Genomic DNA, 72,089 nt, shown 5'->3' on the forward strand with positions numbered 1-72,089 from the left:
TCCCAAGAAAATTTGGGCCATGTTCCATTGTACAGTTATATCGGGTAAGGGCTGACACAAATCACAACGTTCTTACTCTCTAACTACTCTTTCTTGATCCTTTTTCATTCCTTCTTCTGATTTCTCAACCATATATTAATTGTTACAAAAATTACAATACAAAATAGGAAAAAAAAAATTATAAACTAAAATAAGACGAGATTAAAAATTTTCCCTTAGAATAACATTAGTCCCATATTCAACAATACCCAACGTAGACGCAATTCAAACGACACCTACAATAGCATACACAAGTTAACAAATACATCAAAGTCATCATTTTCTTTTCACGTGGGATAATTTTCCCCTTCTTAAATCCACTCCATTGAAGTAACATTAATACATATACATTTCTACCTAAGTTAATAAGAGATGGTCGGCGATTAGTGATCGTCGGCGGGTGGGCTACCTTCTATATTTGTGTTACTCTTTGTATCGATAATAAGGTGAGTAGTTATGTCTAGTTAGGGCTTTATTTTCTATTTGAATTGATTCTTTGAAAATTTTTTGTCATTGATATTTGCTCAGCATTCGGCTTCATTCTCAAATGAAAATGGATTTGTTCGTGGGTTTTGGTTTACATAAACCGTCACTTAAAACACAATACTTTTTATACGACATGAAAATAGGAAAATAGCATTTGTATAATATATACGAATAAAAAAAAATGTATTATTTCCAACACATACATGCTACAAATCACATAGTAACAATAGTTTAAATAAAAAAACATAATAACATAAGGTGTTTCATAAAAGTGAAATGGAAGCATATATTGCTACACAAATATAATAAAATTTTGTTTATTATGTAGCAGTTGAACACAATTTTGCAACATCCATCCCCTAAGATAATTACACGCCATCACCATGATTTCCAAGCTTAAAATCATCGAGATTGTCTCCAACCTCATCAAGTGATTTAGATAAAAAGCTTTTGATGAGTTCCTCGATTGAGAATTTCCTATAAATAGGTGGATTTTCTTCTGATGTTAGCTCTTTTATTGGGCCATGTATCTTCTCAGATGAGTAAACACCATTAAAATTGAATGCAATAGATTGACTTGGTCCCACCTTTTTTGCAATTACTCTATGACTTGCACCTTTTATCATATCATTAGTTATCATCTGTAAGACATAAGATAAGAGTTAAAGGAAATACATCGCAAATATATAAAACTCAAAATTACACATTGATTTAAGAACTAGATATTTTAATAATTTAGTTTACAAGGTAAAGAAAAAAAACCTGAAGTATTTTTTCAAAGTTAACAATCAAACCACCAGTAACAGGCACAATATTAACCCATTTGTTTTCATGAAGAACTTGGAGTCCACCGATATTGTCCTGTAGCAGTATTGTGACAAATGTAGTATCAACATGAGCATTTATTCCCATAGTCAATTCTGGCTCTGGACATGCTGGGTAATAGCTATTAACTATGGCCCAACTTTTATTACATTTTGCGATATTCCCAAGACATTCGGGTTCAAGTCCAAGACCTAATGATATTAACATAAGTATGTGATGACCAAGGTTATGGATATGGTTAATGTACTCTAACATTACTTCCCTGCAAAAAAGAATTTATAATATAAATTATATGTAAATATTTTAAATCAACCATTTGAATTGTATGGGAGACATATTGCTTAGGTGAACCGTCTTATAAATTGATTAAGTTTGCATTAAAAGTTTGAATTTGTTAAGAAGAAACTCAAAAGTGATTATATTCTTTAATACAGATCAAAATTCAAAAATTCGAATTTTCGAATCTATATCTAGATCCACCGGGTCCACATGTAGTTTTTTTATTTTACAAATATCACTTTAGAAATGTACTGTAAAAGTCAAATGAAATTTTATTTTTAAGTTCAATTTTTTTATCTTACATGCTTTTACCATGATATTGTCAAACTTTAGAAAAAGTAAAATTTAAATAATTATTGTTTTTCACATTTTATTTACAGTAGAAACATTCCATTTAGGCATGTTTGCTAACACATAAATTCAAATATTATAATTTTTAAATTCGAAAAATAAAAGTTGAGATAAATCAAATAAGACTTTACATGAGTCAAATTAACTTACGTGATTGGTGTCCTTATAGAATCAAAACACATATAAACTAAAGAAACAAAGTTGTTAAATATAAAAATAAATACAAGAAAGTATACATATTTTTAGTTTAATTTGTAAAGTAAAACTATTTATTACTATACATAATTTTTAGGAAATTTTTTTACTTTAAAAACCATAAAAAAGCACGAAATTGATTTTTAATACCAAATCATTTAAAAGTTGTATTTTACCACAAAAACAATTTTGAAAATTGTTTTTCACCACCACTCAACAGATTTCATCCAAAAATTCATTAAGTGGGGCCCATCGTGTCCACGTTTTATTAGGGTATTGATCTAACAAAGAAGAAAAAAATTTAAAACGTAAACTCAATACTCAACCTAGCCCCACCCTAAAAACACCTCTGGCACCCTTAGCCCATTGCCGGTACCCCACCCTCGGGCCCCTACCCCTTACATTATTAAATTCCACCCTCCTCCTTATCCCCACCCCAAAACCCACTCTAAATCCTTTCCCCCCGCCCCGCAGCCACCCCTCTTTTCTCGGCCCCCACCCTCATAACGATCAATTTCAACCACAACAGCCCTAAAACGGTTGATTTTGGTGGTCGAAATAAGTCGTTTTGAGAGTGGATGAAAAGTAGGGGTGGTTGTTTGGGGTGAGGGAAAAGGTTTAGGTCGGGATCGAGGTGGGGGAAGGGAAAGGGAATATACCAGTGGTGGGGGCTGGGAAGGGGCGTATCAGGAGTGGAGGTTGGCGACAGGCCAGGGCAAGGGTTAGTGGTGGCTCTAGGGTGGGACTGGATGGGTGTTAGGTTATAATTTTTTTTTCACTAATTCCTTGACAAATGTAGACATATGGGAAGTATGGCCCACTAGCGAATTCCAGGATGGAATTCGTTAAGTGGTGGCATAGGATTTTTTTTTTTGTGGTGGTAAAATATAACTTTTAGGCCCTATTCACTTCACCTTACAAAAATAATATTCAGTAAAATTAATTTTAGTTTAGTAAAATTAATTTCAGTTTAGTAAAATTAATTTCAGTTCAGCAAAAATAATTTCAGTTCATTAAAAATAATTTTAGTTTAGTAAAATTCAACAAATGTAAAGAAGAAATATAATAGAAATTCAGTAAAAATAATTTCAGTTCAGCAAAAATAATTTCAGTTTAGTAAAATCAATATCAGTTCAGTAAAAATAATTTAAGTTCAGAAAAATTAATTTCAGTTCAATAAAAATAATTTCATTTCAGCAAAAATAAGATAAAGTGAACAGGACCTTAAAAGATTTGGTGTTAAAAACCTATTTCATGTTATTTTTTGCGTGTTAAAAGTCGAAATTTCTTTAATGTAAACATAAAAATAAAATAATCCACTGATTAATGGGTCGAATATGGTTCGATAATAATAATTAATAGGTTTAAATAAAGAAAATAAGATAACATTTGGTTTGGTTGTTCAAAAGTACTTAAAAATGCATACATGTACAATAAAATTTTTGTTTATGCACTAGGTTTAGTTACATTAAAATTTTATTAGGGCACATAGGGAGTATACATTTTATGTACATAGTATAGTAACACTAATCTTATAATACGGTTTTTGAATATAATCAAGTTTATGTAATGTGAGACAAATATTAACACACCTGCATATAGGAGGCAACTCTAGAGGATCAACAATACCGCCAGTTTGTCGAGCGTTAACATACAAAGTGTCCCTCCAATTTGCAGCCTTTGAGTGATACAAGTCATAGTTGCTAATAAAAAACACAAGCTTTGACTGAAAATCACGACTATAGAATGTTTTCTTTGTTTTAGCATCTTGTTCGTGAAACATTCGACTTCGGTTAATCATCGTTTCTAACAACTCCTTAGGAATCCCATGGTTTATCACTTGAAAAAATCCCCATTCCTTTGCTGCCACAATAATTTTCTTGGCAATCTCAGCAGTCTGATCTTTATTTTCACCAAAGTAAGCTAAGTCTATTATCGGCACACTTATATTGTCATCGCATATAGCAAAATCTTTTAAACGATCCTCAAGCGGTCTGACAAACATGCTAGGAATTTTTTTGATTCCAACATCTACAAGCCCTTTGACCCCAAGTTTTCCTTCATCAAACGTTTTGAGTTCATCAAATCGATCATGGAAACTTTGTGTTTCATTGAAGGCATTTTGGGTATCCATTAAACCTTAAAACCTTTCTTTGATGGATTTCAAAAGGATTTTTTTGTTTTATTTTATTTTTGTGATTCGAATTATTGTAGAGTTGATGAAAAATATGAGAGGCATAATTCATTATATGTATATATACTATCGGAGGCCATATGCATGAGGAAATCAAGGGTTAATCAACTTGAATATTCATGTGAATCTCATTAAATGGAAATAATCAATCGACAGCTAAGGCGGTGCAATCAGCTTGCTTATCCATGTGAATCTCTTTTATTGAAAATAATAAATAGACAGGAAGACAGCTAATGTAATCAGCTTTTTTTTTTTTTTTTTTTTTTTTTTTTTTTTTTTTTTTTGCTTTAGATTATTGTAGAGTTGATGAAAAAGTATGAGAGGCATAATTCATTATATGTATATATCAGAGGCCATATGCATGAGGAAATCAAGGGTTAATCAAATTGATTATTCATCTGAATCTCATTTATTGGAAATGATAAATAGGCAGCTAAGGTTGTGCAATCAGCTTGCTTATCCATGTGAATCTCTTTTATTGAAAATAATAAATAGACAGCTAATGTAATCAGTTTTTTTTTTTTTTTTTTTTTTTTTTTTTGCTTCAAATTATTGTAGAGTTGATATGAGAGGCATAATTCATTATATGTATATATACAATTAATAGGCCATATGCATGAGAAAATCATGGGTTAATCAACTTGATTATTCATGTGAATCTCATTAATTGGAAATAACCAATAGACATTTAAGGTGGTGTAATAAACTTGCTTATCCATGTGAATCTCATTATTGAACATAATAAATAGACAGCTAAGCTAGTGTAATTAGCTTAATCATCAATGTGAATATCAATAATTAGAAATAATCAGTAGACCACTAAGCTAGTGTAGTCAGCTTACTTATCCATGTGAATAGCATTATTTGGAAATAATTAAATAGACAGCTAAGCTACTGCATAAGAGACATGAGACCATTGCTTTTATCATGTGTGAAAATATCAAGAGAATAAACAAATAAAAAGTTCTTGTTTCGAGTTATGAAAAGTTAGTCTTCACGCCATACTCACTTAGCTTGATCACAAGATACTCCCTTCATTTTTTTTATATATAACACGTAATTTTATTGGCACGGTATTATATGAGGTTGAGTTGAGTTTGTTAACTATAACCAAATGCCACTGAGTTTTTTAAAATTCACCAAATGTCATGAAGTTTTCACAAGTTCACCAAATGCCACCGAGTTTATAAAAATTCACCGAATGTCATTAATGACTAACGGAGCCTGTTAGTCATTAGGATTAAATCATAACACTTGTCATAATATGACTGGTTTATTATAATCATTTGTTTATAATTAAAATATTTTTTTTATTTTCATGACAAAATATGATGTGGTAAAGTTTTAGGGGTTATTTTGACCCTTTATGACTTCAAGTTAAGCTTAAAATTAACAAACAAAAAAAAGGGTAAATGCCCCGTTTTGTGTAACAAAAAATATCTCGATTATCATGTCATTATTATGTAACAATGAAAAATGATCTAATAAGGTTTTAGGGCTCATTTTGACCCTTGAAGAATCTAATTTAAGCTCATATTTGGCAATAATTAAACGTAAATGCCTTTTTTTGCAAATTTACGGTAAAAAAAAATTACGATCTTGACACACAAAACGGGGCATTTAGTTTTTTTTTTTTTTTTTTTTTTTTTTGCCAATTTTGAGCTTAATTTAACCTCATAGAAGGTCAAAATGTCCCTTAAAACCTTACCTGACCAATTTTCATGGTAGAAAATAACGACACGCTAATCGAGATATTTTTTAACATGCAAAATTGGGCATTTACGTTAATTTTTGCTGCTTAATTTGAATCCATAAGATCAAAATGACCCCAAAAACTTTATTTGAACATTTTTCGTCACAAAAATCTAGAAAAAAATGTTAATTTTTGTTAATTAAAAGAAATGATTAAAATGAACCAATTATATCATGACATGTGTCATGATTTACTCCTAATGTCTAACAAAGTTAACGACTTAGTAATTAATGGCATTCGGTGAATTTTTAAAAATTTCGACAGCATTTGATGAATTTGTGAAAACTTCATGGCATTTAGTCAATTTTTTTTTTTAAAAAAAAAAAAAAACTCCATTGGCATTTGGTGAAATCACTATTAGGGAAATATGAAAAGTACTTTTACTATGTTAAATGACATTATTTTTTTTTTACATTGTTTTCCATTTATTTTGTCTCTTCTACATTCTTGTAAGTTAGGGAGAGTGTTAGCTCTAAAAAAAGAAAAGCGGAATAATTCTAATCTACTAATCACATTTTAATGTTTTTAAGTTGTATAAGGTAAGAACTTAGAATAATTTATTATTGTAGAACTCAATGTATGTAAAACTATTGCGTGCAGTGTAATCTGAGATAGAAAAAATAAAAAATTTATTATATTTTAAAATGTGGTTTTTGTTTTTTTTTTCTTTATGCACGAAGTATTGTATTCAAAATTTCTCATATGAGTCGACTAAATATATTTTAATCATAGATTATACTTGCTCCCATACCTGTCAATCTAATTATAATTTTTTTCCCCTACAAAACTATAATAAAAAATCTACGTATCAATTTTTTTTCACCTGAATACCCTCGAGGTTTTAAAAAATTAATTTAATTCGTGCCCTTATTGTTTTCAAACATCACTTACCAACCCTGAGTTTTATATAAATTGACCAAATATCTTTAATGACTAACAATTATTAACTCCACTAGTCATTAACCCCTCAGCTAACCCATAAACCCTTAATTAACTAAAGGGAAATACTTCAAATTGCATGCACTTGTTTGCATGCTACGAAAATCGGTCAATTAATGTATTATGAGTCATTTTGGGTCATATAGGTCAAAATTGGATAAAAACGACTAGAAGAAGTACGTTAAGTTACCCAAGGAAATGTCTTTGTGTGTGTGCTCTAGCTTTTGGCCCGCAATATTGTTGAATTTAGGCTTTGAGGGCCATATTCAAAGTCAAAATTGGCAAAAAAAAAAAAAAAATAGCAACTGTAAATATCTCATTTTGTGTCACCAAAATCCTGATGATTGAAACAAACATCACCGCCATATGGTTTCGGTTGTGTGTTAGATTAGAGGATTGCTTTAAATTTATTAATAGCCCAATTACCCTGTCCATTTTCCTTTTCTAGTTAATTACCCTTTTTTTCTTAAGCCCAATCCTCTTTATTAACTTTTTATGTTAGACAAATATTTTATTATATGCCATATTTTTTACGCGAGCCCAGTTTTAACTAGAGTCTAATACCGACAAAATTCAACTATTCCAAACTCAAAAAGATATAAATCCATCTAAAAATTAGTTCATAACCAAAATTTAATCTATTTCTAGATCTACCATGAGCAGTTATACATACAAATTGTAGTACTCCCAAATCTCCCTGGTATAAAACGTATAATTATACTATGGTGATCGGATTAAGCGTATTACTACCACGTGATAATGTAAGGCTAACTTAAAACTTAAACTCATTAGAACTTGCATCAGAAACCAACTCTTACTTTGATAATACTTCAAAAATCGAACCATTGCTATGAGTACTCAAAAACTAAATGCAAAACATCAAAAAAACCTAAACTAGGTGAAATGATTCCCATGATCCTAAATATGTATTGACTCCACTTGAAAATTCAAAACTTCTTAATAAGGCAAACAGGAAACAAAACAGAAAGTACAAATTAAGAAAATATATATACTAATTACATATATATATAAGTGCAAGATATGTAAATTCACTTTATTTGCAAACATTCTTTCAAAGATTCAATCATCAAATTCATAATACTTCCTTTGATATAAACCTTTGAATAACTCTTTTCAAATAACTCAATTAAATCCTCAATTCTCAATAACTCATATGTGATTCAAATCATTAATATTCAATTCCTTTTAATCCAATGTCCTCTCTTAAGAATGTGCACACCCCCAAGTTAGTATCTTTATGTAAAAAGGCTATCCTTGTGGAAAGACTATGTCATACAAAGTCCATACCTTATTAATCAAAGTCACATAGTGGGATTACGCATAACATGCTTGTAAAGCTTTAAATAATAATTCAATAATTCTTCATTAAAAATCCTCCTATAATTCAATAATAAAATTACAATTAAGTCCTTTTTTTAATTCATCAAAACTTTTTAAACTAATTCCTCTAATCATTAATAAATTCAAGTAATTCAAATTAAACATGATATTAAAATCAATCCTTCAAACATATTTATTTCATAAAACTTGGTGTTTAATTTCATTCATAATTCATTTAAATTCAATTCACATAAAATACATTGATCAATTCAAGCACTTTAAAAAAAGTATCTAGCCACCTAAACGTACATTGATCCTTGTTTAGCATAATTCAACACTTATAACTAGAGAAGATTTACCCAAAAGAAAAAAAAAATAAATAAAACCTACAATTAAATATTAAATAAACACAACAATACTAATTGAAAATCCAAACTCTATGTGCATGAACTAATTAAATTCTCTTTAATAATTCTGAAATTAATTTTTGGTTATTTAATTAAAACATTAAGAATAAGAAGAGAAGAAGAGAAGGAAAAAGAAGGGGGAGAGGTGCAATGGCTAGCAGTAGCACTCTGGCAGGTGGATGGCGGTCAAGTTCGTTTGAAGCAGGGACAATTGCCGGTGGGAGGTGGTGGCCGGCGCAAAAATCAAGGGAGAGGGAGGAGGAAACCGTTAGAAAAATACTTCTTCCGTTTTATAATACTTGTAGCACTTCTCTTAAATAGAAATGTCACAATACTTGCAACACACTATAATTAGAAAGTTATTTTGAGGAAAAGTTGTACTATTTCCCTTATTTTAAAGTGCATGGACCATTAAATTATACTCCTAGCAACAAATCCCACCATTTTAAAGAATATTCAATCATGTAAACCTCACTTTTCTTAAGTACCGTGAAAAAGTGTGTGTTACAACTAATAAAAAACGGAGGAAGTAAGAGAAAGAAGAGAGAAATTTGTGAGTTTTTGTGTGTATCTTTGCATTAGAATAAGGGGGTATTTATTGGTTTAGGAGTGAAGGAATTTAAGCAAATAAGTGTAGAAAGAAATCTAAAAGTTTTGAGTTATGAAATTACTTGAAGAGAAAACTAGAGTTTAAGGCAAATATGAACTTTTAAAACAAATAAATAAAATATTTGATCTTCTTAAAACAAAATAAAATAAAATAACTTTCTTTAGAAATTACACAATTAAATAAGCACTTGGTCAAGTTTCAAAACAAAAATTGTAACACCCTAGAAATTCCTTTCTTTAAAAATACCTGTTTAAAACTTTAATTAGGAATATCTAAGACATTACCACCACCGTGATAACGGCTAACGCAACTATCAAAGACACACAACGGAAGACTAATTTCAAACCCTTTCAAAACAAGTCAACTTAAAAAGTAAATCAACGAAAGTAAAGTCAAACCAAAGTCAAACGAAGTAAAATAAAATCAACCTACAACTTGGAACCATTATAGGCCCTTATTAAAACCAAACCAAATTCAAAACCTCTTTGTTAGTTACGCATAATAATATTATCATAAATAATTAAAGCGATAACACATCATAAACTTATGGAAACTAGCATGATACGCTCTTCACTCATGCCCATTCATGAATATGCTTCAACACTTGAAAAGCTTATCTCTACCTATTTCCTCTACTCTCCATTATAAATGGGTCATCATAGGGCCAAGATAAAGACAAGGCCAACAAACACACAAAACATACAATCAGCAAAGCTGAGTACATAAGCGTAATTAACACACTAACATACAATTTCCTATCAACACAGTACTTACCTTGTTGCACCTGTTTTTCAAGCATATCACATTCAATAAAAATTCTCACTAGACACTAAATAATTTATTTAGCATTGATTATGCATCGAACGGGTTTCCCCCTAGCCTCCTCCAATAAATTGAGGTTACTGACACGGGAGCTAACCGTGCCAGCATCAAAAACCACACATAGGTGGCGGAATTCCAGCGCATAATAATAATAATAAAAAGGAATATACAGCGTCCTGTACTTCATTAGAAGTTATGGTTAAATATAAAACCCGATAACTCCCCCCATATGTTCATTCTCAAGGTATATACGTTCCAAGAGTTTTGGTGCGTAATCTCTTTCACTTTACGTTATTTACAAATTATTAAACTTGGTGATGCCTCTCAAACCATAATCATTCAATAAATAATAATTATTCAAACAATCAAATACATCAATTTAATTCTTGAATAATTAGTGATCACATAATATTTAATGTTGAATCCTTTTTAATTCTACCTCAGTGCCAATGGCACCTTAAACGCATAAAGCGCCACAAATCCTATCCCTCGGTGTTAAAAACACCTTAAGTGCACTAAGGCACCAACATACAATTTATTCCTCGTGTACATAGACACTTATATAGCTCCTTTCCTCATGCTTAAAGCATCAATAAAAATTATATGAACCATAATAAAATTCCTTTTCAATATTCCAAACCAAATTAAACATTTAGTTTAATTAAACGTGCTCTCTATCATGCCATAAATAAATATGTGGTTCATAAATAATATTCCAAACTATTATTTTCCATCCAATATTCCATCACAAATAAATCATGCTTCATAATCCAATCACCAATAACATCCAAATCACAATTTCCAATCCAAACCTAGCATGATGCTACTTGTAATCAATCAAACACATTTAGCATGCTATTACATTAACATAATTTTGCTAAGTACGCGAACGTACCTCAAATAAGCCCTTAAAATAGCCGATTACACTACAACAATTCCCGAATCAAGTCTCCACATAAAGGGACAATAATCCTATTAATTCTCCCTGTATACACAATTTCCAGCAACTTAAATTTATTTTAGACTACTTAAAAAAATCTGAAAATTATTTTAAAACCCCTAATTAAACTCCTTTTTAATGGGTAATTACACCCTTTCATTAAAATCATAATTATACTACTTTAAATAAAATTTCAGCATTTTAAACTAATCAAAAACCCTTTAAAACTCAAGGATAAAATTTAAAGCATAAAAAAAACTTCGTTAAAAATCAAAAACTGCCCGAAAATCATATTTAGAGGCTGAATTTGACCACGAGAGGGTGGTACTCACTACCAAAGGTAGTGAGTTTTTCTTAAAACATTGTTTCCACATGGAAAACACTACTTTTTTTTATCAAAATCGGATGAGTTCAGAACCTAATCGGGATTAAAACGGGATAAATATTAACGAATGGAAATCTAAGAATTAAAACACGAATTTACGTGTTCAAAATATTTTGGGATTAAGTTAAACTAATCAGTAGTTATAATCACCAAAATTTCAAACATCATTACTATAAAAGCCCTAAATCAATTGTTCGTAAAAACCCTAAAATCGTGATTTTCAATAATTAAAAACGCTAGGTTATAAAATTTACAAAATCTGAAAATTATGACATTTATAAAATCTGAAATTATAAAGTTTAATCATCAAAATACAACTTGATACTAATTAAATTAATTTCAAACAATAAAATCAAAACCCATAAATCAATAATTATAATTACACAAATTAATAAAACAAAGGAGAAAATAAGACTAACCTCTTTGTGTGGGAAATTTTTGGGGATTCATGGTGTATTTATAGAGTAGAGAGTGTAGGGTTAAATTTGGGCTTATAAAGATGTGGGCTTAAGTTATGGGTTTTGGAATAGGTTATTCCAATAAGAGTATGTAGGAATAATTTACATTGCCCAATAATTAATAAACGTTTGGCCCAAAATATATTTTACTTTTATAAAACCTTATATTTAAAATACTTTAACCCTTTAAAATATTTAATTAAAATACTTGAGCCCTTAACAATACATTTTATTAATACTTAAATACTTTATAAAAATACATAAAAATACGGGGTATTACAAAAACACTTTAAAATACGTTTTTGACTTTAGTGGTAATAAAATCTCAACCTAAGCTCTGATACCACTTTGTAACACCCTAGAAATTTCTTTCCTTTAAAATACCTGTTTTACTCCTTTTAAAACTCGAAATAGGAAAATCTAAGACATTACCGCTACCGTGAAAACGACTAAGACAATTATCAAAGACACACATCGGAAAGCTCACTTTAAAAACATTCAAAACAATTCAACTTTAAAAGTCAACTAAATGAAAGTATAGTCAAACGAAAGTAAAACGAAGTCAACTTACAACTTGGAACTATTGTAGGCCTTTATTAAAAACCAAACCAACTTAAAAACCTTTGCGTTAGTCTCACATGCATAATGTAATAAAACAATCAAAATAATAAACCACATCATAAACTTATGGAAATTAAGCATGATTTGCTCTTCACTCATGTCTATCATGAATATGCTTCATCACCTGAAAAGCTCCTCTGTACTTGTCCCCTCTACTGTCCATTAGAAATGGGTCATCGTAGGGCTAAAGTAAAAACAAGGCCAAACAAACATACAAACACACAATCAGCAATGCTGAGTACATAATCGTAAATGAAACACACTAATATGCTTTCATCCTATCAGCACACAACTTACCTTGTTGCATCTGTTTACAAGCATACAACATACAACATGACCCTCAAATAAAGGAAAAATGGAAACTAATAATCTCACCTTTGTCATTTTTGCCCAAAACAATCCCACCTTTTTGAAATCTGGAAACAATCCCACCTTTAACTCTCAAATAAAGGCCTGTTTTGATAATATGAGGGTTAAAGGTGGAATTGTTTCTAGATTTCAAAAAGGTGGGATTGTTTTGAGCGGAAATGACAAAGGTGGGATTATTAGTTTCCATTTTTCCTCAAATAAGTAACTAATTTATTCATTTAGCATTGATTATGCATTGAACGAGTTTCCTCCCTAATCTGCCCCAATAAAGGGGTATTAACACAGGAGCTAACTGTGCCAGTATAAAAGATCCACTTATAAGTGGCGGAATTCCTGCGCATAATAATAAAAAGGAAGATACATCGTCTTGTACTCCCACTAAAAGTTATGGTTCAATATAAAACCCCGTAACTCCCCCCATATGTTCATACTCAAGGTATATACGTTCTCAGAGTTTTAGTTCGTAATCTCTTTCATTTACATTATTTACATATTATTATACTTGGTGATGACTCTCAAACCATAACACAATTTAATCATTATAATTATTCAAACAATTCAACATACCAATTTAATTCTTGTATAATTAGTGACCACATAATATTTAATGTTGAACCCTTTTTAATTTCCCTTGGTGTCAAAGACACCTTAAACGTATAAGGCACCAAAATTCCTATCCCTTGGTGTTAGAAACACCTTAAGTGCACTAAGACACCAATATATAATTTATTCCTCGTGTACATAGACACTTAAATAGCTCTTTCCTCATGCTTATAGCATCAATAAAAATTATATGAACCATAATAAAATTACTTTTCAATATTCCAAACCAAACTAAATCTTTAGTTAACTAAACATGCTTACTATCTTGCCAATAATAAAAGTGTGGTTCATATACAACATGCCAAATTAATTATTTTCAATCACTAGTCCATCAAAAATAATCCATGCTTCATAATTCAATCACCAACATCAATCAAGCAACAAATTTCAATCAAAATATATCATAATACTATTTGGAATTAATTATTCAAAGCCTAGCATGTTCCTACATCATCAAATAAATACTAAGTACGCGAACGTACCTTGAATACAATCTTAAAATCGCCACGACTATACGAAATCACTCACTTGGAAATCTTCTACAACCCAAAATTATAAACACGTATTAAAATCTACTCCACACAAATTTCCAACAAAATATACCCTACTTAAATCCCTCATAAATTATTTAAAACAAGCTGAAAATTAATTTAAAACCCCTTACTTTAATCCCAATTAATGGGTAGTCAAAACTTCCTTCAAGAAACTTAATTATGGCTTACTAACAAAATTTTCAGCTTTATTAAATCATCAAAACTTGTTGTAAATATATTTTAAAACACTTATTTCAATAATTTAAAGGAAAAATTGTCAAAAATAATACAAACTTTCACCCTTCCGCTAAAAACACGTTGAACTTTTGATTTTTCTTAAATAATACAAACTTTGAGGGGTATCCGCTATAAACAAGTATTTGTGACTGGTTAGTTAGATAATTTAATTTGATTATTTTTATTTATTTAATGTTTTTATTTTTTAATAGATTTAAGATTTATTGTTACTGTTGTTATTATTTATTTATTATTATTATTAATATTATTATTTTATTATAAAAAAGAGCCCCTCCCCGCTAGCCACCCCTTCCCCTCCCTACCCATCTCCTTTCCCTGGAGGGCCAGCGGCTCACAACTCTCCAGCAATTTTGCCGGCGTTTCAATCCCTTCCCCCTCGTGCCAGCAACCCATTTTTAGCATCCCCACCCCTCTTGCTCCCTTTCCCCGACTCCCACCCACCACAAAAACCCACGAAATCCCCATCCCTCCTTGTGAAAACCCCCGAGAACCCCAAATTGCTCTTTTGGCCACCATGGAAACCCTACCGGCTATGGTTTTCGAGGCTGGGCGAAGAGGCAATTGGGGATTTTTGTGGGTTTTTGTAGGGAGGGGGGGATTTCATGGGTTTTTGTGCAGAGGGAGAGGGATTTCAAGGGAGGGGGCTTCGATGATGGTTTGGGAGGGGGAGGGCAACAACGGGGCGAAGTGGCTGGCTGGCGCCGCCGGGGATGGAAGTGGAGAAGGGAAAATACAGGTAGGGGAGGGAGGGGTCAATGGTGGAGGGGAGTAGGAATGGCTGGTAGTGGGAAGGAGAAAGTGGTTTTTTTTTTATTATAAAATAACTATGGTTTAAGTGTTAATTATGAGTTAACTAAATTGTTAAATGAGTTTATTAAAAAAAAAATCTACCGGTCAGTTAGGTTGTAGGTGAAATGTCTCATTTAAAGCGGATAACCCAAAAGTTCGTATTATTCAGAAAAAAATTGAAAGTTCGACTTGTTTTTAGCGGACCGGTAAAAGTTTGTATTATTTTTGTCAATTTTTCCTAATTTAAACCAACCATAATCAAATTCCTTTAATATGCAATAATTTATAAACCTAGGGTTTTCAATTTGGGTCTTTTTAATTCAAAATCAAATTTGAAAATTTATTTACATTACACTTATCATCAAAAATCATAAAAACCATCACAAAACCAAAAATAATTAATTAAATGAAGGATTAAAGCAAAAAGAATAATATGTTTTTATGATGCATGAAAAAGAGAAGAAGGGGGAGGGTGGTCGGCGCCACTTCCCCCGCGGATGTTGCTACTGTCGCGCCGTGCTGGCGGGTGGCAGTGGCCGGCTGTGGTGGTGCCAGCCGGCCAGTGGTGATGGTGGTGGTGTGTGGTGTTTTTTTTATATAACAAAGGGAAGGGGAAATTAAGAGAGAGAAAACTTACCTTTTGGTATTCTCTACTCTAGGCAAAGTTTGCCCATGTGTTGAATATTTATACCTCTTTTCTCTAGAATCCCTCCTAAACTTAAATTCCCTTCCTACCCTTAATAATCCCAATCCAAAACAAACTTGTATTTGACTCTGACTTTAAAAAAATTTCCTTTTATAAAATCACATGCCCCAAACTATATTTTAAATAATAAATTAAAGTATTTCCAAATTTATTAAATAAATAATTAAAAGGCCATAAATAATTCATTTAAAATTATTTAAATACTTTACAAAATACTTATTTAAATTAAAATATATATAAAAATACGGGGTATTACAAGCGTCAGTATTTTGAGACCACATGTGTGCATACGGACGACTATGATCGTGTAACGGGGACGAAGAGACTCCACAACTTGGTTGATTTATGCACTAAGATCAAGCCTTATTGCCATGAAAGTTTCTAGTAGGCATAGGATGAATCTGGGAGGTGATAATGGGTTTGTTAAAGTAGGTTAATGACTAGTACAACTAAAGGTTGTTAGTCACTAAAGGTATTTTGATGTATTTATGATAAACTTGGGGGTTATATGGTGAAGCAAAGGTAATAGTATAAAAAATATACACTTCGATTAATCCAACAACATATTATATAAAAACATGTGTTTTTTATATATTAGTAAATAAAAGTCAAATTTGCTGATATATGAATAGTGCAAAAATCAAATTGATACATTTAAAAAATATACAAAGAAGTGTCATATGTCGGGCCTCGGATACAATGCATTAAACTAGGGGTGAGAAAAAATATATGTGGGGTACTATGTCCCAGACCTGAAACTGGTTAGAACCTGCCGAGCCTAAAACTGGTTATAATTGGTTCCCGTTTGAGTTCTTCTTCAACCCAGTACCCGACTGGTACTCGTAACCAGTTCCATAACTATATAATTCTTAGTCCACTTTATTTAGGACATAGTCTCTTCATTGGGCATATAAAATTCATAGCCTAATACTAGTCTCTAACTAACCAGTAGCTTACATGGCCGCATAAAATGAGAATTTTCTTACTTCTTATCCTAAAATCCTATCGTTCATCAGCCACCCATCACCATTATCTACTATTCTACTTCATAGCTTCCACCCACTAAAAATCTTTTGCAACTAATTTAGAGAACACTTTAAGAAATTAACTCACCCATCCGAGATCTGTTACTCCATTTTTAGATCTAAAACACATATTAGTTTATTTAGTTGTTTGGAAAATTTGTCAAGAATAAGACCACCTTTCACCGGTCTTCTAAGAATAGAACGACCTTTGGATTATTTCAAAATAAAACGACCTATAATACACATCTGTCAAAAATTTAATGTAACCAGTTGGTAACCTATTAAATAGGTTATTAGTGACACGTGTGACAATGTCATTGGTCATTTCTTTTAACAACTTTTGTTAATAAAAAACCTTAAAAATTTTACAAAAACACTTAAATTTGAAAAAAAAAAAAAAACTGAAATTTTAAAAAACCCTTCTCCCTTCCCCTGTCGTCAGCCACCCCCATCACCGGGCCTCCCCATAACTTTCGGCGGCCAAAAACCTCCTACCCCGACGCCGACGGCACCGCTCCTCAGACACTGACCACTCAGATCCTTCCACTAGATGAACCATCTTCCTCCCACCCGAAAACCCTTCTCCTTCACCTCAAAAACTCTCTTCCCTCCCCTCGAAAACCCTCATCTCCTCACCGAACGACGCTCAAACCACCTCCACTATGCCGGAAAACCAATTTCGCCCCTCCGACAGCCATCTCCACCCCCTCCCCCCCTTGAACCACCATCAGTAACTCTAAAACCCTAAAATCGAGTGGTGGTTTTAGGGTTCAAAATCCCATCAAACCTAAGAACTCCAATTTATAGGTTTTTTTGTTCAATTTTTAGCAAATGTGTATCAAATGGCGTTTTATTTTGAAAGAATGTTAAGGTCATTCTATTATTGGAATACCGGTGAAAGGTGGTGTTATTTGGAGCAAATTTTCAAGTTTTTTTTTTCCTTTTTTTGGGAATGGACAAGATGTAACAGGTTAAATTAATGGAGACGAAGAAGAGATAGAAAATATCAAAGAGAAAGATGGATCAAGCTCTAACCCTACTCTTATTATTTTTAGTTTTTTGGTTGATTTTGTGTGATTTCGAGCTATTACATACGAAAAAATTAATAAATTTATAAAAATTTAATATGACTCCTTTTTGCTAATCTTATTAAGATCTATCTTTCTATCCTTCTTAGTTTTCTGATATATTTTTTTATAGATAAGTGTATACGAATATTATAATTCCGAGTGTTGCCCGAGAAACACACTACTTGATGAATAATAAGCAAGTCATGCTATTAAACCTTAGCAATTACCTTAACCTTGTCAATTTACATTAATTAATTTCTATTAATTACTTAGTTTATCAACTTAAATCTTATACTTGAATCTTGTAATGTATAACTTTTTTATTTTTTAATTTATGCTTGCATCTTACACTTGCAGTGATATCAAAGAAGATATTTCGATTTCCAAGAATTGAGAGTATAAATCTCATTTGCAAAAAAGAAAAAAAACAAATATATTATTTCAATTGGATTTATAAAAGGAAAATTTGACACCAACAGTCCCAACTATGACTAATCTTATGTTTAAAGGTGTCATTTATTGATAACTCAGGATGATCCTAACTTAAGGGGGGTCCTTATCAAAGAGTCCCGAATATATCTTTAAACGGGTTGATTGCTTAATAGTTCCACATACATGCCTTGTTTTTTGATAGGAATAATTGCAAAAATAAATCCTCCACCATTATAAACACTACCCCCCTATCCCATTTACCCATCTTCATGTTAATTTTTGTAAGAAAATGGACCATTAAAAATACAACACGTGTTTTAACCGGTCTATCTAGTCATCATAAGTTAGGGACTATTTTAAGGACACTTCCAAAATTGGGACCATCATGAGTTAATTGATTGTTTTTTCCTTTAAAATGAAGGACAAGATAACTTACCAACATATTTTATACTTAATTATTAATTTGAGGTTAGGCTTCCCTAAGTTGATATGAGCATAAACACATTTACAATCAACCCAAATCGACTAATTTACATTCACTAGTAGAAAAAATGCTATTTGTAACGCCCTACTAGTAATTGGCATATGTTATGCTAGTTACGAAAGCATTAATAGTAACCGACTAAGATAATGTCAGTTACTAATTTTATGACATAAGTAACCAGCGTAGTAAATGTGAGTTACTAATACGTGGTTGATCACGTTTGAAGTATTATTATTAACTGACAAAATAAATGCCAGTTACAAATATTAAGTCAAAGAAAGTTTGACCAAAAAGTTTGTAACTAGCTTACAAACGCCAGTTACAAATATTAAGTCAAAGAAACTTTGACCAAAAGTTTGTAACTAGATTACAAACGCCAATTACAAATATTAAGTTAAAGAAACTTTGATCAAATATGTAGTAACTGGCTTTCTCTCGCAAGTTACTACTTCCTACAATATGATTTTTATTTAATTTTTATTGAAGTTAGTGCAAATAAACACAGGTCTTAAATTAAGTTTTTTTCACTTTCGCTCAAACTTTAATTTCGCGCGGCTTAGGTTAAAACTTATTGTTTGTAACCAGCTTTAGCAAAGCCAGTTACTAATCTTCCTTGATTAAAATTATGAGGCCCCCCATTTTATCTTTCCTCCAACTTTAGTAGATTGTGAGTTAGTGAGTTAGTTCTCTCTATTCCACTCTTATTTAAAACCATCTCGATCTTTTCCTTTTCTCAATCCTTTCTAGTTTTTGTTAGATCTTTTCTGTAGTTCTGTGTTTTTCTGATTAAATTTATCCATCTTCTATGTGTGATTTAGATCTCTTTTATGTGTTCCGTATATACAGCTCTACAAAATAGGGACGATAGATGAACCCTAGGTTTTGAGATGACGAAGAAGGCGACTTCTCAAAGCAATGGGTGTTTATTGCTCGAAATTTGAATGCTAGGAAATACGCCAAGAGCTTTGATGCCGGAGATCCGGTTAATCTGGTCGTTGTCCTTGCGTGCGTTGCCGCAAAGGTATTTTCTCTTTCATCTCTCTGAAATTGCGATTTTTTTTGTTAATTTTACTTAGGGTTTTAATCTGTTGTTATTTTATTTAAAAAAACACTAAAATTTTACAGTTTTTATCATAAGATTGTTAAATCTACTTTTAATCTGATTGTGAAGGCTTGCTTGCACTTTGATTTTGTCAAGCTATGGTTTTAAACTATCAATCTTGTGTTCAGGTAATCGAATACTTTAACCATTCATTCATATCTTCTTCCTATTTAATGTAATTTTTTATTAATCAGTAACATACATCCCTTACTTAAAACTCTTCATTAAAATTCACTTAATTAATCTCAATGAATTTTGTCAAGCTTTAGATACATTGATATGTTAATTAGGCGTGAGATGATTTTTTTTTTCTTGGCTATGTAATTTATTGTAGACCTTTATTGTGTAATAGTATTCTTGCAGTGTATGAGCTTAAGCTAATTTCTCTTATTACTTTGTTGCAGATTTTGTATAAAATAAGCTGAATTATTTTGTTTTATTTTGGATATGTGCTTGGATATTTAGGGGTTGTGATCTGAGGGGGCATAGATTTGTCATATGCAACTACTATTGTTATAAATATTTCTCTCTTTTGTTTTTTGTTTATTTTTTTTTATTGATGTACGAGTATGTATATATTTCAACTATTACTCTACTTTCACTTCTTAACTTGTAGTAATTTTGTTTCTTTGACATAATTTTCATACTTAGTACATTATTAGATTTCTTTAATATGTAGAGAAATATTGATAATCACGTGCAACGGTACTTGTTAATTAAAGATGATCTAAGATGTATTGAAGCCCTCTTTTCTCTGTAACCTCCATATTTAGAACTGCATGTGAATTTAGTAGTGGGGCCCTTAATTAGTGTATTTTAACCTTGTAAGATAATACTTCATCAAGTCAAATACTTCCTCCGTTAACAGTTATTTGCAACGAAAGGGACATGCGCGGACTCCTAGGCAAAACTTTTAAGGAGTGTTTAAGTGAGATTAATTGATAGAAGGGCATGTGATTAGTTTATTAAAAGGGAGGGAAAGGGGGACCCGTATTTTGTAAAGGGAGGAGAGAGAAACTGAAATTTTTAAAAGGAGGACAGAGAAACTGAAATTTTTGGTGGTTTCAAATTTCCCACCTAAAATTTCATCCATTTTTTCGTACACTTCATTTTTCACATGAAATTTTTCCCTCCACTTGAAATTTTCATTCAAGAGAGACTATATAAACCTGCAGATAGCATTTTCAGTTCAAAATATTCTTACAAACCAAAAGTCATCTCCTTCATCAAATTACACCATGTTTTCATGACAAAAGCAAACACCTAGCTACTTCTCTAAAATTAACTAATGCTAGGTTAGTAGCAGCATCATTCATCTTCTAAGGTAAGTCTGGTTCCGCTTGAGCACTTCCAAAAAAAACCCCCACTTCATCACCAACCTTCAGCTCTGTAAGCAACAACAAATCAGAATTTTACAAAATGTCAGATTTATTTGATGATGGTTTTTTAGCTTAGATCAATTTTTAAATGATGAAGCTAATATGGAAGTCATTGAGTCAAGCAGCAGTGATGAAGCTACTGAGAGTAACCAAAATTAGATTCATTAAGAAGCACCACAGCAACAAAAAGGCAGGAAGCAACTTACTGTCCAACAAAAAAGAGAACTTGTAGATGCTATACTACACAAGTTAGATGGGGAGGATTTGCCTAGGGGGTTTTATCACAGCAAGCAAGAAAGTTTAATGTTCACAAATCAACCACACAAAGGCTTTTCAAAGAAATCAAAAGACAAATGGGTGAAGGGAATGTGATAGATGTCAGATCCAAGAAGCTGGGCAGAACTGGACCAAAACCAACTGAGTATACAGATGAGTTTCTGCAATCAGTCCCTTTGTATAAAAGGACAACTGAAAGAAGCTATGGAGCTGCTCTCAATATTTCACATGTTACCATTCACAAGTTAAAGAAAAAAGGTAGACTGAGAACACATACGGCTACCAATCACCCAGCTCTTACATCCAACCACAAAATAGCAAGACTCAAATGGGTGTTAAATCATCTACTGCCTGCTAAACAGAATGCTGACCCAAAGTTTGAGAATATGCAACAACACATTCACATAGATGAAAAATGGTTCTACTTGAACCCGGAAACAAGAAGGTTTTACTTGCTCCCTAATGAACCAAATCCATATCGGTGCCAACAGTCCAAAAGATTCAAGGTTAAGGGGATGTTCATGGCAATGATTGGTAAGCCAATTTTTGACATACATGGTCAAGTATTACATGATGGAAAATATGGTATTTTTCCATTTGTATATGAGACTATTGCAAAGAAAAAAAGCAAGAATAGAGAAGCTGGGGCTGTGGAGATTAAAGCTAATCAAAATGTAAACAAAGAGGCAATTAGAGAAATGCTTCTCAACAATTGCATTCCTGCAATCAAAGAGAAGTGGCCTGCCCATCTGCCCAAGGACATAACCATTTAGTGGGATAATGCCAGACCCCACCAAATTCCTAAGGATGAGGAATTCTTAGCTGCATGTCAGTCAGATGGGTTTAATATTCAGTTCATCTACCAGCCAGCACAGTCACCAGACTTGAATGTGCTTGACTTAGGATTATTCAATGTTATACAATCCATACAATACCAATCATTTCCTAAGAATTTGGGGGAACTCATTGAGAAGGTGAAAGAGGCATATGGGATGTTCAACCCAGTGTTGAACAAACATACTTGGATTACTCTACAATGCTGCATGGAAGAAATCCTCAGACATCTTGGGGGGAATAATTTCACACCCCCACACAAAGGGAAGAAAAGGCTGGAAAGACTATGGATGTTACCAGAACAACTACAAGTTGACAAGAATTTGGTACAACAAGCTGTTGATTATCTCAACACTTTGTTCATTTCAACAGGTGAAGGCATTGAAGAGGAGGAAGGCATGCAGGTTGATGCAGATTAAAGACATGGAGACAGAAAGTGACAATGAGACTGCCACACATAACCAATGAAGAACTTGAAGCATATGGTAAAATATTTGGTTGTCTTTTGTGTTTTTGGTTTTACCATTGTTTGACACTAATTGGTTATGTGTATTTTGTTAAATTTCATAGCATATTTTGTTAGGCAGTATTACCTAGCTTATTTTGATCATGTGAAACCTTTTGAAGAACTTAATGATATAAATTATGGCTGTTTTATGTACATTGGGTTATTACATCAAGTTTACCATTGTGATACACATGTTACCAGAACAATTTTTAATCCATCAGAGGGTTTTTTTATCACAATTATTGCCTAATTGGTTCCCTCAACAACAACTTACAATTGAAGTTGTTGGAGCAATTCCAACTAAACATTTTGTTGTGTGAAATGAGTCCCTTCATCATGTGAATTTGTGACCCAAACAGACACTCCATTAGGGGACTCATACATCAGGTAAGAACACTCTAATCAATGGGACTCATGAAGTGACACACATAGTTAGGCAACAACATTGTTCTCTCTTAGATTAGTCATTGAGAACACTCATTGAGGGACTCATACTTGAAGGGACTGCCCAACACACACAAACACAGCCTACAAGGTCATCATCATTCATCATTTCACAATTCCCACAGCCATTGACACTAATGAACCCCCAAAACCCAAAACAAGCCAACAATTGCAAACAACAGCCAACATATCAGCCATCAATTTCCAATGAATTATCAACAACACATAATAGCAGCCAACATATCAGCCAAAAATAGACAGATCATCCAACATATACCAGTTATTACCAAATGAAAACCATAATCTGCCAACATACACCAGAAACAGGCAACAATTACAATCATTAATCCATAGTATACCCAGAAAATCACAACATACAGTAGCCCACAAATCATCAACAACAAGCAACAATGATACTGTATATAAGCCAGATCAGAACAACAGGGGAACTCAAAAACAAAGAGCATGTAATTCAAAGAATTTAAAGGTCAGAAAAGGGTTACGCTGCGAATTTATGAAGAGCATTAGTTGGAAGGGCTGTAGTCCCCCCCAACATCATCTTCCTCGGTGCCAGGGGAGCCAGATCTACCCCTTTTCTTGCCAGAAACAGCTCCATCAACCTTCTCAGCAACAGATCCGTCGACTTTCTCAGCACATTCGACCTTCTCAGCCACCGTAGCATCGGTCTTGTCAGCCTTATCAACCAACAACGAAGGTTCAGCATCCTTCTCCTTCAAGTCGGCACTCTTCTTAACCAGATATGCACCTTTTGACCCTTGACCTTCGTCATAGGAGTCTAAAGGAGCAAGCTTGGCACTGCCACCATACCTCCGTTTCATGTCCAAGTACATTGCGATTTTGGTGCCGATCAACCTCATTTTTCCGGTACGACGGTTACATTTGTAGGTTGCAATAACATCCAGATCTGGGTTGTTCTCATTTGGGGCACTCATTTTTGGTTGATTTTTCAGAGAAGGAAGTAAACAGGAAGACAAGAGAGAGCAAGTTCACGAATTAGGGTTTGAAAAAAAAGAGGAGAGAGTGTGTGGTAGCCTAGATTAGAAGAGGATAAGAGAGAGGGAATTGAGATCTGGAACGTTCTCCAGATTTAAAGGCTTCAATAGCCGTATTAATGGAGGTGGTTGGAGGTTGAGTAGACGAGGTTGGTGAGAAGATGAATGATGAATTAATGAAATGAAGAGAGAAAGGATCCAGATCTTTTTTTTTGGTGGGAGTCATTAGATTAAAGTTGTAGATAAGTGAGATAATTAATTAACATAACAAACTGAGTTAGAAAATAATCAGTTTATAATAAGGGCAAGAAGGTCATTTTATCACCCAAAAAGTTACTAAAAAAGGAAAAAAAAATTTGTTGCAAATAATTGTTAGCACCCATTTTAGGTAAATGTTGCACATAACCGTTAACGGAGGAAGTATAAAAAGAATTCCAGATTTTTGTCTAGACTACTAATTGGTGAGTGGTGAGGTATCATTTAACATGCTTCCTTACTAAACACTACCAACTGAGGATCTATATTCTGAAATGGTGTTTGTAGTCCGTAAATTTAAAATTATTCGCTGTAATCTCGGATCAACAAGGTATTATATGGTCTTTTCACTGATATGTATTTATGGTTTGTTTTACAAGAAGCTGATTGTTTTCATAGTCCAAGCTGGTTTTCTTCTTATTACAATTGGTTGTACAATTACATTGAAGAATTGGGTCTATCCAACTGTTTTGAGCACTTGACTGCTCCCTTGCTACTGTCTCCCTTTTGCTGCTCCTGTGGTGTTACTCCCTACTTTCTACTGCTCCATTATTGCTGCCCCCCTCTTTTTGTTGCCCCCATCTTGGGTACATGATAATCCAATATGAATACACATCAGGTTGCTTCCTCAGCTAAAAAGTTGTCACTTAATTAATTGTCCCTTCTTTATCTCTCTGTAGTTAGCTTTTTTTGGTTGGCCTGTATGTTGTCAGATTCACTTGTATCTTCAAGGAGTAAAGTTTTTTTTTTTTTTTTTTATTACATACAATGTTCAGGCACATATCAAAAGTGATATCAGATGCATCTAGCTTGTGGTAGTCACATTTCAGGTTGGAGTTCACTCAAGCAAAGGTCAATAGAGTTTTGAGCTAGTTTAGGCACTAGATTCATCAGAATAATTAAATAATTTTGTAAAGAATGACTTTCCTAAGTGTATGTCTCTGATGTTACCTGAGTAGTCTCCCCATATTTCAAGCAACTTCTAGCTTGTGTATGTGATAGGTTGTGATATCAAACACCTGTTATCTTGTGTATATGATAGTTTGGTCTAGTTCAGGCACCTCCGCACGTGCTAGTTGAAGGAGTTATGTCTTTGAGAAGTGTAATTACTAGATATATTAAGGATCACTATTATGGAGATAATAAGTTCATTCTTTTGGGTCGTATGTCTGTTGCTAGATATGACAAATGATATTTGAGCTAGTCAAATAGTCTAAATTAAAGCCTATTAGAATGGATCCTATGAGTTCACACAACAAGGGTATTGGGTTAAACAAGTTAGAGGCCATTAATGGGCCTTATGAGATCATGACAAACCATAAAGAGTGTTGGGCTAAAGTAGTTTGATTAGGATTAGGAGTTTGGGCTTGACATGGACTCTTATTTAGATATATGATTTATAATAAGATCTATGACTTAGATTGACATAACAATTGACAAGTCAATTAATTTTAACTCAAGCAACCAAGTCCCAAAACCCTAATTCTCTCTCTCTCCTCCCCTCGTCCGTACGGATGGCCACTTAGGTGGCGCGTGTGGTGGTTCGTGGTTAGTTCGTCTTTCTCTCTTCTCCGTAGAAGGTCAATTAAAGGGTTCAATTGCAACTAACTAGCATTAGTGAAGGTTTAATCAGTGCCCGTGGACCAAGTAGAGGAATCACGTTTGGGGTTCTTTGTCTCTCGTTTGTTCTTGCTCGATCGCTAGTGGATTCACGCTTTAAAGGTATTATTAATTGTTCTTTATGTGTTATGCATTGATCTTGGTTTTTAGATGCTTATGAATAAGATTCATGCAATTCCGCTTATAGTATCTAAAGTCCGCTTATAGTCTCCCTGTATTTCAAGCAACTTCTAGCTTGTGTATGTGATAGGTTGTGATATCAAACACATGTTATCTTGTGCATATGATGGTTTGGTCTAGTTCAGGCACCTCCGCACGTGCTAGTTGAAGCACCTAAGAAATTGAAATTTGAACTACTTTAGGTACCTCTTAGCTTGTGTATGTAATAGATTGTGCTAGTTTCATACACTTAAGAAACTGAAAATTGACCTAGTTCAGGCACCAAGCGTCTGCTACGCTATGTTTTAGTTGTATTTTATATGTGAGGTTGTTTTATTGCTCTCCCCTCAACAATAAAAGCAATTATATTTGTATGTGACAGTTTAGTCAGATACAATTATATGTATGTGATAGCTAGTTTAGTCATAGCATAGTTTTAGTGAAATTACTAGTTTTGATTTATGTATTGAATTTATCTATGACTAGTTTTGTCTAATAAGTGATTGAAGTTTTTCTTGTGAGTTTTGATGCTTATTTTCTTTTATATCCCCTTTGTTTGATGCATTGACCATGTTGGAAGAGTTCACTTGGTCACTATCTGAAACAACCCTTTTTTAATTTTGGCTTTTTTATATACGTATATATTTCTTTCCCATGCAGAATTTTGTCACAATATCAAGTGCTCAGTGTTAACTGCTGCTATCCCATACAGAACAGTCAAATTTGTGAAGTAGACAAAATTGTCAAAATTTGAAGGTTGACCATTGTATCAATTAACTAACTAGCTTTGTTTTAGTTGTAGAGTATTATTTATTGTGAATTATGAGAGAAATATTTGTAATTTACAAGTACATCAATTCAATATAGTTTACAAGATGTCGCTTAAAGTCGGTCTTATATATTTGTTAGATTGATATTTGTTGTATTTTATAAAAGTTTATTAACAATAAATGGTCTTTACATTAAAAAAAATATATATAAATTAGTGTACGGTGGTGGCAGTAGAGGAATTTGATACTTGTAGACACCCAATTGTGTCTCCCCAAAACCAAACCCGGTGATGAATATTTTTCACGTCGAATCATAATCGAATGAAGTGAAAGTGTGGAAAGTCTAGTGTTGCGGTTAGTTTTTATTTCTCTTCTTTCTCTCTGTTTTCAAAAACCTATTTTATAAAAATAGCCAATCCAGTTTAGTTTGGTCTATGGCAAGGGTCCAATAATAGTGTAGTTGGATTGGGCTCGAAAAGAGCTTTCCAATGATATATTATAAGCCTAATTCCGATGAATAATGAGGAATTTATGGCCAAATTACTAAACTGGGCCCGGTTTGACCTTTATATGCGGCCCAATGATCTAGAGGAGGGCCTATTATAATTCCTAATGCAATTAGGATTGATTATAGTCTTCTAGAATCTTTTAGAAGGTTCTTTTGAATCCTACTGTGATTAGCATTGATAATTGAGTTTTATGAGTTTTATTTAGAATAAAAGAAGTGTTTTAAATGAAATTACAGTTTTACCCCTCGTACGCTTAATTTTATCAAAATATGAAAACGTGTGGAAAAAACTGCCTGCAGCGCCGCACCACAGGCTGTCGCCTGGCGACAGATGCTGGTGTGGCGACAACGTCGTGTTTTATTCTTCTCGAAACTCTGATTCTTTTTTATCATATTCCGGCTGATTTTCGTTATAAATAACGTCCTTAAACCTCCCTTTTTCAATTACCAACTCTCATTAAGAATTTCTTGATACTCTCTCTCTCTTTCTAAACCAACTTTTCACAAACAAAATTCCGCATTCACAAGACCTAGACACACCTAGCCCAAGTTCGAAGTTGCCTTCGCCCTAGACGTGAAAGGTTATAATTTCTGAGGGTTTGGTTCCAAATCTCTATTTCCATTATTTAATTTAATTGTTTTGTTTATTATTTTCCTTGAAGTTACTAACACGTGTATTTTGTTATTAGAAAGAGATACGAGGCATCCAAGTAAGTACTTTAATTGCTTTATTATGATATAGAAATCATGTTTAGATTTTTATTTTGATTCCTAGTATCATGTTAGGATGTTTTATTGCTTCCTAGTATCATGTTTAGGGTTAACTAATATTTCTAATATCATGTATGATTGTTATGATGCTTCCTATTTCTTTCTCAATATCATGTTAGTATCATGTTAGGGCTAAAGCTTTGATCTTTATTGTTTAGTGACATGCTAAGATTTGTCATTAATCTTGTTAGTATCATGCCTAGGATCTTGCTATTATTATGCTTTAACATGATTATTATGATTATGATTATTATTATGGTGATTATTATGTTGCTTGATATTATATTTTATTGTTATTGCTTGATCACGCCTTTTATGTATGTTTAAAGGGAATTTGCACTTGTAATCACGCTTAATAAGATAATTAATAATCTTGTTTAGGGTTAATTTGATTATAATTCAAGTGATCACCAATAATAGATTTATTTGTGCATTAATATTCAACCAACACAGATAAGCAGGTTTAGGGTTAATCTATTGATTGCATGTTAGTCAGAAAGCGCACATGAATACGAGTAGAATAAAGTAGAGGCCTATTATTAGGGCAGGTTTAATCTCTTTTAGGTTGGATTTGTACCTTCATCCCCGAACACTAGTCATAATTCCAGACCTATTGGAGTTAACGATCTCTTGGATCATTAAGGGGTGTAACCTTCACCCTGTGAACGGTTACAAGTTCCTAAAACTTGTTGGCGACTCTTTTGCTCTACCTTCCTTCCCTTTGGACGCCACCATACTTAAGTGTATGATCACAGTGGGGTTCAAGTGTGGGATGGCTTGAAATATTCCCTACATTACTGCTACCATTTTATTTATTTATTTTTTTATAATAAAAACACTATTCGTAACTGGCGTTAAGCTGTGCCAGTTACAAATAATACTTTATTTGTAATCGACATAACTTAACGCTAGTTACAAATAGTATGCTTTTTAACTTGGAAAATAGCCTATTTGTAACTGGCGTTAGGTTAAGCCAGATACGAATAGTACATTATTTGTAACTAACATTAGCCGGTTACAAATAATTTTCACTAGTTGTAACAGTAGCATTCGCAACCAACAATGCCAGTTACAAAAAGTCAATTTTGCCAGTTATAAATAGCATTTTTTCTACTAGTGATTCTTGATTATATAGTTTGATGCTTATAAGAACCAACATGCATGCTTCAGTACAATATAATATTAAAATGTGAAACTTGAACTACATTAAACTATTATTAACAGCACAAAAATTTTTATATGACACGAAAATAATATTTATATAATAAAGATAAAACAAATCATGATAAACAAAACACTAATTTTATTTAAAGGCATTCATGCTACAAAGTGCATAATAAAGATCTTTTTTAAAAAAACGCACATAGTAATTAAAGGTTTTCATGAATTATAATGGAAACATATATTGCTATAAAGGTCATAAAGTTTGTTTATTCTGTAGCAATTAAACACAAATTTGTAGCATGCTCCCCCATGATAATTAGTTGTCGTCACCATGGTATTGAAGTTTGAATTCATCAAGATTGGCTCCAACCTCATCAAGTGATTTCGAGAAAAAGCTTTTGATGAGGCCCTCGGTTGAGAATTTCTTATAAATAGGTGGATTTTCCTCTGATGTTAATTCTTTTATTGGACCATGTATCTTCTGAGACGAATAAATTCCATTATAATTTATTGCAATGGAAATCCTTCGTCCAATTGTTTTCGCAATCACTCTATGGCAAACTCCTTTTATCATATCATTAGTTATCATCTGTAAGATATAAGATAGATATAAATATATGTAACACAACAACAGAAAGCTTAAAAATTACACACTAATATAAGAATTAGCAATTTTAATAATTTAGTTTAAGAAGTAAAAAAAACAAAACCTGAAGTATTTTTCCAAAGTTAACAATCAAAGCACTAGAAATAGGCTCCACATTAACCCATTTTTTTTCATGAAGGACCTGGAGGCCACCAATATTGTCTTGTAAGAGTAATGTGATAAATGAAGTATCAACATGAGCATCTAATCCAATGGTCAATTCTGGTTCTGGACATGCTGGGTAATAACTGTTAATTATGGCCCAGCTTTTTGTACATTTTGCCATATTTCCAAGACAATCAGGTTCAAGTCCAAGACCTAATGATATTGACATAAGTATGCGATCAGCTAGCTTATGGATATGGTCAACATACTCCAATGTCACATCCCTGCAAAAAGAATTCATTATATAAAAATCAATATTTAAAACAAACCATTTGAATAATATATAACATAGTTATGCGTATTGCACATCAGAAGCAATTTAATTTGTTTTGATGGTCTGAATTTGTTAGGGATAAATGCACGGGTGATTTTATTTGGTTGTCTCATATGAAAAACAAAAACCAATGACTAACATGTACATTATTTTAATAATCAGTTGCTTTATACGTTGAGGGATGACAAAGAGTTGAATTTGGATCAAATTCTATTGGATCTAGATCCACCTTCATTCTCTAGAGGTGAGTCTAAATTCGTGGATCCAAAATTTTGAGATCTAGACTAGATCAACTGAATCCATGTGAGCTTTTTTTGCAATAAAAGTTATTATTGTAGATATTTCTTTTATAAAATTCAAGTGCAATTTTATTTTTAAGTTTATTTATTTGATTCCGCACTTATACATCAATTTTTCAAAATAACAAAAACTAAAGTTATAAAATCACTAAAAATAATTCCTCCTTTTCATTTTAGTTCACACATTTCATTTATCCACAATTTTTCAATACATAACTTCAAATATTATATCAATTAATATTTGAAAAAAAGAGACTGTGATAAATCAAACAAGACCTCTCATATTGATTTACTTATTAAGAATAAATCACAAAAATAAGTCAAAGTAACTTATGTATATATAGTGCTCAAATCAATTAAAAAGAAACGGATGGCGTATATATTAAAAAAATAAAGTTTTCAAATAAAATCAATAATATAAGAAACAGTTAAAGTAAGATCCATTGGCCGCCAAATCTAAACTAGATTAAAAACTAGTAATAAAGTATATTATGCCTATCAGAAACAGATTTGGATCCGTTGAGTCCAAAACTAGAGGATTTTAAATCTTACAAAAGGGAACTAGACTCACCGTATCTTGGTTGGATAAAAGAACCATTTCCATCCCTACATATACTACTTATTTGTTTAAGAACCAAGGCCTAATACACTTTTTTTGTAGCAGACTATTTGATACATATATATACAGGCTTAGATTTTAGGAAAAATTATATCTCCTCTGCCACGAACTAAAAATCTCGTTTGCCTTTACCACAAGTTTTGAAAAAGGAGAATAAAAAGAAAAACTATGGAGGTTTGTTTTTTAAAGATAAATATTTATATAGAATTTGTAGTTTAAAGTGGAAAAAAAAAATATTAAGGTTTGCTTGTTTAAAAGTAAACGGAAAAAAAAGGTGAAATGAATTTTTATTTAGGTACAAGGTTTATGAGTGAATTAGAAATTTATTTAGTTATGAAGAGAGTATATATCTTATGTATGATAACAACATTTTTGTAATTCAATATTAGAAAATAAATAAGTGTGCATTGTGTGAGACAAATAATTAACTTACCTGCATATAATAGGCAACTCTTGAGGATCAACTTCGCCATTAGTAAGTCGAGCGTTCACATACAAAGTGTCTCTCCAATTTGCAGCCTTTGACTGATACAAGTCATGGTTGCTAAAAAAGTACACAGGCTTTGTTCATGAAACATTCGACTTCGTTTAATCATTGATTCTAACAACTCCTTAGGAATCCCATGGTTTATCACTTGAAAAAAACCCCATTCCTTTGATGCCATAATAGTTTCCTTGATGATCTTAGCAGTGCGATCTTCATTTTCACCAAAATGTGCAAAGTCTATTATTGGCACACTTATATCATTGGAACATGTACCAAAATCTTTTAAACGATCCTCAAGCGGTCTAACAAACATGCTAGGAATTTTTTGGATTCCTGCATCTACAAGCCCTTTAACCCCAAGTTTTCCTTCATCGAATGCCTTGAGTTCATTAAGTCGATCGTAACTACTTTGTGTTTCATTAAAGGCGCTTTGGGTGTCCATTGGATTTTACAACCTTTCTTTGATGTAATAACTTTAAAAGATTTTTTTTTTTTTGTTTTCTTTTGGCTTGTATTATTTTAGAGTTGATGAAAAATCTAAGAAAACTTGTTCGTTATATAATATTCGTAGATCAAATGCATGAGGAAATCATGGGCTAATCAAAATGCTAATCCATGTGAATCTCATTAATTTATTAAAATAATCAATAGACAACTAATAAATTGGTAAATCAAATTGCTTATCCATGTGAATCTCATGAATTGGACAACTAAGCTAATGTAATCACTTACTTATCCATGTAAATCTCATTAATTGGAAATAATCAATAGACAAGCTAGTGTGATCACTTGCTTATCCATGTGAATCTCATTAATTGGAAATAATCAAAGACAGCTATGCTAGTGTAATCACCTTTCTTATCCATGTGAATCTCATTAATTGGAAATAATCAATAGACAGCTATGCTAGTGTAATCAACTTTCTTATCCATGTGAATCTCATTAAAAGAAAATTAAATAATCAATAGACAGCTAAGCTAGTGTAATCACTTGCTTATCCATGTGAATCTCATTAAATAGAAATAATCAATAGACAACTAAAATAGTGTAATCACTTGATAATTCATATGAATCTCATTAATAGGAAACAATCAATTGATAGCTAAGCTAGTGTAACCACTTGCTTATACATGTGAATCTCATTAATTGGAAATAATTAATAGACAAGCTATAGTGTAATAACCTTTATTATTCCTGTGAATCTCATTGATTGAAAATAATCAATAAAAAAATATGGTATAGTAATGTAATCACTTACTTATTCATGTGAAACTCATTAAATGAAAATTAAATAATCAATAGACAACTGATAAGATAGTGTACCATGTGAGTCTCATTAATTGGAAATAATCAATCGACAGCTAAGCTATAGTGCAATAGCTTGCTTATCCATGTGAATCTCATCAATTGGAAATAACCAAAAGACAACTAATTTAAGGTAATGTAGTCACCTTGCTTATCCATGCATGTGATTCTTATTAATGGGAAATAATCAATAGACAACTAAGCTACTACATGAGATGTATATACGAGGTCATTGCTTTATCATGTGAGAAAATGGTCTTATACAAGTCTTCATGACATACTCTGTAATGCCTCGTATTGTCGAACCACTATTTTATGTGCATTTTAACATATTAAACCTAGCTAATTTCTAATTTAAAATTTCAATTTCTAATTAAAGTTAATTTAATCATCAAAATCGTTATTTTGATTTGTGTGTCATCCCAAGCTTTTGAAACCCTAGTTTTAATAATTTGACGATACAATTGAAATTTATTATTTAAAATATTTTATATTTGAGTTTTAATCAATTCAATTATATTAGACATGTTTGAATCAATATTAGCCTTAAAGGGTGTAGACACCTGATTGTGTCTCCCCAAAAACCAAACCCAGTGATGAGTATCTTTCACGTCATTGAATATAGAACAAGGTGAAATGTTGAAGATTCTCGTGAATTCTTCTGTTTTCTAAAATGTAGTAATAAAAATAATTCATTTTTGTCTTGTATCCCATTTATGAAAAACATCCAACCCACTTTAGTTTGGTCCATAATATGGATCCAATAGTTTTGCAGTTGGATGAGGTTTGAAAAGACCTTTCCAATGATATATTTTAAGCCCAATTCCAAGTTATAAAGAGGAAGTTATGGCCAAAATACTAAACTAGGTCTTAACTGAGTTTTATGGGCGACCCAATGATCATGTGGTGGGTCCATTAACTATAATTATATTCCTAAACTCATTAGGATTTATCCTAGTCTTCTAGAATCTTCTAGAAGGTTATTTTAAGTTCTAATGGGATTAGGATTTTTAAAAAAATAAGGAACTCTAATTGGAATAAAGCAAGTGTTTTTAAAAGATTAAATCCTATTTAATTAAAGATTAGTACAGACTCCAAGTAACCTAATTTGATTAGGAGAAGGACTCAGTACGGAAACTTGATCATACAACAACCATCGCGCCGCGATGGGCTTATCGCCATGTGTAGACACCCAAATGTGTCTCCCCAAAACCAAACCCAGTGATGAATACCTTTCACGTCATTTGATTATCGAACGGGGTGAAAGTGTGAAAATTCTAGTGATGTAGATGTTTTTATTAAAATATCTCTCTTTCTGTTTTCAAAAATGCTTATTCTTTCACTCTATTTATGAAAATAGCCAGTCCAATTTGGTTTGGTCCATGATAAGGGTCCAATAATAGTGTAGTTGGATTGGGCTCAAAAAGTGCTTTCCAACGATATATTATAAGCGTAATTCCGATGAATTGAATAAAGAGGAAGTTATGGACTAAATTAGATTTGGCCCAAAATGATTTTACATGTGGCCCAATGATCTAGAGGAGGGCGTATTAATTATTATTCCTAAAGTTGTTAGGATTGATTTTTATCTTCTAGAAATATCTAGAAGGTTCTTTTTAATTCTAATAAGATTATGATTGATAATTATATTTTAAAGAGTTTTATTTTGAATAAAATATGTGATTTGTCACAAATCTGATTTTAATCTGCTTAACGTGGAATTAGCTACTTAATCGTATTAAGAAGATGATTCCGCATACAAAACGCGTTTTAATGTTGACTTAGCGCGAGACGACAAAGCTGTCGCCTGGCGCTGCTCTTGTCGTCTGGCGCTAACTCCTAACATTGGCGACATGAGTTATTTTATTTCGAATATGACTTGATTTGATTCCGAGCTATTTTTTCTATAAATAGGGATCGTATCTCCCTGTTTTTAATCATTCACAACCATCATCTCTCTCTATTCTCTGTAAAAGCTAGAAGCTTATTCTCTCTCTATTCTTTTTTCTAAACCTTCCCTCTTACAAAATTCCTCATACATTAGTTCTAGACACACCTAGCCAAGTTCGAAGTTGCCTTCGCCCTAGACGTGAAAGGTTGATAATTTCTGAGGGTTTGGTCCCTAATCTCTATTTCAATTATTTTAATTAATTGTTTGATTTAATATTTTCCTTGAAGTTACTAACGCGTGTATTTTGTTATTAGAAAGAGATACGAGGCATGTAAGTAAGTAATTTAATTATTTTGTTATTATTTTGATATAGAAATCATTTGATTATTTTGATTCTTAGTATCATGTTAGGATGTTTTATTGCTTCCTATATCATGTTTAGGGTTAACTAATATTTCTGATATTATGCATGTTTATGATGCTTCCTATTTCTTTCCTTCTATCATATTAGTATCATGCCTAGGATCTTGCTATTAATATTATGCTTTATGATGATGATTGTGATTATATATTGTTGCTTGATATTATTATTATTTATTGTTATTGCTTGATCACACCTTTTATGCATGTTTAAAGGGAATTTGTACTTGTAATCACGCTTAATAAGATAATTAATAATCTTGTTTAGGCTAATATGATTATAATTCAAGTGATAGCCAATAATAGGTTTGTTTGTGCATTAATATTCAACCAACATAGATTAAACAGATTTAGGGTTAACCTAATGATTGCATGTTAGTCAGAAAGCGCACATGAATATGAGAAGAATAAAGTAGAGGCTTATTTTTTGGGCAAGTTCAATCTCTTTTAGGTTGGAGTTGTACCTTCATCCCCGAACATCCAGTCATGGTTCCAGACCTATTGGAGTTAACGATCTCATGGATCGTTAAGGGGTGTAACCTTCACCCTGTGAACGGTTTACAAGTTCCTAAAACTTGTTAGCGACTCTTTTACTCTAGCTTCCTTTCCTTTGGACGCCACCATGCTTAAGTGTATGATCACAGTGGGGCTCAAGTGTGGGATGGTTGAAATACTCCCTACACCATGCGATGGAGCTATCGCATCGCGATAGTCCTGTCAAGTCGCGATGGAGCCAGTTTTACCCTGAGTCTGATTCTGACTCTTTTATATCGTTTACGGTCGAATTTTCTCTATAAATAGGGTCTTTTTACCCCATTTTCAATCATCAACAATCATCTATTCTTTCTCTCTTTAAGCTAGAAGCTTATTCTTTCTTTTTCTTGATTTCTAAGCCTTTCTACACCTTTTCAAGATACGCAATTCCTCATTCACGAGACTCGAATACACTTAGCCAAGCTCGAAAATGCCTTAAACCCCGACGTGAAAGGTTGATAGTTCTGAGGGTTTGGTCCCAAATCTAATTTCAATTATTTTAATTGTTTGATTTAATATTTTTTATTAAAGTTACTAACGTGTGTATTGTTTTGATAGAAAGAGGTACGAGGCTTCAAAGTGAGTAATTATATTGCTCTATTTCTATAGAAATCATGCTTTGATTGTTTTATTAATTCCTTTTATCATGTTAGGATGCCTTTATTGCTTTCTGGTATCATGTTAGGGTTAAAGCTTTGATTTTTAATGTTTAGTGACATGCTAGGATTTGTTATTAATCATGTTAGTATCATGTCTAGGATCTTGCTATTACTATTATATATTATTCTTTGATTGAGATTGATATTATGATGATTGTTGTTGTGTCATATTATTATGTTGCTTGATATTATTGTTATTGCTTGATCACGCCCTCTCTTACAGGTTTAAAGGGAATTTGTACTCGAAATCACGCTTAATAAGATAATTAATAATTTGATTTTAGGCTAATATGATTTTTATTCAAGTGATCATTAATAATAGATTTGTTTGTGCATTAATGATCAACCAACATAGATTAAACGGGTTTAGGATTAATATATTGATTGTACGTTGTTTGGAAAGCGCACATAAATATGAGAATAGCAAAGTAGAGGCCTATTTAGGGCAGGTTCAATCTCTTTTAGGTTGGATTTGTACCTTCAACCTCAAATATCTAGTCATGATTCAGGACCACAATGGAATTAGCGATCTCTGTGATCGTGAATGGTTTAAAATTTCCTAAAACTTGTTGGCAACTCTTTTGCTCTAACTTCTTTTCCTTTGGACGCCACCATGCTTAAGTGCATGATCACAGTGGGGCTCAAGTGTGGGATGCTTGAAATATTCCCCACAAAGAGTGATTCCTTAAGCTTAAGTGTCAATTTAGTAAGTGTTACACTTAAATTATATGTAATTTTGATGTTTAACATTGCGATTGATACGAGTCATCATGGGTGATTCCTTGACTACAGTGCCAATTTGATAAGTATAAAATGAATAATATTATTATTTTCACATTTCGTCTTCTTATAATGCTTTTATGTAAATAGGAACCTATATTTGTGTGTGTGTGTGTGTGTGTGTATTTGTTTGTGATTTAACTTATTATTATTATTATTATTATTATTATTATTATTATTATTATTATTGTAATTATTTTTTATATTATTATTGAGATATCAATAATTTATAATATCGTGTTAAAACGCGTTTCAAATCGCCTCCGATACTTCTGTTCCCTAATCTAGTTTTGGGCCTATTATTTGTTGTTTAAGTTCGAGCTTTTAAGCGGCTTTTGGACCTAGCTTTAGGTGAGTAAGTGAGCAGCAATGAGGGCCTAATACACTCTTTTCTTAAGTTTAACAAACACATCCTAAGTGAGCCCAAAAGGGCGGTTAGTCTTAGCTGTACCCTAGTCCAGCTATCCTAGATGCACCACGCCCTATAAAATGAAAATTTATTGAAAAAATATGAACAACATTAAAAAAATGAACATTCAAAATGAAAACGTAAAACATGAACATTTAATACTAAGAATTAAACATGTTTTAAAAAATGATCATTTAGTATATTAAAAAAGAATATGATTATCATATATGCATAAAATTTCTATACCACGACTTTAAAATGATCATTTTGTAAAAAAGAAATTATGAACACGTAAAATAAAATTAAACATCTAGTAATAGAAAATGAACACGTAAAAAAATAAACATTTAATAATCAAAAGTAAACACGTCAAAAAAATATGAACATTTAGTATATTAAAAATGAGCATTTATCATACAATCATTTATAAAATGAACATTTCATCAAAATATATGAACACATAAAAAAAGAAAATTTAGTACAAAAAAATAAACATGTAAAAAATGAACACGTCAAAAAAATAATAATGAACATTTAGTATATTAAAAAAAAAGAGCATGATTTTCATCTAGTACCTCTGGTCCAAATTACTTGCAACTTTGGGGTATTATTTGTGAGATATAAAATATTCCAAAATTGCGAGTAATTTGGACCAAAGGTAGTATTCATATTGGTTAAAAATTCATTGTATACAATTAATTAACAAAAAATTAAGATTTTTACAGTGTACTAAATGTTAGAATATGTACATTTTTATGTACTAAATGTTCGTTTTTATAGTGTACTAAATGTTCGTTTTGTAAAAAAATGTTCAATTTTAAAGTAATGCATGTTCATTTATTTTCACAGAAATTATACACAAGTTCGATTGTAATTAATTTAACTCTTAAAATTTGAATATCCACCTTAAATCTAATCTTGGTTCATCATAGAGGCAATAATTATCGATCTACAACATGATATACTCCCTCCGTTTCAAGTTACTCGCAATAATTACCAAAAATGGTCGTTTCACATTATTTGCAACAAACTTCTTTTTTTTTTCCTTTTATTGTAAGTTTTTTTGTATGATTGTACAAAATTACCCTTACTTTTGTTTTTTAACACCTAAATTAAACTACTGATTTTATCTTAATAACTTAAAATCTACATTGATTAACTTAACCATTTCCACCAAAATCATTCCCTTCTTCATCACTTTCAATTGCCAACCACCACCACCAACCACCATACCCAGAATTTCTCTCTCACCAATCTCCCCTCAATTCAACCACAACACCTCGCCGGAATCTGGGTTGTGGGTTCGAAATTTGGGTTCGTGGGTTTTGTGGTTCGAAATCTGGGTTCGTGGGTTTTAGGGTTCAAAATCTAGGTTCGTGGGTTTTGGGGTTCAGAATCTGGGTTGTGAGTTTTGGGGTTCGAAATCAGGGTTTGTGGGTGGTGGGTGGGTTGTGGGTTTGTGGGTGGTGGTGGATTCGAAATCTGGGTTCGTGGGTTTTGGGGTTCGAAATATGGGTTCGTGGGTGGTGATGGGTTGTGGGTATGTGGATGGTGGTGGATTCAAAATTTGGGTTCGTGGGTGGTGGCGGATTTTGGGTTCTGGGTTTAGGGTTTGTGGGCTATAATTTTGGTTGTTTACTGGTTTTGTGGTGGTGCATGGTTTCGTGGTGTTAAATGGTGGTGTTGGGTGGTTTCGTGGTGCTTGATGGTGGTGTTGGGTGGTTTCGTGGTGGGTGGTTTCGTGGTGTTAAATGGTGGTGTTGGGTAGTTTCGTGGTGCTAGGTGGTGGTAGTGGTTAGTTAATTCAAGTTGCTAGGTGTTGTCAACTTCTTTTTTTTTTTTTTTTTTTTTTTTTTTTTTTTTTTTGAGTTGGATTAACATTAAATTGTATGCCCTTATTTTTCATTAATCATGGTTTCAATATTTTGCCTAGGAGCTCGCAATAACCCCCTTTGTTGCGAGTAACTTGAAACAGAGGGAGTATAAGGAATCACACACAATGCAAAATTGATAGAAATCAACTATTTTATAACATTCACATATTTATAAATCAAAAATTAAAAAAAGATCAAAATTACCTTAAGATTCACGATCACATTGAAGATGATGACGATGAAAAATGCAACAATGGTGACAAATTTGAGAACATCCGAGAAGAAGGACAAAGAAGTTTAAAGATCGAAGGAATGCGAGGTAAGAAAGAAAATTAATTTATGAGGTAGGATTAAAAGAGGAGAGATAAAATTTTGAATTGAGACCAAAACAAAGGAGAGAGAAAATAAATAGATGTAAGAATGAATAAAACCTCCTCTTCTTTTGATTTTTGGTGGCCTATACATCAAGATTACTATTTCTTTTCTATTAAGTTAGAACTGATAGGTTTTAGGCATAGATTAATGTATGGGTAGAAAACATGTCTAGGGGTGGGTTGATATATGATTTTTTCGATCACCTTATGGCTGTTGTAATTGGTGTATTGTAGAGCAGGAATTAGTTATTTTAATCCATGTTTTTGTGCCCAAACTTGATTGATATCAAAGCTTTGATGTTACAAGATCTTTGTATGGTACTTTAATGAGTTTTTATACATGATCTTAAGACTCAAAATACATTATAGGTATTGCTGTAATATTGCTCCTAATGTCTTGCGTTTGAGAGTGTGTAAGCCATGTTTTGGTTTGATTTTTTGCCTAAAAGTATGTATCATTATGTTGAGTATATCCCTAAGGGGAAAGTTTTGGTATGATTTCATGCACAAAGTTGAGTTTGAGGGCTGTTGTATATTCAGGTTTGGAAGCTTTATGAAAATATCATAGACACATTTCTTTAGTCACGTTTGTCAATGCACAAATTCAATCATTAATACCTTTAATTACTGATAAGCAAAAATTATAAAAAGTTGATATTTTGAAAATATACATTGTGACGAATCTAACAAGATCCCACTTGACTATATTTTTGTTCATATGTAAATCACAAAACATGGTCAAAGGGAAGTGTGTAAATAGTGCTAAAGTCAAAACGTGTCAACTAATAAAAAACGGAGGTAGTATTAGGGAGTGAATGTAAAAATTTTTTGGTCAAACTTGTGTCTATTAGTTTATGTCTTTGATGTCATGAGTTCGAGCCCCACCAACTACATTTTCTTAGGAGTAGCCGAGTAGGGAGAACCTATTCATGTGCACAGTAGTGCACATGACTCACCAGTAAAATAATAAAAATTGATGTTCAAATTTTTTTTTTTAAAAAATAAATAAATTAAAGAGACCCGTTATTATAAATAACATGTCTCTTTGATGCTATCAGGACCTTTAATGATGTTAGGTTTTTTTTTTTAAAAAAAAAATATTATTGATGCTGCTATTGTATTTTCATTATATTTAATAAGTTTTTTTTTTTTTTACAAAGATATTTTATAATTAAAGAGAGCAGTTATATTTAATAACCGGTCTCTTAATTTATGTTAATTTTTTATAATTAATAATTTTTGCTTCTATTTATATCCTATATGTGTGCAACTAATTTTAATATTATCCCCCCAAAACTTATCAATTAAATAAAAAATCGTAAAGTTAATGTAATAATTTTATATTACTATTTGTTTGTAACATGTTATTTGATATACGACTTGTAAGATTGAACTTTTAAGTATTATTTGGTTGTAATATGGATTTTTGTGTCCTATTTTTTGATTGAAATCAATTTGGTGAAATATAATTTTTTTTATACGTAGTATAATTTTTGAATTGAAATTAGTTATGAACAACATTTAGAAAAAGAATTTGTACTTTTCACAAGTAATCAATAATTGATGGTGACTCATCACCTCAGAAATCCTAGATCTGTCACTGTAGCCAAGTAGGGGATTCCCACCTTCCGGTCGTCCTTGCCCCTCTACTCTCAAATGTTGACCTGAAATTAGGCCGATTCTATAGGGTCTTTTATCTTACCTTTAAAATTCAATAATACCGCTGTTTCACATTGTTTGTGGAACGTACTCCATCCGTATTTAAATACTTGCTTCATTTTTGCATGCGTGGAGTTTTAGTAGAAATTGAAGAAAATAATAAAATACACCCTTCGTCCCATAATACTTGACACAGTTCTCATTTTCGTCCGTCCCACAATCCTTGACACGTTACTAATTATAGAATGGGATCACTAATAAAAAAAAATATTTTCTCACATTTTCTCTCTTCTCACCTACCCCACTCTCACCCCGCTTGTCGTTTTCTTGTAATATTAAAATACAAAAAAAAATCTTTTATACAATAAACAAATGTTTTAAATAGACAAACTTGTAGTTTTCTTAAACTATGTGTTCACCCCAACGTCTCAAGTATTATGGGACGGAAGAAGTATGAAGGTAGTGGTGTAAGTGGAAGAATAAAAAATTGTAAAAAAACAATAGTAGTTGAGAGAATTGGAAGAGAGAGAATATAAAATTAATAAAATGGAAATTTCACCATATGCCTCTACATTTCTCCTATTCTCTTCCTCCTTCTGCCTAATTTGTTCAGCCTTGTTCTTCAAAGTTCTTGCCCAGCTAACTTCTGCAGACTGGAACACAATAGATGGTTGTTCTGTCTCTTGAATGAACACTTCTATTTCATCCTTCCCTTCATTCCACTCCCACATTTTCAACATTGCCCCATCATCAACTAACTCTAACTTACGATTAGTTCCAGGTTTACTCACAAACAAGGTGAAGTATTTAGGGAGGAACACATTCTGCTTCACTGAATCCTCAAACATATACTCAAATAACTCCATCAAATTGGTCTTATCAGTGTCATCCACCCTAACATCAAAAGTACCACTTGGCGAACGAATTAACAGCCACAATGCACTCATCCTAAGAATGAATAATAAACAACAACATTTAACATCACACTCCAAACAATTCGCATACAACACATCAAACTTAACCTAAATAATTCAAATTCGAACTTAATAGCATAACAACCAAACTAACATAATCATTGTCGAATAAACCCTAACCCTAACTCAATTTCGCAAAAAAACAACAAAATAAGAGCTCGAAAAACAAATTGATTAGGACAATATTACCTTGAGAAAGCTTAATCGAGCCTAAGTGCAAATTAGGAGCGAAATTCAGTCACGTACACCTTCCTCTCTCTCAAACCTCACCAAGCTGGTTCTTTGTCCAATTGAAACCCCAATTCACTTTCCTAGAAGCAATGTACACCTTAGATCGAAGAAAATTTGAAGCTTTTTGATGGATTTTTGGGGTTCAACTTTAATGGAGAAGAGCAGAGAGACGCTTTAACGGAAAGGGGAAATGGGGGTCAATTTTTTCAAATTGGAAATGTGATGTTTAGGGGAGTCAACCCTATCAATGGCGCCAGTTGAATGTATAAGGGCATAATGGTAAATTACCACAAACGGCAGACTAACGACAGTTACCAAAAAACGCATTTTGTATTACTGCACATTAACTAAGTGGTATTTGGTGTATTAGAAAGTTTTTGGTGGTATATGGTGAGTTAGTGAATTAAGCTTTAACTCAGTGGTACATGGTGAAAAATTCGTTAATGAAATATGATTTGTATTGAGTCAACTAATTGGGAAAATGAGTTTAATATTGTGAAAGTTTTCCAAATAAGAAAACGGAACAAGAAACGGCCGGAAATAAAAAATAGAGTAATTTATTTCTACATTTCGGTTATTTTATACTGCATTTATTACTTGCGTATTTAAAAACGGATGGAGTATTGTACTCCGTATGCTCGATATAACAACACTCAAAACAGACTGAAAGTTTGTTAGCTGGGGGCTCCAAGTCCAAGCCAAGTTAACAACAACAACAACAACAACAACAAAAAAAAAAAAAAGACCCAACAACCGTTTTTAACAGCCCTGAATGAAGCTGCATCCCAAAGAGAGAGAAACCAACACTTTTGCTCCCTTCTTCCACCGGCCAATTGCCAAAGTTCTAAACTTTGGGGTTTCAATTTTGTGGGTATCTTTTCAAATTTGTAAAACCCTCAAAATTTTAAGTTTATTGGGGTTTTGAATTCTGATCGACTGAAACAAAGAGGGAAAAAATAAAATCAAAATAAACCGATGGGTTCTGAAGAAACAGTTGATAATCTGGGTTACTCGTTTTTGAAAGATCTAAGCTTTGAAATTGGTGAAAATGAGACTTGTTTTAATCTCTGTTTCTGGGTTTTTCTTCACAGTTCTACTCCTTTTCCTTCCACAATTCTTTACCAGGTGAAATTCTGTAACTTTTTGAAACTTATTCTTATATATTTCTGGGGCATTTTGATTTATATTTTGCTCTTGATTGTAATGATAGTGAACGATATTTATGATTAATCTTTATTTGTATATGCATAATCCTCATTTTAGGTGTTATTGGACAATTTAGTTTACTCTTTAATAGTTTAATTTTGTGGGTACTTCTAACTTTATTGTTGTGATAAAATGAATGAATGCAAATTAGTTTAGTTGGTTAAAGTCGAGGTGGTATCCAAGACCCGGGGTTGATCTTGGCTACATTAGTGCATTTTTGGGCTCTCTTCACAACTTAATGTTATCAAAGTAGTAGTTTGTGTTTTGTATTATAAGAGTGATGAATAGTTTGATGGACACAACTCCACATTGTTGATTATAATCACTAGAGGAATTGTAAAGACAACTTTGTTTTGCCTTGATTGTGATTTTTGGCTTGTTAATTTCTGTTATGTGTTGTCCAATATAATTATTTTGACTGTATCTTGTCTTTGTTAGTTATCTTGAGAGCTTTGTTTATTTGCCGCTTGCTTTATTGAGGAAATCATGATGTTGTATAGGCTTAAATTATACGTAGTACAATTTCCATCCTACATCAAGGTGTACTTTCACACTCTATCACATTCCCTTCCCCGCATTGGGAGGTTTATGTATGCAAATGTCGGGATGTATGGTTGACACCTTGGCGTAGATATGCCATGGAGGCGGTGAAACTTTTTGGTGATACATGCATTTGTTACATTAGAATCTGTACTTGTTTTGATCGCTTTGCATTTGTTCATGAGCATGCCCTTTAATTTACTTTGTAATAACCTTAATGTCATTTTGCACTATCAAAATTGCTGATCCTCTGTCATTTTTCTTTTCTTTTCTTTTTCTCTATTTGACTTCTTTGCAGATTTATTTCCTTTGGACAAAAAATGTATTCGTTTATTCCTTAACGTGTGTCTATTACAGCAATGCAAATATATAGAGGGACAAGTTATAGTTGCAAAGGTAGTTTAAAATGACAAGCAATGATGTGTTGAACTTTAAGTGATAAATAATGTGAAAATAATAAATTGAATTTGGATTTATAAATGTGGCATAGTTTTGAGAGTTCAATTACTAATGTTTTGTAATATTTTCTACACCAATAAGAAGAGGTTCTTTATTGTACGACCCTAATGAGGATAGCTTGGAACTGAAAATTTGACGATTGAGATAGTTCATTAAGTCGTTCATAAGTATTTAGGTACTGTTCTATTCACATTTTTTTTTTAATGAACTGCTCAGTAATTTATTTTGAGTGTTTATTTTAGTGATTTTGCTGTTTGAACCAGCTCATTCTTACTAGGTGAAACTGATTTAGAATTAATACAGCTGATTCATCTGTGTTTTTTCTTTATGCAATTACTTATTTTAACTTTCCAAAACTAATTTGGACTGTAAAAACTTATTCTTATCGAGTAAAATCAATTTTAAACTGAAGAGAACAGAAGTTAGTTTTATGTATTCATTCTTCCTGAGAAAGAGGGATATCATTCTCTAAGTACAAAAGGTTTCTTCACGACTTGTTAGAACTTCACAGTACTGGTTATTCCAATGTTAAAGATTTCACGGTGCTTCTGTTCATGTCTTGTCTTCAATGGAGTTGTGGTAGACAGTAACACTGACTGAAGCAATTTGCTTTTCATGTGCAGTTGCACTCTGAAATTCCTTTTCTTTCTTTGAGTGAAGACAAAAGGTTAATACTCTCTCCTTCACTTTTGTTGCTAAAAGAATCTTCCAAGTCAGGGGAAATTGCATCATCCACCGAAGTTGCTATTTCTAACGTGGAGCTTCCTCTAGGACAATGGGTACATATTGGATGCCAGGTATGTGACAAATCATAAATTACCTACTAGTAAACTGCTAATGTTTGTTCCAAGTCTTTTTTTCAGTTTAATGCTGTTGCCTATACTATCTCTTCTTATCTCCTGATCTTGTTGTTAGAATATAAAGAGCTGCCTGAGCTCTTCTGTGTAATGTTTTGATAATATCAGGCAATTGCTGCAGCTAAGGGGAGAAGTTACTTAGACGTAGCTTTGATTGTTTGTTTGATGCAGATTTCGCTCTGGTTGAGATTTATACATGGGATGTCTAGCTTTTAGAAGATCTAAATTCTTGAAACGATTTAGTATTCCTTGCCTATATTCTGGTGATTTGGCAGTTTGTTGGGTCGTTTGGTTTCTGTACATAGTTTGATAGTTTGGTTAATAGATCGAGCTTCCTTTTACCACTCATTCGTATACAATAGACACATTGATTTGGATTTGTTTATGCCTTCTTTGTGTCTGATCACTTAATATGATTTGTGATTTCCAGCTAATATTCTTGTTTTCTTTGTCTCCAACCTTAGGTGTATAGCAGCATTATACGCATTTATCTTGAAGGAAAGGTAGTGGGTGAAAGGCCTTTAGATTCATTAATGGCTAGGCAGGCTGATCTTCAGAGTTTCAAGAAGGTGACTCTATCTGGTGTGCGTAATGGATTTAAGGATCTTGATGGCTATGTATACAATGCAGTTGTTTTGCCTTCTACAAATTCTATTGAGGACCATCATGCTAAGGTTTATATCTTTATATTTGCATTTATTATAGGCCCAAGACTTACATAAAACTTATCTATCAAGTTTACATGCTGCAGGATCCTCCTTTGTGTCTATGTATTGATAGTTCCTCTGTTTCTGATGTTGAATTGGAAGGTGACGGCATATGGAAAATATTTGGCGGCAAGGTTGACTAACATCCTTCTCGATTTCCTCTTTAGGTTATTGTACTCATTTGAGTTTATTCTCTATGACTCTGCGTTATTTTTTAATTTTGCTTTTGACGGGGAATGAGAAGTTGTGGTAAGATGGGGCTCTTTCGTTACTTGTTAGTCCCCTATTCCTTGCACGTCAAAACAAAGATAATGTTCTTTGCAATGTTGTAAAACCTACATAAGGTTGTAAGTGGTGATGTTTGTGCGCACCAAATTACTTATGTAATGAAAAGAGTTTGTTTTTGATAGAACATGATCATTTTAATGTATGCAAGTGTAGAGTTCACACACTTGGAGCCTATAGAGTATAACACAATGTTACCTTGTTCGTGGCTTGGCTTCTTGTATTCCAAGTCACAGTTTGTTCGCAACCTGGGTTATGCTGGGGGCACAATTTTGTTAGGGAAACCCAGCACCATATTGCTCATGTTCCTCCATCCTCTGTCCGCACTACCTTGATAAATCATTGTATTAGAAACACCAAAATATATGGATAGTAGGAACGATCATTTGGGAAATGCTATGTCTGCATACTAATGCATTAATTGAAGTATAGTACTCAGATTTCGTTTGTTGGATATAAGCATTTAATTGAGTCTAGCAGCAGGATTGCTGAATTTAAATGACATTTCCAGGTGTTCTTTTTTTTTTTATTTGGGGGGGGGGGGGGGGGGGGGTGGGGAACAGACGGACATGCGTTATTATTGATACAAAGGACTAGTGTTTTGTAGTCTATTTTTAAGATGACTAAAAATAATAGACATTCATTTAATCATCTATCAGCATGCACACACGCATTCATGCATGTTATACTTTACTTGTATGTAAATATACATATGTATGCACACATATTTGCTTAGTTTTACAAAGCATGCCTACATGTTTGCTTAGTTTTACAAAGCGTGCCTAGGCACGCTTGAAGCGTTACGCAAAGCGAAGCGCCAGCACAAACGCCTCTCAGCAATAAAGCGCCGAGGTGTCTAAGAAGCGTGCGCTTCAGCGCTATTGCTGCGCATTTTTTCAAAGCACTAAGCGCTAAAAGCGACTCTTTTTGATCCCAGCATGTTTGTTTATATGCATGTATATCTATACTATCTCATACATGTAAACATATACATGATTATGTGTCTGTGGAGGACCCACCCGTCTAATTGGTCTGAGGTAGCATTCTGTGGCTCTGTGCTCCCTTACCTTGAGAGAGTGTGGTATGAGGACAGGGACAAGGAGAAAGAGAGTGGAAACGAGACGACTCTTAAATTGAATGATTTAGTGATCACGTTGCTTTTTATTTTGTTTCCAAAATTTTATCTAACTTTTAATATTTACCATGTGTTATGACAGGCTTCTTGTCGCAAAATGTTTTCATCAGATGTCGTACTATTAGATGCCTTTGGTGAGCTTGTGGACAAGGATTTGGAGGTGTGTGGCTCTCTGCATTTTTGATATAATGTATTTAGTTAACAATTTAACACCTTACATAGAAACAGAAGAAAATCTTTGCGCGTGGCTCTCTGCATTTCTTATGTAATGTATCTAGTGGAAACAAAAGAAAATCTTTGCTAGTCTATTTACATCAGAGAATGTGTATATGTAAATAGGAGGCCCACTTAATATATGACTCCGATTTTTTTCTTTCTTCTATGTTATATAAGCCCCTGTTTGTACAATTAGAAAAGCTCCATTTTGCATATCGTGACTTAGCATTTACATAATATAATCTTTTCAGGTTGTTGCATCACTTATCTATGCTGATAATCGGGCCCCTATTGAGAAATCAAAAGATGGTGAAGCTCCCCTTTTGACAACTTGCAATGGACTTGAATTTCCATGTGATGATAAACCCAGCAAACTATTGCGGGGACGTGCATCTTTTCAACTGAACGTAACTCGAGTATGATATTCTGAAATATACTATCTTGCCATTTCAACATGTGTGCATTTAAGAGTGAACTTTTGATGTTACCAAAGTGATTTTTGTAGATTTATAACAGGGGAGTTGCTTTCTATTTAGGCTTTTGTCTATATCCTTGTTAGGTTCTAATAAGTGCTTTAGAAGGTAGTATCACACAAAATTGAGTTTTGTGCATAATCTTTCTGACTGTTGCACTTAATTTTTTTTTTTTTTTTTTTTTTTTTTTTTTTTTTTAATCTGAGAAAGATTAGACAATGAAGTTTTGATATTTGAGGTATCATTTTCCTTGGAATAGACTTGCTACACACTTCTGCCAAAGCCATTCCTCAGTGAATCAGTGCTCCATATGAGCAAGATATTGTATGTATCCAGTGGTAATTGCACAATGTGTAGACATCTATTATTTTACTTGTATTATTTTTATTTTTCAATCTATACATTCCACAATGAACATCTTAATTTTTTTTTAAAAAAAATCATTTCTAGGACTGAATCCGATCTTAATTTTTCTGAACTCCAATTGACTGTCCTTATCTTCTCTGCAGCTGTCATCCGAATGTGATAATAAACTGTTCTGTGTTAAGTTTCATCTCCTGAAATTGGGAAAATTTCCTTTTTTCGAGGCATTTACTCCACCAATCCGCAGCATCCTAAAGTCGTGCGACACCAAGGTATCTACTATCACATGGAAAAAGTTATCATCAGGCTTTCATCTATTTAATAGATCCAGCTTACCTCAAAATGGTATTGGGCATTCAGAGCTACATCAGAAGCCTGTATGTGAAGCAATACCCAATCCTCCATTAAAGAGAAAGAAATCAGGACTAGATACTCCATTGCCACACACTAAGGCTGAGTCTACTGTGCAAAGATCTGATGAAGAAGGCAGCTCATTCAACGTGTCTGCAACTAAGGTCCTTGGATTTTCCTTGCAATATTTATTATTTTTCTGAGTTCAGACTATCTTAAAGCATATTTATCAGCATAACGTAATATGTCTCCTGGACGATCATGATAGCTTGATCATCCCTTTCATTATCAATACTGTTGAATTAATGAGATACAAATCATATAATTCCTCTCGATATGCTTATTCATAATATCAATAATCTCATTTATAATGCCTCATATTAAGGCCCACTATGTGTTATTCATACTGGTGTTTGTTACACAACACGTATCCACAAAGCTAGAGTTCTTTATACTGCTAATGCTTACTTCCTTTCATCCTTAATAAAAAAACCTGATTCTCGCAAAGTTTTTGTTTCTATATAAAAGCCCTATTTCTCATATGGGTGGGGTCTGCCATCCATTAACTTTTTTCTTTAATCAACAAAACCCATCTAATTGTGCTATAATTTTTCTCACTTCCCCTAAAAATTAATAAAATATTCTCACCACCTTTTTTTTTTTTTAAATATAATTTTAATTTACAATTCCCCACTACAATTCCTCTCTTGAAACCCATGCCCAGGAGAAATTGGGGCTTTAATTTTGGGATGAAGGAAGTAATAAATCTGATTCCTACTATCATTGAAGGCAAGACTGTGCATTATGCTACTTTTCTATTGTAAAATCTATATCTTACTCCTTAATTTCCAATACAATGTGCAGAATGTAGTAGGGACCAGTTTGGAGAGTATCCAAGAAAACTATGGAGAAATAGATAGCTCTGCATCAGATTCAGATAGTGCTGGCGTAAACAATACAGAGTCAAAGAGCTTTACTTGCAACATAGACCTTACTTCAGATTTGACGATTTTCAGATATTGCCTTGGAGGATTATCTGAAAGGTCAATCATGCTTAAGGAGTCCTCGTTATATGCTTCTGAGCAAGAAATGGCAGAAATGGCTGAAAAGGTTTCATTCTTTTCTGGATGTGACCACCATAGGTAATAATTAGATTAGTTGTTTGATCATTGAAAAAGCTATCTTTGTAATCAGCCATTGGTACTTAAAGTTGTTTCCATTTCCCCTTAGGCACCAAATTATGATTGCAAAAAAACTGCTGGAGGAAGGAGAAAGAGCTTGGAATTTGATTTCACAAAATAGTCATCGAGTTCAATGGGACAATGTTGTTTTTGAGATAGAAGAACAGTTCATGAGGATTGCTAGCTGCAGCACTAGATCTCTCACTCAACAGGTAACTCCTATTTTTGACATTTTAAGCTCTTTGCTGCACTATATAGCCTCCAAATATGTACAAGGCCATATGATAAACTTATAAATATACAATATTTTTGCTTATGAAATTTCATCAAGAGAATATCTGCTCAAGTGTAGGTGGAGCCAATGAGGGACAAGGGAGGGACAGCTGTCCCTCCACTTAAAAAAAAAGAAGTTAAAAATAGATAAATTGAATTCCATGCAATAAATTTAATTAGTAAGTTAGATGGCACAGTGGTAAAGCCCAACTTGTAGAACTTTCTCTATGCCAGACGCGGGATCAAATCCCATCCTATTCCTATTCAGCCCATTCTCAATATGTAAAGTCGCGCTAATTTCTTGCTAAAAGCACTATTTCAGCTTTTCCTTTTTTATTTTTTTAATGTTATTATACATATACATGGGTATAACCTCTTTCCCCCCTACCCCCCTTTTTTTTTAATTATTCTATATATATGTGTATAAAGACAATTTGCCTTTCCTATTTTCTTGACAATAAATTATGGTTGTAGGGAATCATGACAAGTGCATTTATTTTCCTACTTCCTCCGTTTCTTTATACTTACAACACTTCTTTAAAATGGAAATGTCACAATATTTGCAACACACTATTATTAGAATTTTTTTTTTTTAACTGTTAAAAGTTATACTATTTTTCTCATGGCCCACCAAAAAAAAAATTAAAAAATTTCATGGCCCACTAAATTATACTCCTACATATCTCTCACCTTCATTTTAAGTGTATTAAATCATATGGGCCCCACTTTTCTTAAAAAACGTGAAAAAAAAAGTGAGTTGCAAGTATAAAGAAACAGAGGAAGTATATACTTATGTTCTTATTCTTTTAAATTTGAATCTATAAGGGTCTGTTCTGATTAATTGAACTGAACTTATTAGAGCTGAACTAAACTGAACTGAACTGAATATTTTATAAGAGAAGGAAATTAGGAGCTGAACTGAACTTATTAGAGCAACTAAACTGAACTGAACTTAACTTATTAGCTGAGCTGAAATGAACTAAACTAAAGTGAAAATAATCGTATCAGAACAGGCCCTAAGTAAATATTTCAAGGTATGTCACGGTTCAAGTACTAATAATGTATCATCGGAAGATGAAAAATTAGTATATGATGTTGGAATTTTTTTAGTAAATGTAATTTCTATTTGTTGTCCCCCCATTTTGAAATTTCTGGCTCCGCCATGCATCTTTACTATTATTAGAAAGATAGCTGAAGATTCTGAACACCCTGTAGATGATGTCTTCTTTGGATGAACCTTTTTTGTTAACTGCTGTGTGCTCAATGTGAACTTCTTTTCTTGCTATAGATCTTAAGCAGAAATTCCTATAGTATGTTCCTTAATTTCTTGCTCCAACTAGATACACTTAAATAGCTACGCACAATCTTATCAAAGGGAAGCCATTAGTCACCAAAATGCTGCCCCAGATTATGTACAATGTGTAAGTTACAAAAACTTTTAGTTGCGAACTGCCTGCTCCTTCCTAAATAAAAGCAGAATGACCGTCTCTCTGGAAACATCTGTATGCTTGTAAATTTTTAATTGTTAAAGATAAGTTATAGTTTGTTTTGAGTGATTTGTTGTATATTTTATGATAGTTTTTTTTCCCCCCCCATTTTTTTTGGCTTCTAGCCATAAGCAACAATTGTTTCATATAACACTAGATCACTTATTAGCATAATTGGCATGGCAGGACTTGAATTTTCTGAGGAGAATTTCGGGAGGCAATGAGTTTCTCACCAAAGATGATTTTGATAAATTGTGGCGTTGGTTGTATCCAGTGGCATTTACAATATCAAGACACGGGATCAATGCACTGTGGGCTTCTATCTCACCTAAGTGGATTGAGGGATTTGTTACAAAGGAAGAAGTGGAGTATGCCCTTCAGAGTCCGCAGGGACTTCAAGAGCCTGGAACATTCATCTTGAGATTTCCAACAACCAGAAGTTGGCCTCATCCAGATGCAGGTAGTTTAGTTGCATCCTATGTTGGCAGAGATTTCTCTTTGCACCATAGGCAGCTATCTTTGGACTACAGGTATTTATGGTAATTTACTATCATTGACCTTCGCCATCCTCTTTTCTCTATAAATGACCAATGTTGTTTGCTTGCATACTCTTTTATTCTATAAAGTCAACAAAAACAAAAACCAAAATTAAATTTTTTTTAAAAATTAATTAAAAAAAAAACGAAGAAGAAACTGTCCTATACATCAATCAAGAAACTTGTTGGCATATGCTCGTATATACGACTATATAGCAAGACGATGACTCTCCTATTATTTTCACCATGAGATAATTCCTTTTTTTTAAACTGGAAGATCATGACTATCTCCACTTGTTGAACAGATGGCCATTTTGAATTAGTCCATTTCAATTAGTATGTTATATTCCACTAGTCCACAAATAACTGTCAAGAGTAATATATATGAAGATGGCCTTTGTCCTAAAACCGTCAGGGATATTGCTACTTAAAAAGACTTCTTGGATTGATATCATCTTCTTTCTCTCTCTTTTTTTCTTTGATATGTTTGAAGATGACCTGGACTTCCAATTTTTATTTTTTATTTTTAATTTTTTACTTTATTTTATATTTTTATTTTTTTATGCAACAGTTCTGATATTTTTGACACAAATCAAAAGCCACTTCAGGAGTTGCTTTTGTCTGAACCGGAGCTTTCTCGAGTAGGAAGGTATATGATCTCTCCCGTGACATTTATGTCAATTCATATTTTCTGAGGCTAACTTATATTTATTATGATGATGACCTATATTGGCATGTCTGATTCAGGATAACGAGGAGTAATTTGACCGTTTAAATTTTCACTATACTTGTGTAAATATTTTCCAGCTTTACAGACACATTTCGTTTGGAGTAAGCCTCTTGTTCCTACCTTTAGTTTTCTGTATTAGACTTCTCATGTGCACTTTATGAGTTAATGTAAAGATGAATGTTGAAATATTGCATGGGAAAACTTTATGCATGTAGTTTTTGTTTCTCAAGTGCTATTATTGATGATTTCATGTGGAAAAAAACTAATATACACTCCTTTCGCTGATTGCTGATTGTGATTCAGCAAAGAGGCATTTGCGGTTATATTTATGTGTGGCACTCCCTCCATCCCATAATAAACATCACATTTGGCATTTCAGTTTATTCCGCAATAAACTTCACACTCGCCCTCCTCGCCCCCGGGCCTCCGGCTGCAAAGGCTCCGGCGAGCACCCTCCCTTCCTCTTCTTCTATGAAGGAATCAAGCGCCCAACTTTTTAGTTTTTCCTTTTCTCTCCCCTTATCCATCGTCTCTTGATCCCTCTCCATCCCAACAATTCCTTTTATTTTATATTCCCTTTCTATCCACTGTGTTGCCGCTTCAATTTTCTAATTAGTTTGTCATCAAATTTGTTTCAAATCTGCCCGAGTTCATTATTTCAGTTTTCTTACATCAGTTTTTTTTTTTTTTTCGCAGATATGAGTTCTGAGTACAGGAATATAGGACGACTTCCATTAACAATCCAGATTTTGTGTGCTTAAACTATGAAAGCTCTACGAGCAGATGTTTCAGTGCATTTCTTTAAAGAGGGTTTCTCACATTTCTCTATTTATAGCGCGTAAATCTAATTGCTGTTTCTTGACATTGGTACAAAGCAAAGGGCAGACGATAAAATTAATGGACTTCTGCGAAGCTAGAGCTCCAGATGAACCTGTGATTTCAGTGTACAGCTTTTTTTTTCTTTTTCTTTTCCAAGCTCAAGTTAATCAAGTTATTGCTTTGGCGAATTTGTTAGTAGAATATTTTTCAGATATTATCTGGCATTCAGAATGTTGTACTAAACCAAAAGAAAAGACCATGACATCTTTTCATGCATGTTTTTTTTTTTTCAGTAATTTGATTTAAGATTCTAAAGTCGGGCATTCTCGTAGTACTTCCAAATTCAACCAAAATTCCTATGTTCCATATTTTCACAATCAGCCAAAACACACTAATTCAGAGCTTTGCAGCAATTTCATAAATTTATGGGTAAATAAACATTGTTTTTCTATGTATCTTCCTGCTCAATTCTCTTATATCTACAAAGATGTACTTGATTTGAATCCCACAACCCGGAGTTATACACAGCAGACTTAAACAAGCTCAACTGTACAAGCCACTTTCTCAGTTCCGAATCAGCTCAATGCCTCATTCGGAGGTGTTCTTCGGTTTAAGCTTCAGTGCAGCACTGCATGATGAAATCATTGAGCACAGAATTAATCAACATTCATCAAAACAGACTGATGTCACTGAAAGACCAAGCAAAACTAGGCATCCAATAAAGCTTTACAGTCAATCAAAGATAACTTGACCTATCCTAGATAAAATAAACCTAACCCAAAATTTAACACAATGCAGGAAAATAATTGGTTTATTAAAAGATTCCATGACCTGAAACTCATAATGAATTGAGCAACCTGACCATCTTGTTAGCCAGGTTCAGCCAGAAAGAAACAGGCTTAAACATAGATAAACCATACCTGTTGATGCAATAACGTTTTCCTGTTGGAGGGGGACCATCATCAAACACATGTCCAAGGTGAGCATCACAAGCTGCACATAGTACTTCCTCTCGGGGCATGAAGATGATTGACAAATCCATCTTTTTCTTAACATTGTTTCCTACAGGTGCGTAATAGGATGGCCAACCAGTCCCGCTGTCAAATTTGGTAGATGATCTACGCACAACAATTATACATTATAAATTTATGATGATATGATCAATCAGCAGCCAATTATATCTACAAACCTCATAGAGAATTAGAGAGCAAGCACTTACTCGAACAAAGGGGTGTCACAGCACACACAATGATAAGTTCCGGGTGTTTTTGTGCTCCAGTATTCCCTGATTTAAATGAGAAAGTTAAGTTAGGTAATTTTAAGTGTCAGCTGAAAACAGTAGTGTTATCTTCAGCATGAACCTTACCCTGAAAAAGCACGTTCAGTGCCCTTTTGACGACATATATAGAACTGCTCTGGGGTTAGGCGCTTTTTCCAGTCTTCTTCAGTTAAAGAAGAAAAGTCTTTTTGGCCTGTCTCTGGAAAATAAACCCAACAAATGAAATTACTTATCAGAATCCCATGATGTAATATTCAAGATGTGTTTAGACGAGAAAATTGGAAGTGGAGGGTTGGGGAGGATGGCTAAGGGATCCATCTTCCCTAATTTGTATATTAAATGGGATCGGGAAAGCGAGGTGAATGGTAAAATCCATATACTTTGGCATTCTAATAAACCAAAATTCTTCAAATGTTAGAAAGATTTGGAAGGAAAGGCCAGGCTGCTCCTCCCCTCCCTCCTCTTTGCCTTTTCTACTTTCCTCTCTCACTCCCTTACCTTAACTACGTAAATGCTAACCAAATATATGATACACGGTTAATACATCAAACCCAATAAAAGACAGCAGTGAAGAGTAGAGAGGCATGTTAAGCATAAAAGTAATTGCATATTCCATAGGCCACCCATGTTAGCTATAAAAGCAGTATGACTTTGAATAACCAAGTTCGGATTCTTATAGATATCATTTGAAATCATGCTGCCAAGCAACATTTTGAGAAAACTCCAAAATGACTCCTAATTTAGATAATCATATAAGATCCTTATTAAAGTAAATGGCCTATATATAGCTGCTCCAAGTTCCTTTTCAGTGTCCATACCTAGTAAATAACAATGATGGTTAGAACTATCTAGATGTACTAGAAATAATGATTTATGCACTTTAACGGCTGTCTAAAACCATTTCTATATAAGAGTTCCTTCAAAAACATATACAGAGTACTTCGTATGAAGCATCTTTTTTGAGTTTAAAAGTATCATTCTACATAATCTAAATTTCAAAGTATTGAGTCTATTCACTAGTTTAGCTTTTAGATAATAGCTGCCAATTTTTATGGTCCAATATTACAGAAACAATAGAATCAATACTCTAAATTTTCAATATATGTACATGACAGCATGATCCTGAAAAATCATCTATTAAGACATTGAAGAAGTGCTTCATATCTAAAAGCGCAACTAAAAGGGTATATAGCATATAAATCTCATAGAGGTCATGTGTTCTGTTTCTTCACTGTAGTGTTACAAAATTGATAGAGGATATCCATAGAATATTCTCATCCTAGGTTTAGGATATACTCCCTCCGTCCCTTTATTACATGCGTATTTCTCATTTTGCACGGGAATCAAGAAAGTTAAAGATTCCTTAAAACTAATAATTGGGAGTATAAATATGCATGTGGGGTTAGAGAGAGAGAAAGAAAAAGTAGTTGGGAATTAGAAGAGAAAAAGTATTGGGAATTGGCGTTAAATTACAAAAAAGAAAAAGAAAAAGAGTGACAAATCATCAAAAAGAGAATAATATTATAAAAAAGTACAACTTATAAATAGAAACAGGCACTTAATTTTGGTCACCCAAAAAGGAATACAGGCATGTAATAATGGGACGGAGGGAGTATTTTGTATAAGATTATCTTTGATATCTGTACGTATCTATGATAACAACTACCAACTGATTGACGATTGTACAGCATTCTCAAGAACAATAGAACATAGCAATAACCCATGATCATAAAATCAATCATTTGCAATTTTTTTTTTCTTTTATAACAATCTCAATAATATAACAATACATTTTAAATAGTGAAAATCCTAATTAAAATATACGAAGTATATACATAAAAAAAAATAACAAAAATCAAATCTTCAACTCAATATACATAAAATTTTTCAGTAGTGCCTTTCTAACTTATAATCTTCTCAAACAAAAACAATAACACAAAAGAATATTATATTAAAAATTACAGAACAAAATAAATGTGGAAAGAATCAAACCTTGAAAACTGTCTGGTTTTGGAGAAGAAGCAGAAGAACCCATTGCAAGAATTGCTAATGTTTTTCCAGAAAATTTGTTTATTAAATTGGAAGTTGATAAATTGGTTGATTTTGGAAGAAATCTTAATTGGGGTTTTGAAGATACTAGCGTATTCAAGCTTAAACTACTTAAACTATGAGAAGCCATTGCTAGTTTGCCACCGTCTTAAAGAACAAACTAGTCAATTAATAATTTAATTTCTTGTTTTTTTTAGAAAAAAAAAAATCAAATGTAAGGGTGAAATATACCAATGGAATTGATTTAATACTGGTTATAACATTGCCACGTCTCGCTAAGTTGGTCATTATTATGTTTTTTTGTACTTCTTATATAGATGTGATAAACTGATAACTAGATTTATCCTCGTGCAATGTACGGTTTTAACAACAAAAAAAAAATTGTAATGTAGCACTTGTATATAAAATTCTTTTCAATTTTGATATAAACTCATTGAAAGGAGATTTCTTGAAATGAATATACGACTATACATAGTAGTTTAAACATTTCATGAATTTTTTAGACGTTTGAATATTAGTGATAAGGAATTGAGGAGAGGAAATAATACGGAGTAGATCTTTAAATCAAAAGAAAGGTATAAAGTTGCTATCCAATTTACTATACTCCGATTTTCTAGATTAAAGGTGTTGAAATAGGTTTAGGTTTTGTTTTTTTTGTTTTTTTTTTTTTGAAAGAAGTTGTTGAAAGCATTTACTTAGCTTGTTTATGAAATATCACAAAAAAAAAATACAAAATTAAAAGTATCCCAAATAAATAATGACATCATCAATGGCTTTAGGCGGGAAAATATTTCATAAGAAAGCGACACGTATGCAGTTTTGAGGATAAATGATGTCAGCAATGTGTTGTTTTAGTATTAGTTAATAGATTCGGGTATTTTGATCGCATTTAGTTAGATGAGTTCGGGTTGAGCCGTTGAGAAGGTTGGGTCTATTTCAAATATAAATCATGCAAAATTATATTATTTTGAAAGAAACCTTAAAGTTGGAATTGAAAATTGGAAATGAACATTTTTTTAAAATAACAATGAATATTTTATAATGGAAAATGAAATCTGAATCAAGAGATATTAATATTTAAATATTAAAATCAATACTGCAATATATAAAAATGATCATTTTTAATACAAGGAAAATACGCTTTGATAACAAATAAAACAATTGTTCATCAAATATTATATATTTGAACATTTTATTTGCAAACAAAAAAGAACATTTCAGATGCCCTCTCTTTGACTGCCTTTTCTTGAACATGTTTTTTTTTTTTTTCTTCGGGCAATGTAGTCATGCTTTGATATTCTTTTGTCCTTTGATGCTGCCTTTTGAACTTGTTCAAAATACTCCAAGCCTTATTGTACCTATTAATATTAAATATTATTAATGGACATTACATGTAATAAGTGTGAACATTCCATTAAATATATATGAACATTTTCATGAGGTTTCCTACTTTCCTTATTTTGATTTTTAGTTTCAACTGATTATTATATTTTGAAACTACCTCCTAAATTATGAAAATGATCATTTGATGTGAACAAAGAATGAACAAAGAATATTTTTAAACTCAATCCAGTATGTATTTTGATAATCTATTAATATGAAAATGAACATGCACTCTTATGATCTTGAACATCTAATCAACAACATTTAATTTTCATGTCTTTAAAAAAGTAAATTGAGCATGCTTTGAAAACAAAATGAACATCCTCAATTATAAAAATGAACAAATGATTCCCTCAAGCCTTATATGAGAATGAACATCAGTCTTTTACCAAATGATCAAATGAACAAAATAAACATTCTTGAGAGATTATTTTGATGATTTCAAATAAGTAAATTGACCGTTCTTAAAAATTAAAATGAACATTCTCAAACATTAAAATGAACAAATTGTAACTTACTTAGTTACTTGGCTCATCTTTTGATATCTTTAATATGGTTGGATCTATTGTAGGATTAGGATTTTCACTTTTCTTCTTGCAATTTTCGATGCAATTGGTACATCAGCATTTTTGTTTTTAAGTGATTACTTTTATGTGTAATATTAAAATGAACATTTAATTTTCCCACAATAAACATATAATAATTTTGTACTCCAAAATTAAGAACTAAATTAAAATGGCACTTACTATTCTTACTTTCAATCTATTGTCGAGAGAAATAGCTTTATACGCTCTGAATTTTTTTTGAAAAAGATAGTTTGAAATAGGAGAAAACAATAAAAGCATCCATTACAGCTTGACGAACTTGACGATGCGAGGACTAAATTAGTCAACCTCCTAATCACCCATAAAATGTAACAATATCCCATTCAATACTAAACTTTAGAATAACAACAATTTCTGCAATCGAAGCACCTTGAAGTTGCCTCCCATGGCGGTCAAACAAATTGGACAAAATCTAGGTTGTGATGGAACAAATTTCCAAGTCTAGAGTGAAATTGGACATTAAATTAGTGAAAATTGTAAAATTATTACCTAATTTTTGGACGTTGATATTCAGATTGTGTCATTACCTGCAATTTCTTCTCTAATATTCATGTTTATGCATGAAGTTTATGATCTTTAAGCTTTTTGAGAATGGTTATGGGGGTTTTGAGTGAAAATAGAGAGAGATCGAGAAAATGGTTAGAGAGAGAAAATGGTATTATAGTTTTGGAAATGAACAAATGGTATTGCTGTTTTGGAAATGAAAAAGGGTTTTTTTTTTTACTTTTAAATCCGTATTTATATTTGACCCATGACGTCACTTGCTTCTATTAATTGTAAAATCTTTTAAACGCTGTCGTGTGACAGGAGGACCACAATTTTCAATACTAATTGAAATTATTGTCGATATAAGTTGAAATTTATATCGGGTTTTATTTGGGTCAAATTTGATTAGTGATGGAAATGTGTTAGATCTAGATTGGGTTTGACAAGATTCAGGCCCAAACCCACAAGTTTTTGGAGGTGGATCAAAATCTAATGGGTCTAAAATAATTAAACCCAAAGTTGGGCGGGTCGGGTCTAGGGTCTAAAATGGATTCTAAATGGGTATGATCATGATTTTTTTCCCTATTTTTTAGTCACTTGTATTATTTATATACTTCCTCCGTTAACTATTATTTGCAATAAAGGGGGGAGCACATGTTGGGTTTTGATGAGTCCGACTCATTGCGGAAAATAAAACCCGAGCCAAGATCACACTCACAATTAATATAATCAAAAGACATAATTGACAAGAATTAAGGAAAGACGAAAATACCTTTGAAGCATACATCACTCGTTCACCGAGCTCTTACTTGAGAAAGCTTAAGTCTCGCAACGGGCGAAAACCTCCTACGGTATCCACTTACAATACGACCCTGACTAGGTCTATTACATGGAGGTTATCCAAGTCCGACCAAAACTACTCGAGTAATTATGAGTTAAAAGGTTTTCTTAATGGAGATGCCTTTTCTAACTCTTACTCAAGTGAGTTTTCCCATACCCTAAGTTAGGTATTTACAAGGAAACTCATGAGTGAACTCCTCTCTCCCATCATTGTGGGAGAGTTGGTAAAATTAATATTCTCCTTTTATTTTTAAATCAAAAATAAAATTAAATAGCCAACAACTAATTAATCAACAAGTGTCACACTTAGAGGAGGGGTTAGGTAAGGACCACAAGGGAAAGGGGGGACCAAACTTGATCCCCAAGCTCTCCCATAACCAGCCACATACACCAATCCCTCCCCAATTGGTTGTTGCCATGTGGCACCCAGCCTTGGCCACCAAGGCGCACCTAGTTGGCGGCCTTGTGCCTTGGCTGGGCCTTGTCGTGGCTGCATGGGTATGTGTTGCTGCCTCGGCCCAGCAAGCCACGCACACAAGTGCGGGCTGCTAGCCGAGGCCTACTGTGGTGCCAATGCTAGCACACGCAGCCCAGCAAGCCACGCTGCTAGCTGGCTGCTGCTGGGTGCGTTGTGCTTCGCGCGCTAGCAGCAACGGCCTAGCACACTTGCCCCGCACACAAGGGCAGCAGGCCTAGCACGCACATTCGGGCTGCTGCTGCTATGTGCGTGGCTAGGTGCATGCTAGTTATGTGCTCTAAGAACATTTTTCCCTTGGCACTCAGTTTGCTTGGGGCATTCCGATGCTAGGGGTATTTTGGTAAATTGTTGATTAATTAGTGATTTTACCGTCTTGTCTTTAATTAATTCGACTCGACTTACGACGCTTGGTTTCGATGCTCCAAGCTTGAATTCCGACGTCTAAATGTTAATTACTCGAGCGACTCATTAATTCCTTTTGAATTAATTCGTCGTGTTGGATCGTTAGTTGCATGAGTGTGACCCGAAGGGTTCAGTCAAGATTAAGCTGTAATATTAATTATACGTTAATATTACTTATCGGAAGCAGCCTCCACCTAAGCATTCCGATCACTTGACCTCATTGAATAATTAGCTTTCTAATAATTGCGAACCCTCTATCGGAATAATACACTTGTTCGAAGGACACCATTTCTATCAATCTCCCACTTGTCCTTCTGGATAAGTGCGCTTTTATTGTATAGCCTTTTTTCTATGTCACTTAATGTCTCTTCATGAACTATAAGGTAAGATTTATTCGTCATCCTTATTATGTCCAGAAGTGTTTCTCGATATCCGAGTCCGATTGTCAACAAACAGTTAATTTCAAAAATCCATCCGAGCACAGCCGCATTTTCACAGTCTCGCTCTTCGAGAGGCCTTGTAAACAACAAAGACATTTTCCCTATTATTAGTAGGGGGACATTCCCAGTCTTATAATGTAGCTTCTCTTACTAAGAGGACCTAGCTGCCTGAGTGTTGCCGTTATAATCTCCATGTACGGAAGACGTTTGACTAACATCAAAACGGACTAGTACTCAAACAAGAGAACTCAGAATACTTATGGTCGAGGAAAGAGGTTCTGATAGCCATAATGAGAAGTATACTTATGACGAGTTTTAAATCTCTTAAAGTATTCTCATAGGTCGATCAAGTATGGTTCTAAACCAATACATGTGCAAATGATTCATGACAATCATGTCCTTGTAGCACAAGAAACGGTGCTATAAATCAAACTATACACTAATCTCAAGTGGTCATTAATCGTCCACGATTTAAATGACCTCGATTAGGGATAATTTTCGATTATAATATTCAATGTTCACTTAATAGGTGTTTCTTTATCTAAGACTGGTCTTGATACCTTATTTTGAATATTCTTAGAATCGAATGGACTCATTATTTAATCCTAAACCACAATTAAATAAAAAATGGAGTGATAAAGTTGCATGAAATTTAAATCACTCCAAAGCCCGAATGGTTCATCTTAGTGTCTTACATTAAAATGTTCAAAATTAATTAAAACACTAAACAGGGAAATCAAAGCCAATCTCCAACGTGCCTAATTCCCATTGCCTCAACGTTCTTGTTGTACTTCACTTGAGGCGAAGGATAAGTAAGTGGATCGGCTACATTGTCGTCTGTTCCAACTTTGAAAATTTCTGATTTCACCCTCTGATTTCCATTCTCTTATCATGTGAAATCGCCGCTTGACATGTTGACCTTCTGATGTTCCTTGGCTCTCTGGCCTGAGCAATAGCTCCATTGTTGTAAGAATAGAGGGCTATTGGACCCTTAATAGAGGGTACAACATCAAGATCACCAACGAACTTACGAATCCAAACAGGCTCCTTAGCCGTTTCAGCAGCTGCCAAGTATTCGGCTTTAGTTGTAGAATCTGCAGTTGTTCTCTGCTTGGCACTCTTCCAACTAAATGCTCCTCCATTTAGACAGAACACATATCCAGATTGTGATTTGAAATCGTCTCTGTTTGTCTGGAAGCTTGCATCGGTATAACCTTCAACAACTAATTCTTCTGAGCCACCATATACCAGGAATTTATCCTTATTTCTTTTCAGTTACTTTAGGATATTCTTGGCCGCAGCCCAATGCGCCTCTCCTGGGTCTGATTGGTATCGGCTCGTATCACTCAAGGCATACGATACATCTGGCCTAGTACATATCATGGCATACATGATCGATCCAATTAGCGAAGCGTATGGAATTTAATTCATCCTTTCTCGCTCATCAGATGTCTTTGGACACTACTTCTTGCTCAGGGTTATGCCATGTGACATGGGTAGGTGACCTCTCTTGGCCTCCTTCATGTTGAATGGTGCCAGTACCTTATCAATGTAAGTACTCTAGCTAAATCCAATCATCCTTTTTGATCTCTCCCTATAGATAGATCTTGATACCAATATGTACTGAGCCTCTCCCGAGTCTTTCATTGAAAAACATTTTCTAAGCCAGACCTTTACAGACTCTAACATTGGAATGATGTTTCCAATGAGCAATATGTTATTGACATATAAGACTAGGAAGGCGATGTCACTCCCTCTGACCTTCTTGTAAACACAAGATTCATTTGGATTCTTGATAAAACCAAACTTACTGATGGCTTCATCGAATCACAGATTCCAACTTCTGCTAGCTTGCTTTAGCCCGTAGATTGACTTTTTAAGCTTACACACTTTCCCACCATTGTTTTGGTCGACAAAACCTTCAGGTTGTGTCATGTACATAGTTTCTTCCAAAATCCCATTAAGGAAGGCGGTTTTGACGTTTATCTGTCATATTTCATAGTTGTAATATGCAGCAATCGCTAGGAGGATCCGAATGAATTTAAGCATTGCGATCGGAGAAAAGGTTTCATCGTAATCATTACCATGAATTTACCTGTAACCTTTTGCTACCAATCTAGCTTTGTAAATGAATACATTTCCATCTTTGTCGATTTTTAATTTGAAAATCCACTTACATCCGATAGGTGTGTAACCCTCGGGTAAGTCAACCAAGTGCCAGACTTGATTTTCAAACATGGAATCCATTTCAGATCTCATAGCCTCTTGCCATTTAGCAGAGTCGATGCTCGCCATCGCTTGCTTGTAGGTTACCGGTTCGTCTCCATTCATCACTAGGATGTCCTGATTCTCGGTTAATACAATACCAAGATACCTATCAGGTTGAAACCTTGACCTCTGCGACCTACGCAGGGTAACGGACTGAGCATTTGCATTGTCGGTTTGACTTTGTACATTTTGACCAGAGTCAATAGGTGCTGTTTGAGCACTTTGACTGTCAATCTGATTTTGTTGCTTGTCCTCTCAAACTTCATCGAGTTCGATTTTCCTCCCACTTGTCATTTTGGAAAAGTGCTCCTTCTCCAAAAAGACACCATCTCGAGCAACAAACACTTTATTCTCGGATTTATTGTAGAAGTAATACCCTTTGGTTTCTTTTGGGTAGCCCACAAAGTAAACTTGGTCAGATTTGGGATGAAATTTGTCAGAAATCAATTTCTTGACATATGCTTCGCATCCCCATATCTTTAGAAAGGATAATCTAGGAGGTTTCTTCGTCCATAACTTGTATGGAGTCTTTTCTACAGCTTTTGATGGAGCAAGGTTCAGTGTTAGTGCCGCAGTTAGAAGTACAAGTCCCCGGAAAGAGATAGGAAGATCACTAAGACCCATTGTTGATCGTACCATGTCCAACAAGGTTCGATTTCTCCTTTCGGATACTCCGTTCCATTGAGGAGTTCCTGGAGGTGTCAATTGAAAAAGTATTTTTCTTTCAGATGGTCATCGAATTCTTGGCTCAAGTATTCACTACCTCGATCCAATTGAAGGGCTTTGATTTTCTTACCAAGCTGATTTTCAACTTCACTATATAATTCTTTAAACTTTTCAAACGATTCATATTTATGTGACATAAGGTAGACATAGCCATATCTACTATAGTCGTCAGTGACGCTGATAAAATATCGATGTCCGTTTCTTGTTGTGGAGCTCATTGGTCCACATACATCGGTGTGCATTAGGCCCATCAAGTCACCTGCCCTTTCTCCCAACTTGGAGGATGGTTGCTTAATCATCTTGCCTAATAAAAATCCTTTGCAATTCTCAAACGATTGCAAATCGAATGAGTCAAGAAAACCTTCCTATACAAGTTTCTTGATGCGTTTGATGTTAATGTGGCTAAGACGACAATGCCACAAGTATGTTTGATTTTACTCCATGGTCTTAGCTTTCTTGGCGGTATTATTCACATTATAAACTTGTTTGTCTAAAGAAAGCACACATTTTAGATAAACATGTCATACCATAAACTTCAAGACTTTTAAAACAATAGTCTCATGATCATAACAAAACCATGACGTCCAACGTCAAAAGATCAATGTATGGTTGATAACAAAAACTTAAACAAGTTCTATGTCAAGACAAACTATGTGATTACAAGCCTTCTGAAAAGATTAACTTCTTCTTTCGCTTGTACATCCACACCCACTTGGTAAGCCCTTCTCACTTGGTTCCTGAAATAGGAGCATATAGTGAGTCATTAATGGTATCTAATACCTTATGAATTGCTTGTATTCAAGTGTAGTTTATAAAGTAGATACCTGAGGTGGATTTTTCTCTTCCTCTTGCCTCATCTTCCAGGTACATGCTGCATTCTCTCTTGTAGTGGCCCCGCCTACTACAGTAGAAGCATCGCATCCTTGCCCTGTTCTTAAACTCCTTCTTCTTTGCCTTTAGAGCAAGCTTGAGTCTATCACTTTCGCAAGGGTCGGCCATTTGAAGCTCATTGACAACCTCTATCAAAGTGAGTTTATCACGATTGGAAGTTATTCGCATCTTCAATATGATATAGCCCAAGTGGAGAGAACTTACTAGCATGAGAGCAGCTTTCTCATCCTCCACTAGCTTGCCAATGAGCGCCAAGTGAGTGAATAGCCTTGTCATTCGAAGCACATGGGCTCGAAGTGACATTCCGGCTCTTAGTCTAGCATTGTAGACTTGTGCCCATACTTCTTGCCTCTCCTTGACTAGGCATCCCTCTTGTAGTGAATTGATCCTCATGTTGGTGAGTGACCTAGTCACTTCCTCCACGAGACCATCATAATTGCCATTGATGCTCTTAGTGACCTCAAATTGACTATATCCTCTAGAGCTTTGAGGAGCATGTCTGGAAAATAGTTGGAGAAATTCCCCTTCCATTGTTCAGGGATGGAGTTTGCCATAAGTCGTGAGACTCTTTTGCAATCATAACTCCACTCCTCATGAGCCTCATCGCTCATAACCCCTTTTGAGTAGAAACTCGGGAGGGGTATGTCAAGAATGTGCTCTAGGTAGCAATTTCGGAGGGTCTTTTGGAGTTCTTCCCACTCCTTAAAGTTCACCAAATTCAAGAAAAATGGTAACTTTCGGGAAGTTTCGGGCACATTAGGTTGTTGTCGTTGTTAGTTGAAGACATGATTCTACAATTGAAAGAATTTGAAATGAAAAACCATTCATAATACATAAATAAGATTGAAATCATGCATTTTTAATCAAACTTAATTAAACATCTTATTCACACATTAAGTTGTCCCCATTTGGTGAGAATAAGTCGATTCTAAGATCCAAAGAAACAATGAGTAGTTAAGCATGCTTTGGCTTGTCTTAACACTCAATATTCTAAGGTAAGCAACTCTTTGCTAATGGCTCCAAGCCACTCTTGGTTGGATAAATCGTCGCATCTCTTATCTACTTTGCCACGACATGTTAGGACTCCATCTCTCATATCGTTGAGTATAACCAAAACCAACTTGCATATTCGATATGCCTTATGTATCATAAGGAGTAATAGTGATGTCTCGCTTTGGCGTAGCCCATCACTACTCTCAATAGGTCGATAAGTGTTGTTTTGGAATGGAAATTTTACTCAATATTTTAGGGACATAGGGTTTTGATATGTTTATTGTATATAGTATTTTACCCCCGTTCCTTGGTCATAATTAGTAGTGTTTTTGGCTTTTTAGAGCCACTTTTATTACTAATTGGTGTTTTCTAGTGTTTTCGTAGTTTTGGTTGAGTTTTGTAGGAAATTGCATCTTTGGAGCTTTTTCCCGGGATTATTACGGTACAACTACGAGCGTTTGAAGGCATGACCGATTGCATTTGGACACCGAGTATTCAAGACCCGAAGTGGAGATTCGAATTGGGCTAAGAACGAAGCCCAATCCAAGTCCAGCATAAAGCCGGGCCCGATCGGGCGAGCTTTAGCCCGATCGGGCGGATGCCCAGAACGATCGGGCGTGTGTTTCTGAGGAGAAGTTTAAGCGTTGTTTAAGTTGTTTTAACTTAGGATTTTCGAGCTTAGTATAGATACGCTTTTGTTAAGCGAGTTTAGTATTATTCTTTTCTCCCTTCCCTTACTCTCTCTCTTTCTCTTTCTTACTTTTCTCTCTCTCTCCTCTTAAACTCTAGTATTATTTTCTCTCTCTACAACTCTTTGTTTAATTCCATCTCTTGTTTCCTTCAACTTTGGTAACAATTTCTTCTCCTTTAATCTCAGTTATTTATTCTCTCTCTTTCATCATGACTTGTTTAATTGCTTTGTTTAGTTTATATTTAATTATGTGTGAGTAGTATTCTTTCTAGGGTTGTGGGGATCCATAAATAATATGAAGGGGTAATTTATTATTGTTAATTGTCAATGCTTGATTAATTTCCTATTGATTGATTTAATGCTATGCGGTTAGATTTGGCCAGATTCAATTTGTATGAGTTTAGCAATATTGATTCGAGATTCGAGAGATGAGAATTGATGTTTAGGCTTAGTTTCAATAGGCATACTAATTTATAAATGGTTAGGTCGAGATTTGAGAGATGAGATTTAATACCGGTAAATTAACTCTGTGATTGTATTACGTAGCGAAAGCCCTTTATGATCTGATTAATTGATGCATTGATGATTGATTGTTATGTTTTACCCTGAAATATTATTTATTGGTGAACCTATGCCCTAGGTCTTTTATTATTTGATTTCACCCCACTTTTATTTCTCCCTACTCATATTTTTCGTAGTATAGTTCCTTTAAATAACAACTTTTGGTTACTTAATAATTTAGATTATAATAATTAATAAGGAATAGAAAGACTCGTTTTCCTGTGGATTTGACCCTACTTCCCTATCTATTATTAGTTAGTGGTTTTAGGAATTACTTTTGATTAGGTGATACGACTCTACCCTGTCAGGTTTCTATGTTGGTTGATTTAAGTGAACTTAATTAATCATCGCAACATTCAAATTCCTTCAGTCAATATGTGTCGATTTGATAATATGATTGCATCACATGTCGAGATCATATTAATCTACAAATTGTTTCTTGAAATCTGAGTTAGAATTACGAAACCAAATGATTACTGAGTAATGCATTTGAACGCGGCCACATATTTTCTGAATTCTCCCTCTTCAAGCGGCCATGACACATTTCCTAATTTAATAGGTAGACTCAATCCAATCTTGTGGCAACAAGGCTCCCACTCAACTTTTTAAATAACCTGATACCGCTGTAGGAGTTTATAGGTACGAATGCGAAAAACATGAATCATATTCATATAGCACCTAATCCCAAGATAATGCATAACACATAAAGAATTAGAATTAATACCTTTGAAGCGTGATTCCACAAGTGATCGAGCAAGAAGAAAGGGAGATAAAGAACCCCAAGCGTGATTCCTCTACTTGGTCCACGATCACGTATCAAACCTTCACTAATGCTAGTTAGTTGTGATTGAACACTTCAATCAACCTTTGACGGAGATGTGAGTCACGAGCATACCACAAACCACCCACGACACCACCACACGCGCCACCCAAAGAGGTGGGCCGTACGGAAAGGGAGGAGAGAGAGAGCCGAATAGAGAGGGAGAGAATTAGGGTTTTGGTCTTGGTTGCTTGATTCACAATTAACTGTTAATTGTTATGCCATACAACCCTAGGTATGGATTATATTTATAGATCACATCTCTAAATAAATCCTCATCAAGCCCAAAACATATTAAGCCCTTCTAACTATTCTAGCCCAATAATCAATGTAGCATGTCATAAACTCATGAGACCCAATAATGGGCCTCTAACTTGTTTGACCCAATACTCTTGTGTGTGACCTCATAGGATCCATTCTAGCGGGCTTTGGACTATTTGACTAGCCCAAAGATCATTGGTCATAGTCTAGCAACAGATAATGACGACCCATAAGAACGAACTTATTATCTCCTTAATAGTGATCCTTGATATATCTAGTAATTGCACTTATCGAAGACATAATTCCTTCAATCTCCTACTTGTCTGAGACAAGTGCGTAATATTCAAATTCCTTAAGTCAATGTGTGTCGATTTGATAATATGATTGCATCTCATGTCGTGATCATATTAATCTACAAATCTTTTCTTGAAAACTGAGTTAGAATTACAAAACAAATGATTACTATGTAATCCATTTGAGCACGGCCATGTATTTTCTGAATTCTCCCTCTTCAAGGGGCTAAGACACATTCCTAATTAAATAGGTAGACTCAATCCAATCTTGTGGCAACCAAAGCTCCCACTCAACTCATGAAGTAACCGGAAAACACACTTTATAATCTCCAGTTACGGGCAGACGTTTGAGTGTACCACAGTTAAATCAATCATTGAACGGAATCAGTGTTCCACTCATGTCAAAGGAATCCACTAATATATCCGGAAGCTCTATACTTGAGCTTCAAAGTAGGTCTATAGTTCGATCATGCATCATTCATGCATATCCATGTGGTTGACCGAGCTTCACTACACTCCTATAGCCCATGAAACAGAGCTATCCAATCAATCTTACATGCTAGTCCGTTAATTGAAATCATTTATGTCCAGTTTAATGATTCCGAACTAGGAACTGGAATAATATATGGATTTTGTTCACCTGTGGGGTTTCATTCATAAGGTCATTAAATAATTAACCTGATGAGCCCATCAATCCATAATTATTTTGGACATTTTATTTAATATTGAAACCACAATTAAATGAGAGAAATGATAAACTTCTGATTAAACATAATTCTGCCAATGAATGTATTACATATGTAATAAGTTTTTCTCTAAAAACAAATACAACTTAAATTACATCATTAGCCTCAATCCAGTTGCATTAGCATGTTTCTCATGCTTAGGCAATGGAAGGGGTTTAGTAAGGGGATCAGTGATATTCTCATCCGTATGAACTTTGCATATCTTGACATCTCCTCTGCCAACGATTTCTCGAATGAGATGATACTTCCACTCAACATGTTTGGATTTGAAGTGTGACCTAGGCTCCTTTGACTGAGCAATGGTGCCATTGTTGTCACAATACAACTCAATCCCTTTTTGAGCACTTGGTACAATGTCCATCTCAATAAGGAATTTCTTAATCCAAACTGCTTCCTTAGCTGCTTCGACAGCAGCTAAATATTCTGATTCTGTAGTAGAGTCTACGACAGTGCTTTATTTCGAACTCTTCCAGCTCACTGCTCCTCCATTCAGACAGAAGATGTATCCAGACCGGGATTTAAAATCACCTCTGTCTGTTTGGAAACTCGCATCCGTATAACCCTTGACAACCAACTCATCTTCGCCGCCATGTACTAGAAACATTCCTTTAGTCCTTCTTAAGTACTTAAGGATGTTCTTGGCAGCTGTCCAGTGCACTTCACCTGGATTTGCCTGAAACCTGCTACACATGCTTAAAGCATATGAAACATCCGGCCTTGTACAGATCATGGCATACATTATCGACCCTACTGCCGAAGCATAAGGTATAATCGCCATACGTCTCATCTCGTCTTGCATAATCGGACATTGAGATTTACTGAGCGTAATGCCATGAGACATGGGGAGAAATCCTCTCTTAGAGTCTTTCATCGAAAATCTGTCAAGAACCTTATCAACATAAGTCTCTTGACTCAATCCAATCATCCTTCGAGACCTGTCTC

At 33.6% G+C, this 72,089-nt stretch overlaps 5 protein-coding genes across 6 annotated transcripts; 2 read left to right on the forward strand and 3 right to left on the reverse strand.

The window, feature by feature from the left end:
• Positions 1–834: 834 nt before the first annotated feature.
• Positions 835–4,375, reverse strand: LOC145576649 (1-aminocyclopropane-1-carboxylate oxidase homolog 1-like). The gene is made up of 3 exons (XM_081634369.1): positions 3,768–4,375; positions 1,288–1,612; positions 835–1,166 (listed from the first exon to the last, which is right to left on the reverse strand). The coding sequence occupies exons 1-3, from the start codon at positions 4,307–4,309 to the stop codon at positions 894–896; spliced, it is 1,140 nt and encodes a 379-aa protein (XP_081490495.1). The 5' UTR covers positions 4,310–4,375; the 3' UTR covers positions 835–893.
• A 17,373-nt stretch (positions 4,376–21,748) lies between these two features.
• On the forward strand, positions 21,749–22,444 carry LOC145575503 (uncharacterized). The gene has a single exon (XM_081633366.1). The coding sequence runs from the start codon at positions 21,749–21,751 to the stop codon at positions 22,442–22,444; it is 696 nt and encodes a 231-aa protein (XP_081489492.1).
• A 7,527-nt stretch (positions 22,445–29,971) lies between these two features.
• On the reverse strand, positions 29,972–32,649 carry LOC145575504 (deacetoxyvindoline 4-hydroxylase-like). Its single transcript, XM_081633367.1, has 4 exons — positions 32,356–32,649; positions 32,154–32,281; positions 30,428–30,752; positions 29,972–30,306 (listed from the first exon to the last, which is right to left on the reverse strand). The coding sequence occupies exons 1-4, from the start codon at positions 32,647–32,649 to the stop codon at positions 30,034–30,036; spliced, it is 1,020 nt and encodes a 339-aa protein (XP_081489493.1). The 3' UTR covers positions 29,972–30,033.
• Positions 32,650–44,044: 11,395 nt separating this feature from the next.
• LOC145574760 (SH2 domain-containing protein B-like) lies at positions 44,045–55,260 on the forward strand. Of its 2 annotated transcripts, none has more exons than XM_081632614.1 (13): positions 44,045–44,442; positions 46,146–46,319; positions 46,844–47,053; positions 47,131–47,220; positions 48,589–48,666; positions 48,974–49,138; positions 49,705–50,073; positions 50,774–51,051; positions 51,140–51,302; positions 53,037–53,389; positions 53,958–54,035; positions 54,134–54,217; positions 54,813–55,260. In XM_081632614.1, the coding sequence occupies exons 1-12, from the start codon at positions 44,293–44,295 to the stop codon at positions 54,159–54,161; spliced, it is 2,136 nt and encodes a 711-aa protein (XP_081488740.1). In that variant the 5' UTR covers positions 44,045–44,292; the 3' UTR covers positions 54,162–54,217; positions 54,813–55,260. The 2 variants fall into 2 exon arrangements, with proteins under 2 accessions (XP_081488740.1, XP_081488741.1); XM_081632615.1 differs by having other exon boundaries at positions 53,037–53,380.
• Positions 55,259–58,449, reverse strand: LOC145574761 (peptide methionine sulfoxide reductase B1, chloroplastic-like). Its single transcript, XM_081632616.1, has 5 exons — positions 58,207–58,449; positions 56,302–56,413; positions 56,155–56,220; positions 55,856–56,053; positions 55,259–55,563 (listed from the first exon to the last, which is right to left on the reverse strand). The coding sequence occupies exons 1-5, from the start codon at positions 58,391–58,393 to the stop codon at positions 55,524–55,526; spliced, it is 603 nt and encodes a 200-aa protein (XP_081488742.1). The 5' UTR covers positions 58,394–58,449; the 3' UTR covers positions 55,259–55,523.
• Positions 58,450–72,089: the final 13,640 nt, after the last annotated feature.

This window comes from Chenopodium album, chromosome 13, assembly GCF_948465745.1.
Source record: "Chenopodium album chromosome 13, dcCheAlbu1.1, whole genome shotgun sequence".
Taxonomy (NCBI): domain Eukaryota; kingdom Viridiplantae; phylum Streptophyta; class Magnoliopsida; order Caryophyllales; family Amaranthaceae; genus Chenopodium; species Chenopodium album.

What these genes read in the sequence shown, in the direction of transcription:
- LOC145576649 (XM_081634369.1), bottom strand. Translation starts at nt 4,309, where the DNA reads ATGGATACCCAAAATGCCTTCAATGAAACACAAAGTTTCCATGATCGA. An exon ending in GAGTTGCCTCCTATATGCAG is followed by an intron (nt 1,613 to 3,767) that starts GTGTGTTAATAT and finishes TCTTTTTTGCAG; the next exon opens with GGAAGTAATGTTAGAGTACA. An exon ending in ACTTTGAAAAAATACTTCAG is followed by an intron (nt 1,167 to 1,287) that starts GTTTTTTTTCTT and finishes TATGTCTTACAG; the next exon opens with ATGATAACTAATGATATGAT.
- LOC145575503 (XM_081633366.1), top strand. Translation starts at nt 21,749, where the DNA reads ATGGGTGAAGGGAATGTGATAGATGTCAGATCCAAGAAGCTGGGCAGA.
- LOC145575504 (XM_081633367.1), bottom strand. Translation starts at nt 32,649, where the DNA reads ATGGACACCCAAAGCGCCTTTAATGAAACACAAAGTAGTTACGATCGA. An exon ending in AGGAATGGGGTTTTTTTCAA is followed by an intron (nt 32,282 to 32,355) that starts GTGATAAACCAT and finishes TCATGAACAAAG; the next exon opens with CCTGTGTACTTTTTTAGCAA. An exon ending in GAGTTGCCTATTATATGCAG is followed by an intron (nt 30,753 to 32,153) that starts GTAAGTTAATTA and finishes TTCTTTTTGCAG; the next exon opens with GGATGTGACATTGGAGTATG.
- LOC145574760 (XM_081632614.1), top strand. Translation starts at nt 44,293, where the DNA reads ATGGGTTCTGAAGAAACAGTTGATAATCTGGGTTACTCGTTTTTGAAA. An exon ending in GGGTACATATTGGATGCCAG is followed by an intron (nt 46,320 to 46,843) that starts GTATGTGACAAA and finishes CTCCAACCTTAG; the next exon opens with GTGTATAGCAGCATTATACG. An exon ending in CTAGATCTCTCACTCAACAG is followed by an intron (nt 51,303 to 53,036) that starts GTAACTCCTATT and finishes TTGGCATGGCAG; the next exon opens with GACTTGAATTTTCTGAGGAG.
- LOC145574761 (XM_081632616.1), bottom strand. Translation starts at nt 58,393, where the DNA reads ATGGCTTCTCATAGTTTAAGTAGTTTAAGCTTGAATACGCTAGTATCT. An exon ending in AAAACCAGACAGTTTTCAAG is followed by an intron (nt 56,414 to 58,206) that starts GTTTGATTCTTT and finishes TTTATTTTCCAG; the next exon opens with AGACAGGCCAAAAAGACTTT. An exon ending in ACTGAACGTGCTTTTTCAGG is followed by an intron (nt 56,221 to 56,301) that starts GTAAGGTTCATG and finishes CATTTAAATCAG; the next exon opens with GGAATACTGGAGCACAAAAA.